A 72,089-nucleotide genomic window follows, 5' to 3' on the forward strand; every position below is an offset into this window, starting at 1 on the left:
CATTTTCTTAACTTTGAATAGTTTTACCGGCTAGAGTAATTAGTCGTTGTCACTTCATACCCCATCATCCGGGTATACTATTTTGTCATCTCCGGCCTTATGTGCGTTTAAGGTTTTCTAAATCCTTTCATACTACTTATGTTTGTTAAAACATTGCTTTTGACTAAATACTAAATTTTAGTTTATGTTTTCTCTGTCTTACGTCTTTTCTCATGTCTAGGAATTTCCGTTTAAGTTTTATTCCTGACCGTTATTATTTTACATGGAGAATTGTAACCAGTTTTCCACGCTTTACCCAAGTGACCCGTAGGTTCTTTTTCTTAGCTTCGTAGACTTTTTCTCTAGATTTCCACCTTTTTAAGGTGAGACTCAACAATTCGTTTTCTTTCTGTTTCCGACCCAAGGGTCTTCTTGGTCCCGTAGACCTTAGCACTACTTTTAATCTCGTAGGTTATGATGATCCCGTAGATCATCTTTTAATCGTGTGTCTATTTAATGTACGTATATGTTTACCTTCGGACTAATCATCCGACTTTATGACTCCTTACATCATTTACACATCGGTTTGTTCTACTCTTACTGTTTCTTGGTTCATACTTATAATTCTTTACGACCCATTACCCGGATTCTTCATTTTAATGTTTTAACATCCTTGTTTCACTAGTTTGCGTTTTTTCCCTTTCTACCCTATCCCATAATCTTTATATAGATTTTTTAATATCTCGCGATTTTATTTATTCGGTTCGCGCTTACTTACGTTATCAAGCGTTATTCTTAATTCAACTTGTTTGACTTGTTCGTGTGAAATTTCATTACTTGTGAACGTCAAACTCCGTTCTTTATTCGACCCGTTCGACTTTAAAATAGTTGAACGTAGTTATCAAAATTTCTGTTTGCATATTCTCATCGTCTTTTAGTCATGACTCATATTCCGAGTCTTTTGACTTTCTATTTCGCGTTCCCGTCTCTTGGTTTACGCATTCACCCACAATCCTACCCATACATTGGGTATCTTTACCGAAATCATTATCATGTAACCATTCTCATATGGTTTTAGACGTCATTTTAATTTATTTGGTCGTCTTAGCGAAATCCATCGCTTTTGTTCAGCCAAGTCCTTTACTCTTCATTTAATTCGTTTGACTTGTCCATGTGAATTTCATCACTTGTGACAGTCAAACTTTTATCCCTATACCTTAGCATTCCTATTAGTCGGTCTGTATTTTCATTTACTTTGATCTTTGTCCCTTCTCTCGGGTTCATTATTCTAGCGTAATACGCTCCCGTCATCCGACCTGCGTTTACGTTTACTATCAAACATCTTTCTTGTTTGATTCTTTTGGGTATTGTTTTAATTCGTCCCAATCACCCCATCCTTACTACATTGGACATAAATGCGCCACTACAAGAAGTTCATGGTATCATATGCCACTACTTACTTGGCCAGAGTAAGCGATTGACACATGACACACATGACCTTTTCAAAGTTTTCACATCACGCCCTATGTAAGTAATGCCTCTATTTATTTCATATCCCTGATTTCATTTAGTAAAACTTTATTTAATTACTAAACAATAATCACTAGTTTTACTAGTTTTACATTTGAACATATAGAATGTTTTCTTTTCTATCGAACTATTATATAATCACATTCGTTAATGTGATCGCTACTTTTCTCAATAGCATTATGTTGAGAATTACACACTTGGATAATTACTTCAGTCCAAGTTTTTATATAATTTAATCCTGTTATTGTTTTGTTATTCATTATTGTGAATAACACTTCTTTCTACTTATTTACTCTTGGAAACCTCATCCTGAATAGATATCCTATTCAGGTTTTCTAAGTTTTATCCTATATATGCAACCGTCATTCTCTACTTGTTTGTTGCATATTACTATTTGTGCGATAATTTAAAACGTGCACCTGGTAATGCTTACCCTAACGGGCCTTCCATGCCTTTATCCTTATTCGCAATCATTACGCTATTTAGATCCTTGATGAATATGCTCTGCTTGTCATACTTTTGGACCGTTCCTTCGTCAGATCCGCAATTTATTAAACTCCCGCTATCTTCGGATGTGAGTGTCCTTCAACTACAACATTTATAAAAATTAGTAATTTCGACATTAATGAACGCTCGTATTATAATACAAGGCTTTCCCTCTATACGTGTTGACACACGTAATTTTGTTGACTAAATTGGTCCTTTATCGATTTAATTTGGGTAATGTGTATTACACGATGACCCTATGTGTTGTTTACAATACTTTAATCATACTAAACTATTAATATACATGTACTTACCGGATTTGCGATCAAGCCTCGAACCGAACACACTTTACTCTTTAACCATGAGCTCTGATTACAAACTTGTAACACCCATAGTAGTTTTTAACATTTCTATAGCATTAAAGTAAGCATTTTATATGAAAAATGCCACTTAACAAAAACTTTTACATTATAAGTATGGAAACATGTTTTACAACATCCAAAAACATAGTCAAAAGTGTTTACATAATCCACTTTTATTAAACAAACAAAATCAAATGCGGAAGCTTCATCGAGAGGGGTGTTCGGTTCTTATTGTTGATACACTTTATGTGGACGCGACTCGGCTCGGTTCGACTCGGCTCGGTTCGACTTGGTTTCGACACGGTTAGGTCCGGCTCAAGCCCGACGTCACGACATTCCTCCGTCGTGCGCCCCAGAGTTCGACACGCGAAGCACGGAGAGCCGCGAACTATTACCGGTGACACATCATCATGACATTATCATGATGATGTCATGATGATGTCCACAAGGTTGTCTTATCTTGAATTTGTGAGATTAGTCAATAGAAACTTCAACTGGGCCGTATGTCTTCAATTGGGCTTTGACCTTCATATTTGGGCCCAAAACAAACGACGAAACATGATTAGAATTAGAATGAATGTGACGAAACTGAATGTGTTTCGTCACTTGTGGTGTTTCGTCGTGCCATATTTCCGTTTCGTCAAGATGTGTCTGTGTCTAGTATAAATACCCCTCTCAGTTTCTGTGTGAAACTGATGAGAATGAGAGACCTGTGAGACTTAGTGAAACTCTGTAAACATCGTTTGTATATGTTTCGGGTTTTACTCATCCCTAATCAATAGATATTTAATCTTTTGGTTACGTGTTCTTATTTTACACATTGTTTGGTTTGCACCGTCACGGGGATTCCGCACCCGTTACCGTGTTTGTGATAAACAAGGATAAGGTTTTCGTTATCGATCCACCGGAAAACGGGACCTATATTTGGTATCAGAGCTTTGGCTCTAATCCTTGTTTAAAACCAAACAAGTTTCGGTTTTTATTGAGTTGTTCTTGAAAAACCCATATATTTTCTGAAAAAGTAGCTAAAATCAGTGAAAACCTTGTTGTTTTGCCAAAAGTTTTATCAAAAACCTTGTTAAATTGATTGTTCTTGTGATACACCGGGTTTTTAGTAAAAGTTGTGTGCATTTTCGGGTTTTCGGAAAATTGTTCGGTCACTGGAAAGTTCAAATCTTCATCGTGTTCTTCAGTTATATTCAAAGGGTTCTTCATATTTCACTTTTTGATCTTTAAAAAACATTTGGAAAGTTGTTTGTGCTTTGAGAAGTGAGAAAGGATTAAAATATTACACACTTTACCGGTTGGTACGCTGGGTATGGGAATGTGTTGAAAAGGTTGTATCTTGTGTCAGAACAGATAAGGTCTAGCCGAAAGTTGTCACCAACTTTTTCACCAACCCTGGTTGTCGTTTTGACGAAACAGACAACAGACGAAACAGAAGTCTTTTGGTGAAATAAGAATCATTTTCGTCAAAGTGTTTTTCAACGAAACAAAATTTTGTTTCGTCAATAACATAAAAATAATCCATTTCGTCAATTAAAGACTGTCCATTTCGTCAATTAAAGTTTGTTTCATGGGCTCAAGAAAGCCCAAATGGCTTAACAAGTTTGTCGCCGTCTTCAAGGCCCAAAGTAACAAATCATTTTCGTGAAAGCCCAAAGAACCTCTTGGTTTCGTCAAAAGAGGTGTTCTGTTTCGTCATCAGCAAAGATTAATTAAACTCATTCAGTCAACAAGTGGTCACCAGTCAATAGTTTCGGCGTCTTTATTTAAATATATTTGAGTTTCGTCGCACAAGAAAGCATAAAATCAAACAGTTTCGTCGAAGTGGGCTTAACATTGATTTGGGCTTCTCATTTGATTTGGGCTTCAATTCTGTTTCGTCGATCACACATAGTTAATTCTGTTTCGTCGTTATCAAACAGATTTCATATCTGTTTCGTCAATCAAACAGTTTCGTCGGACCTTCCTTATTTCTATTCAGTCTCGTCGCCAAGTTATTCAACCTGTTTCGTCGATACTTGTCATTTTTTTACAGAGGACTTCCAAAAGTGTGATAACAGTCTGTTTTCAAGTGTGTGACCAGATTTTTCACTTCTATACACCAACATGAGTTGCACAAGTCCGTGGGATTGGAGTATGGACCCACAGCCAGGTCAAGATCAAACTTCTGCAGCCGCGTGGGCAAGAAATATGTTTCCTCAACCATCCATAAGTGCAAGTCAATGGGCTTTGGTGTCGAATCAAAATCAAAACATACAGAATCTTGTGGTAGCGAGAGGAGAAGGATATGCAGCTACTAGAAAGACACGTCATGATCTGTTGAAGAAGAAATTCGAATCTTTTCAGTTTTTGGAAAATGAAACCCTTAATGATATGACTACACGTTTTTATCATTTGATTAGTGAAATGTTTGCTTATGGGGTTTTGGCCACTCAACAGGATATGGTGAATAGGTTTGCTGATGCTTTACCCCCAAAGTGGAGTTCGTTTATTGAGCTGTTGAAGCATACGGGTACTCTAGATACAGTTAACATCTATGAGTTCATTCAGAAGCTGGAACACAAGAATGATGAAGAAATCAGGAAAGATAAACGAGTTCCCGCTCCTCAGAATACAGAAATGTACCTTCCAGGCTTCGACGCCTTGGCAAGATCCAGTGCAGCCCAGCAACCAAAATTGCAAACTGCATTTGTGTCCAATACAAGTTCCTTTCCGTTTCCTCAATCAACTACTACTCCGGTTTTTGATCCAAATGCCTATATTCCAAAACCATCTCAAGCTCAACCTCAACAAGGCAACCAAAATCCTTTCATATATCAAACAAGTACATCCACGTCCAACTCAAATAAAGCCGATGACTCCTGGTCTGTACAATTTCGAAGTGGAGATCAAGGAGGAACTGCGTTTCATGCTGAAATTGTCAAGAATGTCAATGATGGTGAATCTTCGGGAAATGATGATAGTTCGGGATACAGTGGCAGTTCGGATGAAGAATCGAATTTGAATGAAAGAACTGATTCTGAAGCTGATAATTTGCCGAATGATGCTAACAAGAAATCTGACTTGATCAAGAAAGCTGATGCTACATCAGAAGAAATAGAGAAGATTCTCACTGAAGATGGATCTTTCTCTTCTCAGACTGCCTTTATGGCTAATGTCACAGCTTCTACAAGTCAGGTAAAATCTGAAACTCCTAGCATCTGTAGTGATTGTGCTGATATGAAACTTGAATGTGCTAAATTGAAACGTGAATCTGAAACGGTTCATAGTCACAATCAATGTTTGGTTATTGAATTGTCTAAATGCAAAGAGGCAAACATGGCGTTAACTCGAAACGAAAAGGATTTTAAATCTGTAATTGAAACCCTCAAGAAAAGTGTTTCCGAATTGAACAAAGTTGTTTATCATAAACAAATTAGTATTAACGATTACATTAACATCGTTGAGGAAACCAAAAAGGAGTTAGCCATTGCCAAATGCGAGCATGATGCTATCAAGCAAAAATTGGAGAGTTATTCTAACTCCCGATTTGTGCTCGATCACATCATAGACATTCAAAAACTGAAAGGTAATGTGAAAGGCTTAGGGTATAAGGCGTGTCCACCCCCTTTGAGACACAACTATACCAAATTGCCCGATGAGATATTCGCTAATTTACACATATTTTAGTCCCCCGTTTTACCCCCATTTTATGCGTTTTCGGCCGTAAAACCGTCATTCGGATACTTAATTATCTACATTTTTGTTTACAGGCCTAAAACAGCATACCAGACAAGATGATAGCGAAAACGAGGACTTTCCGGACAAAACGACAAGACTGCGAAGATTCTGTGAAGAAAACTGACCTGGGCGTTTGGCACGGTCATGCGGCCATATGCACGACCGTGCATATCCGACAAACCAAGAAGACCCGGCAGTGAACCAGGCGTGCAACTCACTGTGCAAGGCACTGAAGGCAAGCCCGATATGGAACGACCGTTCCCGATCAAGAACGATCGTGCGGATCCGACATCCCAGGAACACCTCGGAGCTGAACGACCACAAGTCAAGGCGTGCAACAAAATGCCGGTGTGGAACGCTCGTGCCAAATGTGGAACGCCCGTGCCTGGCCGAAGACCAGTCAACGATCTGTGACGTCATGCAGTATGGTGGCCCACCACCAATAATGCTTAAAGTGCACGGTCGTGCGATCGGAAGAACGGCCGTGCAACTTCGAAAAAGCATTTAAACAGAACAGAACCATTTTAGTAGTAACTCTGGACATTTTGGGAGCTCTGCAGGCGATTTTGAGGCTCCGAAGGCTGCTGCTTTCACTCGGATTCAAGCCACATTGCCCGGTTTTGCTCATTTACTATCCAGATTCTCATTCTTATGCTTGTTTATGGTTTGGTTTCTCAAATCTTTCCATAATTTTGTTATGTTTCAAGCATTTAGACTGATTATTATGTATTAATGTAAGCCTTTGTGCAAAAACACAACAATCCCTTGCTTGATTATAGCTATTAGTATGTTAATCTATGTTTGTAATGAAATTTGGAAGTGTTTTCTATGATTATCTTTGATGATTAGTTTGCAACCTTGTTATTGATATTGATTTCTTGATCATAAGTAATTGTGTTGGATGATTGGTGCTTGGTTAGGTAAGATAGTTGAAAAATGAAGCTTATTTAATCATGTATTAGTAAACTTTTAATTTGGTTAACTAGTTTAACTTAGTTAAAATGTAGGCACCATGATACTCTAACGGGTTAGTGGTTTAATAAAATGCAATTATTATTAATCAAGAGAGCTTGCCCTCACGGAAGGACTCTAACGGGTTAGATGGTGTTGTTACGAATTCTTGCCATGATTTGTTAGCTTAGTTAGTAGTTTCGGCCAAAATTGCTATCTTGGTGAATTTATGTGCAAGATTTGTAAAATGAACTCGGTTGTGATTTAATCTAGTTTATGCTTGTCTCGGTGGTTGCATTGTGTTTATCGGTGTTGCTTTCCTTGATTAAGTGAGGTTAGAAAACTCCTAACGGATGACTAACTTATTTTTAGGAGATTTTTGTAGACATTAATCAATTGCACGTTAAAGAACAATTTTAGGTGGTTAAAGTGTGTTTATCGTTTTAACTTTCCGAATGATTGTCATGTTAGGATTCCCGAAAGGGATACTAATTGTCTCGAAATGGAAAATTGACCGAATGCTTCTAGTGCCAAAACTGACTTAGTTGACATGCTGTGGTTGTGTATTAAGCAAGGCTATTTATATATATTTTACTATGTTTTATAAGTATTTATTTATGCTTAATTTAGATTAATTAAAACCAAGACAATTTATGTTTTTACCGGTAATTTAGTGACAAAGGTCTAGTATTATTTCTCCGCCCATTTCCGTGGATCGATACTTGGTTCTTACCGATACTTACTACATATATGACGGGGTACACTTGCCTCTTTCGTGTGTGTTTTGATGTAAAAGTAATAATCACTTTTATAAATTTAAAACCAATTCGTGTGTAATTTCATTGCAAAAATATGTATAGTCGCGCACTTACCAAGTTTTTGGCGCCGCTGCCGGGGAAATGGCGAGTTTTAGGAATGACCCGAGTCATTGTGTTATCGGTGTATATACTTGTTAATATTTGTGTATATTTTTCGTGATTATTTATTTGTTGATTTATTTGTTAATATTTCTTGCTTTTAATTCAATTTATTCATTTTCGTGATTGTTTTGTACACTTGTAAATTTTTATTCTATTTATTTGTTCAAATCCGGATTTATTTATTCATTTATTCTTTGAGTTTTCGGCTCTTAAAAATCATTCTTGTACTAGCCGATTCGATTATTTCGTTGCTTTAATTTTTATAAACATTTCGGCCCATTTTCGGATTTTTATAAATTTTACAGCCCATATTTATACATATTCTGCTTCTATTCAAAAAAAAAAAAAAAAAAACAGCATTATTTTATTAATAAAATATTCATTGTGTCAGTTTTTCGTTTGCAGGTTGATGTCCTCAACTCCCGCGCCCGCTATTGCTGAGCCGACTGAAGAACCAGCGCATAATCTTAGAAGAAGTAAGAGGCTGCGCGAAAGGTCGCTTGTCGTTGCACAACGCATAGAAAATGCAATCGACGAGCCGGTGATTATCTCTGAAGACGAAAGCTCAGGGGACGAGGAGAGAGTCGTCATGGCAGACGACGACCGACCGCTAAATGAAACAAACCAGCCCGGAAGGGCAGGCCTGGAGCCGAGTATCCTTCAGCCTACTATAGATACTCCTACTTTTGAAATTAGACCTAGTATTATTAATATGGTACAAAATTCTGTACAGTTTGACGGACGTGAGCATGAGGATCCTGGGAGACATATCGCTGCTTTTCTCGCTGTCTGTTCGACATTTAGGATTACAGGTGTTTCGGAGGATGCGATTCGGTTGAGGTTGTTTCCGTTTTCGTTACGTGACAAAGCTAGAGCTTGGCTTATGTCACTTCCTGCCGGGTCCATCAGGACCTGGAATCAGTTGGCGGAGCAGTTTATGCAGAAATATTTTCCGCCTGAGAAAACGAACAAACTACGGAACCGGATTGTTTCCTTTCGCCAGGACGAGGGCGAGTCGTTGCATGCAGCTTGGGAGAGATTCAAAGATTTGTTGATTGATGTGCCACATCATGGCTTCTCCAAGCGACAGCTGGTTTTGACGTTCTATCAGGGGCTCAGCTATAATACGCAAGAGCGATTAGACGTGAACGCGGGAGGCGATCTTGGAACTAAGACGCCGACTGAAGCATATGACATTATAGAAAAAGCTGCGTTGAAATCCAGCTCGCGTCGGGATGGAGATAGAGGTCGATCATCATCATCTCGCTCAGGAGTTCATGCTGTAGACGACTACACGGCCATTACTGCACAACTCTCGGCTCTTACATCGAGATTCGACAAGTCCCAGATGATTGCGCATGCTGGCTCGGGATGTGACCAGTGCGGAGTGTCACACGAACCTGGGGCATGTTTTCAGGGAGTCGTATATGAGGTCCACGAAGAGGTAGATTTTGTGAGTAATCAAGTGAGGCCGCAGAACAACCCGTACAGCAACACCTATAATCCCGGTTGGAGAAATCACCCAAATTTTGGGTGGCGAGCGAACGCAGGAAATCAGAACCCATTGGGGTTCACTCAGCATGCTCCAGCGCCTCAGCAGGGTCAGCAGTACCAGCAGTACAACCAACCCTACCAGCAGCGTCCATATTCATACCAGAATCAGGGCACTGGGAGTAGCTCCCAGCAGCAGGCCCCTCAGTCTAGTTCCAAGCTGGAGGATATGATGGCTCAGCTTCTCTCTAGCTCTGAAAAACGATACCAACAAAGCGAAGATCGTTTTCTAGCTAACGAGGGAGAAATGAGGAGTCAAAAGGCCTCGATTCAGAACATCGAGAATCAGGTTGGTCAGCTGGCACAGATGATGTCCAAAAGACCCCCAGGCGGTCTTCCGGGTAATACAGAACCAAACCCGGGTGGACACAGGGATGTGAATGCTGTCATGACCAGGAGTGGAAAAACTACCGGACCCGTCATATCGGACTCAGTACCGATCACTGAAGCGGTCCCGACTGACACACCGGACGAGGTGCAAGCCAGGCTGCGCCCAGCAAGTACAGCACAAGTCCAGGAGCCGGTCAAAGATTACACTCCTCCAGTACCTTATCCAGGCAGGCTGAAGAAGCAGAAGAATGAAGAACAATACGGTAAGTTCCTAGAGTTGTTTAAGCAACTACACATCAATATACCGTTTGTTGAAGCCTTGGCCCAGATGCCAAAGTATGCGAAATTCCTTAAAGATATCCTCTCGAATAAACAGAAGCTCGAGGATATATCGTGTGTGGTGATGAATGAGACTTGTTCCGCCGTTCTGCAAAACCGTCTGCCCACGAAAATGGGAGATCCTGGTAGTTTCACGCTCCCGTGTTTGATTGGAAACATGTCTATTAGCCATGCATTGGCTGACTTGGGAGCGAGTATTAACCTTATGCCGTATAAGGTTTTTACTAAACTGGATCTGGGTGAGCCGTCACCCACTAGGATGAGCATTCGGTTGGCAGATCGCTCAATAAAGTATCCGCGCGGATTTGTGGAAAACATGCTTGTAAAAATCGATAAATTTGTTTTCCCCGTGGACTTTGTTATCCTTGACATGGATGAAGATTCAAGGGTACCTTTGATACTTGGACGTCCTTTCCTCAATACAGCGAGGACGATTGTTGATGTGGCAGCTGGCCAAATCACGCTCCGAGTGAATGATGAGCACGTGACATTCGATATCAAAAGATCGATGCAGCATCCGCAATGTCACGATGACAAGCTTTATTACGTCGACATTGTCGATGCATGTGTGTGCTCTCATTTTCAAGGTACTATTGACGAGATTGATTCGGACACACGTCTGTCGTGTGGGGACCTGATTGGCATTACGCAGGAGGGCCACGATTTCGAGCAGCCAGTCTATCAGATTGGTGACGATGGTTCCCAGAGTCCGGAGAGATTTCTTGAAATTGACCATGTGAAAAAGGGGGAAGCAGAGCCTTCGGTTGATGATCCGACGCCTTTGGAGTTGAAAGAACTCCCGCCACATCTCGAGTACGCATTTCTAGACGAGGAGCGTCGCCTACCGGTCATAATTTCAGCATCATTGGAAAAGGATGAGAAAAATCGGCTTCTCGAGGTTCTGAGACTTCATAAGAGAGCCATTGCATGGAAAATCATGGATATCAAGGTCATCAATCCTTCTTTTTGTACTCACAAGATTCTGATGGAAGACGAGTACAAACCATGTGCGCAGCATCAGAGACGTTTAAATCCAAATATGCAGGACGTGGTGAAGAAGGAAGTGATTAAATTGTTGGATGCCGGCATGATTTATCCTATTTCTGACTCTGTGTGGGTGAGTCCGGTGCAGGTTGTACCTAAGAAAGGTGGTATGACTGTAGTCTCAAATGATAGGAATGAGCTAATTCCTACCCGTACCGTCACTGGGTGGCGAGTTTGCATTGACTACCGCAAGCTCAATGATGCTACTCGCAAGGATCACTTCCCGCTTCCATTCATCGACCAGATGTTGGAACGTCTGTCGGGGAAGTTGTATTACTGTTTCCTTGACGGATTCTCTGGGTACTTTCAGATTCCTATCGCTCCTGAGGATCAGGAGAAGACTACCTTTACATGCCCCTTCGGCACATTCGCCTACCGGCGGATGCCTTTTGGGTTGTGTAATGCACCAGCGACCTTCCAGAGATGCATGGTTGCAATTTTCCATGACATGATCGAGGATTCCATGGAGGTTTTCATGGATGATTTTTCGGTATTTGGGGATTCCTTCGATCACTTCTTGGAAAATCTGAGAAAGATGTTGAAGAGGTGTGAGGAGACGAATCTGGTCCTGAACTGGTAGAAATGCCACTTCATGGTGAAGGAGGGCATAGTTCTGGGACACAAGATTTCGCATGCTGGTATGGAGGTCGATCCAGCCAAAGTGGATATCATTTCACGACTTCCGCCTCCCACCTCTGTTAGAGCGATACGGAGCTTTCTCGGTCATGCCGGGTTCTATCGGCGATTCATTAAAGATTTTTCAAAAATCGCCAGACCCATGAACCGTCTGTTGGAGAAAGACGCTCCGTTCATATTCGGAGATGATTGCTTGAGAGCCTTTGACCTTCTCAAGCAAAAGTTGATTGAGGCCCCTATTTTAGTTGCACCGGACTGGAGTTTGCCGTTTGAGATTATGTGCGACGCGAGTGATTACGCCATAGGGGCCGTTCTTGGTCAAAAGAGAGAAAAGCACTTTCATCCGATCTATTATGCGAGCAAAACTCTTCACGGCGCTCAAGAGCATTATACCACGACTGAAAAAGAGCTCTTGGCGGTCGTTTTCGCATTTGACAAATTTAGATCGTACTTGGTGCTTTCGAAAACCGTTGTGTATACTGATCACGCAGCCATCCGATATCTCTTCAGCAAGCAGGACGCTAAGCCACGTCTGATCAGGTGGATCTTGTTGCTGCAGGAGTTTGATATTGAGATTCAAGATAAAAAGGGTGCGTTGAATGTAGCGGCTGACCATCTATCTCGGTTAGAGCATGGAGACATCGTGGACGCGCGTTGGGATTCCATAAATGACAACTTCCCACACGAGTCTTTGATGAGTGTTGAGATATGCGATGAGTCGCCATGGTTCGCTGACCTTGCGAACTACCTTGCTTGCGGGATTCTGATTAAAGGGTTTACTCACCAGCAAAAGAGGAAATTCTTTTCGGATGTCAAGCACTACATTTGGGATGACCCTTACTTGTTTCGGGTTGGTGCTGATCAGGTGATTAGGAGATGTGTTTCAGGAAAGGAGGCGACCGATATTCTGCGCCACTGTCACGAGGGACCTACCGGAGGCCACCATGGAGCCAACTTTACCGCCAAGAAAGTGTTGGACTCCGGGTTTTATTGGCCTACTATATTTCGTGATGCGCAGAGTTGGGTTAGAGCGTGCGATGCTTGCCAGAGAGCGACAAATATATCGGCACGTGATGAAATGCCTCAGACCTGGATTCAGGTTTGTGAAGTCTTTGATATCTGGGGGATAGACTTCATGGGACCATTTCCCCCCTCACGAGGTAATAAGTACATCCTGGTCGCGGTTGACTATGTATCGAAGTGGGCGGAGGCACAGGCCTTGCCCACCAATGATGCCAGGGTGGTCGTGAGATTTTTGAAAAGCTTATTTGCCTGGTTCGGCGCTCCGAAAGCGCTTATCAGTGACAGAGGGACGCATTTTTGCAATACTCAGCTCGAGAGAGCCTTGTCCCGTTACGGTGTGCATCACCGTCTATCCACGCCCTATCATCCACAGACAAGCGGGCAGGTGGAAGTCACGAACCGGGGGCTGAAAAGAATCCTTGAGCGGTCAGTAGGTGCAAACCGCAAGGATTGGTCAGATAAGCTTGATGAAGCGTTGTGGGCCTTCCGTACGGCTTACAAGACGCCTATTGGGACTACTCCCTTTAGGCTTGTTTACGGAAAGGCATGCCATTTACCGGTTGAGTTGGAACATAAAGCGATGTGGGCGCTGAAGACCGCAAATCTGGACCTAAAAGCCGGAGGTGAAGCCCGGTTCCTCCAGATTCACGAGTTGGAAGAGTTGCGACAGCGCGCTTATGAGAACTCCGTGTTGTACAAGGAGGGCACGAAGAGATTGCATGATAAACGCTTGAAGGACCACAAAGAATTCCAAGCGGGCGATCTTGTCCTTCTTTACAACTCGCGGTTGCGCTTATTTCCCGGAAAGCTCCATTCACGTTGGACAGGCCCATACACGGTTAAAGAGGTATTTCCGTATGGGACTGTTGCAATAGAGAACGCGGACGGCGTTATTTTCAAAGTAAATGGGCATCGCTTGAAGTTATACGTTGCTGTAACAACCCGCACCTTCGTGCGTTGTTACTACTCGATACACTCGTTACGCCTAGCACCAGAGATTCGGATCATAATGTAACTATACCAGTTATATCGCTAAATCGAAGTATAATCGAATGATTACGCATATTCTATCATTAGTACAAACCTATTTTGCATAACACTCACGATGATGTCGAGTAAAGGCCTAATCTACCCTTCTCGATAAGCGTGAGGTGTCAAAACGTAAGTAATCAACGCTAACAAGGACTATCGGGTGAGTGCTATGACTCCAGCCGTCATGACGATGATAGCAATACGAGTAAGTAGTGCCCCGGTAATCATTGTGGCACATCACATCGAAGAACGCACTCGAAGGCACGCGTAACTCGATCACCGCACTGAATATTGGATACATAAATACGTATATACGGCCCATTTGTGACTAATTATAATAAATAATTAATTAATTATATAAATATATGAAAATATGGCTTAAACCGTCGAAATCGCACCAAAAACGGGATCGAAAGGCTTCCGAACGGACCAGTCCAATCGATCAGACCAGTCCAATTGATCAGACCAGCCCAATCAAATGGGCCAGTCCGATCGAACGGACCAGTCTGCTCGATCGACTAGGCTGCTCGATCGGCTAGGCTGCTCGATCGACTAGGCTGCTCGATCGACTAGGCTGCTCGATCGACTAGGCTGCTCGATCGACTAGGCTGCTCGATCGACTAGGCTGCTCGATCGAGTAGGCTGCTCGATCGAACGGGCCAGCCGATCCAATTGCTGTTTTGCCTCCCTTTCTCCTTCCTTGCCTATAAATACCCCTCCATTCGCTCCCAAACACTTGTGTTGCTGCTCCTAACCGACCAAGACGCTCCAGCCCTCAAATCTCTCGATTTCTTCCGATTCTTGTAAGTTTTCGACTCAAATCTTGTACTTCCTTGATCAAAATGCAATCCTTCATCTTTCTACCTTTCAAATCTCAATTTTTAACCGTGAAATCAACGGATTTGGGGTGTTCTAAGGTGATGTCACCATAAAGTTCTTCAAAGGTGATGTCATCCCATGAAGAACAACTCAGATTCGGATGATTTACATACGATTCTTCATGAATCTCAACCAAATCAATGTTTTTCTAATCAAAGGGCCACGGATTTGGGATGTTCGGATAGATTTCATCACAAAGTTCTTATGAACTTCAAGTGTTGACCTCATATCATCAAGAACAACTCAGATCCAGGGCATTTCCTAAGTAAAATCAAGGTTTTTACATCAGATCTAGTGATAAAATGATCGATTTCGAGTTAAACACGGAAAAACCGACAAAAACGACCAGTTCCGACGAACGGGGTGATTCCCGGCCGATGAAACAGGTTGGAATTGACGGGATTTCAGTTGCTTAACACCTCGTCGTAACGACTCGACCCAAAACGCCGATAAACGCTCGAAAAATCATCGAAAACAGCCGAACAGGATGGCCAATCGAGTGGCCCAATCGATCGAACAGACCAGTCGATCGAGTGGCCCAATCGATCGAACAGACCAGTCGATCGAGTGGCCCAATCGATCGAACAGACCAGTCGATCGAGTGGCCCAATCGATCGAACAGACCAGTCGATCGAGTGGCCCATTCGATCGAACAGGCCAATCGATCGAGTGGCCCATTCGATCGAACGGCCCATTCGATCGATCAAGCCGTCCGATCGATCAGGCCCATCCGTCCGATCGATCAGGCCCATCCGTTCGACCGACCAGGCCCACTCGATTGAGTGGCCTGTTCGACTGGGCCAGCCCAATTTCACTATTTTGTCCGATTTTAACCCAATTTCGCCCGATTTCACGCAAATCGATACCGTTTAACGCATAGTAATCTATCACTCACATAAATTGTCTGAAATCAGGACATTCTCCGGCACCGATTCCGCAAACCTAACCGAAAACGCGCTGTGAGTATACTTGACCCCTTTTATCGAATTTTGGGTGTAACATACGTTCCATAAAAACCAAACTTATCAAACGAACGATTTAATTGGACTATTTATCACTTGCGAATAACTGTTTGCATAGATATACGTGATGCTAGTTGCATGTATGCTAGGACTTATACTCGTGACGTCCCACCAAGACTAGTATAGTACTATTTCGCCCGACGGGGTCTAGTTATGCCAGAGTCGAGCATCGAGGACTTAGCTGGTAGTATCAGTTTTGTGAGTATATATGTCGTGTATTACGTTTATGCATGTGGAAATTCGCAGCACTTTTAATCTATCACACTATCACATATCAAACCTGTATACTCGCCAATACTTTTGTATTGACAAAGTTTTAACGTATGTTGCAGGTTAGCCGAAGTTTACATCAAATCAAGCTAGGAAGTCTAGAAACTCATCTAAAATCTAGGTTGTCGGATTTGAATTGTTCGAGAGAACAAGAAATCTGTGATGACTTACGTGATTGTATTGTTTGTTAGTATGGGATGACAAATGTAATAAATATTATCGCAATATAGTTGTTATGGATTCTCTTGAGCAATCTGATTCGCCTAGTGCCGCGCCCCGATGATTCCGCCATCGGTTGGGGTGTGACAGTTGCCGGGCCGACAGAGTCGGTAATGGAGGTCATTGAGCTCCAAACCCCGCACACATCATAAGTGTGGGGAGGAGAGAGTCTACGCTGCTGACTCGTGGATCAAAATTGCAGCAAGAGCGTATTTTGCGCTTTAGGGGTAGTTTAGTCATTTAGGATTTATTTTCTAGTTTTAGCTTGGAGTCTTGCTATCGACTCGTCGACAAAAATTTAGCATGAGTCTACGCTACTGACTCGCCGACAAAAATGTAGCAAGAGCGTCTTTGGCGCTATAGGGGCAAAATTGTCCATTTTTATGTTTTTATAGTTTTAGCGTGATTTAGGTTAGTTAGGTAGTTTCCGATAGTTTGTACAGTTTCTATTCGTGCCGAGCGAGGGTTCTATGTTGCAATATTGTTAGAACAGTTGGTGTGTCGAAAATATGGCGAAAAACGGCCAAAACAGTTGCTGGAAATAGCTTCTGCAGAAAATTCTGATCTGCAGCTGATGCACGCCCGTGCCAGGATTCGCACGACCGTGCGTTTTCGAGGTTCCGGCACGATGGGTCGCACCCTCGGTGCATCACCGAGGAAAATGAGAGTCGTCGGATTCGCACGACCGTGCCAAACGGCGAACGACCGTGCGGCAAGCTGAGGGCATTTTTGTCATTTTGCACATTATATATACCTTCATCTGCTGCAAAACCCCTCATTCGCGAACCCTAGCAACTGCAGCCGTTCCAGAGCGGGTTTTACACCAAATCGCACGATTTTTCGCACGGTCTCGCACCCAACTTCGCACGGTACGTCTCTAGTGATTAGATTTCTTGTTTTCTCGCTTTCTAGGTAGATTTCCTCCGATTCAACAAGGGATTTATTAGGGTTCTCTTCATAAACAAATCGAAACCCTAACCTTTGTTGAATCAAAGTATCGTGAACACCCGATTGTGATTCCGACCCCTGTTAGCCCAATACTTGTTGAAATTTGCGAAAAATCAGGCTGTTATTAGATCAGGGGTTCGAAATACTGCAGAATCGGCGTTGCACGGTCGTTCGTGTATGGAACGGCCGTGCCTTTCCGGGTGTTCACTGCTTCTGATGTTGGTTCGGAGTTGCACGGTCGTTCCGATGTTCGCACGTCGTGCGATTCCGAGTTTGCTGGGCAGATGGTGCACTTCGTCGGTGATGCACGACCGTGCATATCGCCGCACGCCCGTGCCGTTCGCCCAGATCAGTTTGACAGAAGCTTCATAATTTGCTGCTCGGTTGTTTTCAATTCCATTTTCTCCTGTTTCTGTCTTTCTAACAATGTTCCCCATTACAGATGGATCATCCCTTCCTACAGTTCGATCCTAACAACGAGCGTGAAGCTTTGTGCATTCCTAAAAGAGACGAGTTATGGGCCCGGGGGGGGGGGCAATTCGGAGTCCCTAGATGGCTTGATTGGGAAGTTATGCAAGAACTTAATCAATACGACCGTTTAGAAAATATGATGAGTCGTCCACTTATAAATCTGGTCGGTTGCAACCGACCCGTGTACTTGGAGCTTACCATAGAGTTCTTTGCATCATATGCTTATGAAAAGCCAGTTGCTGCGCGAAGACCCAAATTCCGCCACAAGGAGCGGATAGCTTTCCGATTGTGTGGTAAATGGCACCGGTGGTCGGTTGGTCGTCTGGGAAGGAGACTCGGTATTTACACTAGGGAAGACATGGATGATGCCAGTGTCTTCACAGAGCAGTTCACTTTCCCGTCTGATGCAGCAAGGGATGAGTTTTGGGCTGCAAATGCTGTTGGGGACCCATACAACCCAAGGATGTCAAAGGCCTCACGACTTAGAGACCCTCTGGTGCGAGTGATGCACCATGTGTTTAGCCACACTATATGCGGGCGCATGGACAGTCTTGGTAACTGTCCAACACCAGATCTGATTTTTCTTTACGCATTGGTGGAGAAGGCGCCAATTAATTTAGCGGCGCGTATGGCTGAATACTTTGTGAAGAGCTCAGGAAGGACCCCTAACAGTCAGATACATGGCGGTCAATATGTGACCGAACTTGCATACAACGAACACCTCATGACTGACGAGGTACTTCAGAGTCTCACCCTGATTACTGAGGGAGTGCATGTTGACATCAGGTCGCTGAAGGCGATGGGGGTTATTGTTGAGACTGATCACGGGGATAGGTTGAGGGGGCTGAATAACGAGGTCTGGGACCCGTTACCCCCGCTCCCAGCAGAGGAAGAGGAAGAAGATGTAGAGATGCAGGAGCAGCACCAGCCACACACACCGCCACACCAGACACCGCCACACCAGCCGCAGCACCATGAGTTCTATCAGCACCAGGACTGGCCTGAGTTTTATCAGCAGTTCCAGCAGATGCGTGTCACGCAGGAACAGCATGGTGCGTACATCGATCAGATTAGGACCAGCCAGGACCAGATCCGGGCTAGTCAGGATCAGCTCAGGGCCACGCAGGATCAGTTGAGGCAGAGCCAGGAGAGCTTATACTAGGGGGTGAGTGCCGGGTTTTCGTACTTATTCGGGGAGATGCACCATGCATATCCCGACTACTTCCAGCACCCTCCACAGTTCCCACCGTGGAACCCACCTGGTTACGGTGGTGCGGGCCCATCCTTCACGAGAGACGATAACGGCGATGACGAGTAGGAGTTGGTGGTGATTTTCCTTGGTGGTTTTTATGGTTATTATTAGTACTTGTTATTTCGGGTGTTCTTTTTGCATACTATTTCGAACACCCTCGGATTGTATTGTATTTTAAAACTCTTTACTTTATGTTGTGTCTTTGTTTGAACTAGTAGTATTTATGTACATTATGGTTTATTTCTGTTTATTCTGTTACTGTTCTGTTATGCTGTACCATATGACATATTTGCAGATTGTGGCTATCAAGTCTTTGACCGGAGCATATGACAGACGCAGCTTTGGAAGCCTCGATTCATCAGATATCATCTTGAGGGGAGTACTATTATCCTTTTTCTCTATATTTCGGGTTTCGCATTGGGGACAATGCGAAGTTCAAGTGTGGGGAGGGGGTTAACTTTGTTAACTTTTTTGTCCTCATGTTTATTAAAAAAAATCAAAAAAATCAAAAATCAAAAATCAGAAAAATCATTCAAAAATACCTGTATTTTGTATATATTTTAGTAAATAATCAGGTTGATTGTGTTTTAGAAAGCATCGGACTTGATAAAAACTCGACAAGCAAAATATTTTTGAAAAAGAAAACCGAAAAGCGTGACAAACAAAGAAAGACTTGCATGATAGTTTTCACACTTTTACCCATTCCATCCGTTACGTGAGCATATTTGAGCCTATTGTTATATATTTGTTCATTTCAGATATAGGAGTGAGCCGGATGTTATGTGTAATATAGAACTTGTCACTAGTATGCTTGTTAAAACCATGAACTTGTGAACTTGTGTAAAAGTGATAGAGGCACTTAGATTACCCCTTTGTTGTAAGCCTTGTTCTTTGTGTTGTGCTTTCCGTTCACCTTATATTACCCTTTAGGATAAACCATGTCGAGCCTTCCCGTTTACCTTTGTTTACCCACATTATCACCCACTTAGCCAAATTTAGCCTTTGTATGTTTTAAACCCTTTTTAGTGTTGAAACTCGGACAAAATAATCGTTTAACTAGCATTTGTTTCGGTTTATTGTATAGTTATATATATATATATATATAGATTAGAAAAAAAAAACCCAGAAAATAAAAACCCTAAAATAGGGTGAAGTTGATAGAAATCGAGAAATTTTGAATGCTTAAATGTTAAAATTTTGTTGATAAGCTCGATTGCGCTTTAGTCGCCTTTTTAAGGCGTTTGTATGTATAGTTGTATTATGTTCTTGCTAGTTAAGCGCTAAAACCGAGTTTTAACCATTTTCGCCACTTTAAATGTCTACTTCCATACACTTCGCCCAAGCCTAACGTTACAACCCGTAAAGACCTCTTGATTTACACTTATTTGCATGTTAGTTGGTGGAGACGAGATCTTATGACAAGCTTATGATATTGCATGTTTCATTGACTAGGCGTTGAGTGTTTACACATACACATTTTATGTATGTTTCATAAATAAAACCGTGTGTGAACATTGTGAGTCGTGTGAAGATTAGCATGTGAGTCAATTAAATGTGAAGTCACGGCTTTTTGGTTGTCGCTTTTTAATTGCATATGCTTGTTGGGTTTGAGTCTTTTGATGACGTCTTTCGACAAACCGGCTAACCGTTTATGGTAGTTTTCAATAAAATAGTGTGTAAATTATCGTTCTTGTTTATTTCCGTCTTTTATTGCTTTTTAGTTCAGCTTGCTTGAGGACAAGCAAGGTTCAAGTGTGGGGAGATTTGATATTCGTTAATTTACACATATTTTAGTCCCCCGTTTTACCCCCATTTTATGCGTTTTCGGCCGTAAAACCGTCATTCGAATACTTAATTATCTACATTTTTGTTTACAGGCCTAAAACAGCATACCAGACAAGATGATAGCGAAAACGAGGACTTTCCGGACAAAACGACAAGACTACGAAGATTCTGTGAAGAAAACTGACCTGGGCGTTTGGCACGGTCATGCGGCCATATGCACGACCGTGCATATCCGACAAACCAAGAAGACCCGGCAGTGAACCAGGCGTGCAACTCACCGTGCAAGGCACTGAAGGCAAGCCCGATATGGAACGACCGTTCCCGATCAAGAACGATCGTGCGGATCCGACATCCCAGGAACACCTCGGAGCTGAACGACCACAAGTCAAGGCGTGCAACAAAATGCCGGTGTGGAACGCTCGTGCCAAATTTGGAACGCCCGTGCCTGGCCGAAGACCAGTCAACGATCTGTGACGTCATGCAGTATGGTGGCCCACCACCAATAATGCTTAAAGTGCACGGTCGTGCGATCGGAAGAACGGCCGTGCAACTTCGAAAAAGCATTTAAACAGAACAGAACCATTTTAGTAGTAACTCTGGACATTTTGGGAGCTCTACAGGCGATTTTGAGGCTCCGAAGGCTGCTGATTTCACTCGGATTCAAGCCACATTGCCCGGTTTTGCTCTTTTACTATCCAGATTCTCATTCTTATGCTTGTTTATGGTTTGGTTTCTCAAATCTTTCCACAATTTTGTTATGTTTCAAGCATTTAGACTGATTATTATGTATTAATGTAAGCCTTTGTGCAAAAACACAACAATCCCTTGCTTGATTATAGCTATTAGTATGTTAATCTATGTTTGTAATGAAATCTGGAAGTGTTTTCTATGATTATCTTTGATGATTAGTTTGCAACCTTGTTATTGATATTGATTTCTTGATCATAAGTAATTGTGTTGGATGATTGGTGCTTGGTTAGGTAAGATAGTTGAAAAATGAAGCTTATTTAATCACGTATTAGTAAACTTTTAATTTGGTTAACTAGTTTAACTTAGTTAAAATGTAGGCACCATGATACTCTAACGGGTTAGTGGTTTAATAAAATGCAATTATTATTAATCAAGAGAGCTTGCCCTCACGGAAGGACTCTAACGGGTTAGATGGTGTTGTTACGAATTCTTGCCATGATTTGTTAGCTTAGTTAGTAGTTTCGGCCAAAATTGCTATCTTGGTGAATTTATGTGCAAGATTTGTAAAATGAACTCGGTTGTGATTTAATCTAGTTTATGCTTGTCTCGGTGGTTGCATTGTGTTTATCGGTGTTGCTTTCCTTGATTAAGTGAGGTTAGAAAACTCCTAACGGATGACTAACTTATTTTTAGGAGATTTTTGTAGACATTAATCAATTGCACGTTAAAGAACAATTTTAGGTGGTTAAAGTGTGTTTATCGTTTTAACTTTCCGAATGATTGTCATGTTAGGATTCCCGAAAGGGATACTAATTGTCTCGAAATGGAAAATTGACCGAATGCTTCTAGTGCCAAAACTGACTTAGTTGACATGCTGTGGTTGTGTATTAAGCAAGGCTATTTATATATATTTTACTATGTTTTATAAGTATTTATTTATGCTTAATTTAGATTAATTAAAACCAAGACAATTTATGTTTTTACCGGTAATTTAGTGACAAAGGTCTAGTATTATTTCTCCGCCCATTTCCGTGGATCGATACTTGGTTCTTACCGATACTTACTACATATATGACGGGGTACACTTGCCTCTTTCGTGTGTGTTTTGATGTAAAAGTAATAATCACTTTTATAAATTTAAAACCAATTCGTGTGTAATTTCATTGCAAAAATATGTATAGTCGCGCACGTACCAGGTATAAGGCGTGTCCACCCCCTTTGAGACACAACTATACCAAATTGCCCGATGAAGAGGATATGCCTCGGTATGAACCCAGTGTGCCTCTTGATTATGAGGAAGTTACTACTGGCCTAGGGTTCAAACCGGACAATTCATCGGAGGGCTCATCTGATAACAAAGAAAAGTCATCATGTGCTTTAAATCAAAGTCCTCCAACCATTGAGGACTATGAGTCATCGGATGATGAATCAGAATTGGATGTAAGTGATCAAGATAAATCACTTGACAAGATGAAAGGAGTAGTAATTCCACTTGAGAATCACATTCTTTGTGATCCTGATACTCCTGCTGTTCCATCAGTTGTCAAACAAGTGATAGATCCTGTCAAGGTTGACAAGACGTCTGTGTCTGCTGTCAAAAGTAGTACTGTGTTGTATACGTTGGTTGGTGGTGATAAAATCTACTCAGATCGCGATTTTCCTATTGAAAATGTCAATCAATCTTTGATTGATAAAGTCTTTGAAGATAACACAAACAAATTTTTGGGAAAAACACTTCCGGGAATTGTTGTAACACAATGTGATCCAATTCCTAAGGCTGAGATCAGAAAACAGTTTGGTAATCAAAAATCACCAACCACTCAACAACCTAGTGCTTCTAATGGTAAACAACCTGTCAAGCGAGCTCAAAAGCCTAATGTCTCTCAAATGAAATCTGAAACAAAAGGGGCTTGTTATCAAAAGAAAGCAAAAGATGTCAAATTCGTGTCATCAAAGGGTACTGATAAGATTGAGACCTTTGAAAACAAATCAAACACAGATTTTGTACAACAAGTCACGATCTTAAAACGTAACAGTGATAACAATTACACTCAACATACAAACGGGTGTGATGAAAAGGCAAGTACCTCAGGGTCCACAGGTTCGACATCTGTTGTTCAATCGAATTCTCCTAAGTTTGTGGAAAGGAGAACATGCTTTAAATGCGGAGAATTTGGGCATATCATTAAAAATTGCCCAAACACTCCAAAGGATAAATTTGTTGAGAAAGCACCACCTGAAAAAGTTCACCCTCAACGTCATTCAGTTTCACCAAAACATGATAAAAGAACAGTTAAAGAACAAGAAACTAAACAACGACGTAAGAATATAAAAACTGTTGAAAAAGCTTTGAAATCTGAAGTTAAAACAGTTAAAAGGGAACCAAGTGTTTCACAACCAGTAAAACCAGAAGCTTCAAAAACTGTTTACAACACTCAATCTGGTAGGCAAAAACAAACTTGGAAACCTAAGACGGGTGATAATTCAGGGGGAGCAGTTGTGCTTGAGAATCATCAAGAAATTGAGATCACGTTTCGTGATGCTCAGGGACGACCCAAGACCACTAAGGCCTGGGTCCCCATCCTCAACTGATCTTTAAACGACATGTGCAGGGTGTTCCAGGAGGAACTATTAATAGTCATTGGATTGTTGATAGTGGAGCATCCAGGCACATGACTGGCGACTTACGGCTTCTGTACGACGTGAGAAATATTAGAGGAGGCTATGTCGCATTTGCGGGAGACAAAGGCGGATACATCACTGGAGAGGGAAGTATCTCCAATGGTATTGTGTGCTTCGATAAGATCAATTATGTTCGTCAAATTCATCATAATCTTCTCAGTGTGTCGCAAATCTGTGATAAAAAGTTCACCGTGCATTTTGATGATGCCGGTTGTTATGTGCTTAAACCTGGGTTCAAAATTCCACAAGAATGGATTCTCTTATCGGCTCCGAGAGTTAATGATCTTTATATTCTCGATATGAGCCAAGCGATTACAACATCTGCACAAGTCACTTGCTTTGTCTCGAAAGCCACAGGAAAGGAGTCTATATCTTGGCACCGAAGAATGGGGCACATTCACTTGAGGAAGATGAACCATTTGGTGAAAAACAATCTTGTGAATGGTGTGTCTGTGAGAAGTTTTCATTTACAAGATATCTGTGTCTCGTGCCAAAAAGGGAAGCAAACAAAGAAGTCTCACCCTTTGAAGAAAATCAACACTGTCAGCATGCCTCTCGAACGTCTTCATATGGACCTTTTTGGACCTATGAAGCACAAGACAACATTCGGAGATGCTTATTGTTTAGTGGTTACCGATGACTATTCTAGATTTTCTTGGGTATCCTTCATGGGACACAAGAGTGAAACTCCTGGCATCCTCAAGGATCTTCTAACTATGTTGGAGAATCTCTACTCATTGAAAGTAAAGAGGATCCGAAGCGACAATGGAACCGAATTCAAGAATCAAGTTATGGATGAGTTCTGTACTTCTAAAGGCATTCTTCATGAATACAGTTCTCGTTACACTCCACAACAAAACGGTGTCGCGGAGAGGAAGAATCGGACGATAATCGAAACTGCAAGAACAATGTTAGTAGAGTCGGAACTCCCTGTTCAATTATGGGGGGAGGCTGTATCGACTGCGTGCTACACATTAAACCGAGTTCTTACAGTAAAGAGACATGGCAAAACTTGTTTCGAACTCCTTCAGAAAAGGAAACCGGATCTTTCTTACCTAGAACCCTTTGGTGCTCCATGTACTATGATTGAACAAGATGGAAAATTTGGGGCTAAAGCTATCGACGGGTTCTTCCTTGGATATGCAACTCCAAATTATCGCGTCTAGAATCTGGCTACCAAAAAGGTGGAACTATGGAGTGAGGTGAAGGTTCAAAGGTACACAGGTCCTGTTAGGGCTCCGGGTGATCCGTGGATGTTCGATTATGATGGACTGTTTGACTCCTTCAATCTGCCGACCTTTGACGTAGAATCAGCAGCTGCTCGAATGCTATTTGAAAGTGACAACGCTGCTAACTCGCCATTGGTTAGACCCGTTATTGTTGGCCCACAAGGTTCTTCATCGGTTAACAATACGGTACAGAATGAGGTATTTGAAGATGCTGCTGATTACAATGAGTCTTCGGAAGATGATGAATATCATGATGCAGCAGAAGGATCTTCAGCTCCAGTTGCTCCTGTTCAAGGTACCTCTGTTGATACACCTCATGTGCAGAATGTAGATACTGCTGAAGGGAATGCATCCACCTCTACACACATTCCTGGTGTGGAGTTGGTTGTTGATCTTAATCTTAACAATTTGGGTATCAATGCACGTGTCCTGAAAATCCTGAAATGAGGATTCATGATACCCATCCTCAGCAGAATATTATAGGAGATGTCCATCGCGGTGTGCAGACGCGTAATCAGCTGAGAAACAACCAGAATGCTGGTTTGTATTCAGCCATTGGAGAATCTGGTCTTCGGAATGATTGGTCCTTCGCGTGTTACGTGTCGCAAGAAGAACCTAAATCGTGGAAAGAAGCCTTAAAGGATAATGCTTGGGTTGAAGCCATGCAGGAGGAACTACAGCAATTTCAAAAGCTTGGTGTTTGGAAGCTTGTTGAAAGACCAGAAAACTACAAGAAAATTGGCACTCGATGGGTTTTCAAATGCAAGAAGGACGACCGTGGAGTGGTTATTCGTAACAAGGCAAGATTGGTCGTTTAGGGATTTCGTCAAATCGAGGGGATTGACTACAATGAAGTCTATGCACCAGTTGCTCGTCTGGAAGCTATTCGGATCTTCCTTGCTTACGCTTCATTTAAAGGATTCAAAGTCTACCAGATGGATGTCAAAAGTGCTTTTCTTCATGGGATAGTTCAAGAAGAGGTGTATGTCGAACAACCTCCAGGTTTCGAAGATCCTGTCCATCCTGATCGGGTTTGGTTGCTCAACAAAGCTCTTTATGGTTTACATCAAGCACCTAGAGCTTGGTACGCAACCCTATCCAACTATCTTCTGGAGAATGAATTTCGACGAGGTCTTATTGATTGCACCCTCTTTATCAAGGAACAAAATGGAGATCTTCTGCTGGTGCAGGTATACGTTGATGATATCATATTTGGTTCTACTAACGAATCTTTGTGCAGGCAATTCGAGCGCATTATGCAGGAAAAGTTCGAGATGAGCGCTATGGGGGAGATGAATTTCTTTTTGGGCCTACAAGTTCAGCAAACCGAGTCTGGGATATTCATCCATCAGACTAAATATGTTGGTGACATCTTGAGCCGGTTCCAGATGTCAGATGCAACGCCCATTGGTACCCCACTTCCGCAGAATCACGGGATTACTCCGGATTTGAAGGGTGAAAGCGTCAACTCCTCCTATTATCGTGCTATGATCGGATCTCTCATGTATCTTACTGCTTCGAGGCCTGACATCATGTATCCAACGTGCATGCTCGCAAGATATCAAGCTAATCCGAAGGCCTCCCATTTGTCAGCTGCAAAAAGGATTTTTCGCTATTTGAAGGGTTGCCCAGACACCGGTCTTTGGTACCCTAGGGATGATAGCTTTGATTTGACTGCATACAGTGATTCTGATTTTGGCGGTTGCAAAATTGACGGTAAATCAACAACAGCAGGATGTCAGTTCTTAGGAAGTCGCCTGGTTACGTGGCAGTGCAAGAAGCAGACGTGTGTTGCTACATCAACCTGTGAAGCAGAATACATTGCTGCCTCCAGTTGTTGCTCCCAAGTCTTGTGGATACAACAACAAATGCGCGACTACGGTTTTGAATTCCTATCTACTCCTATTTTTGTTGATAACAATGCTGCCTTACAGATCACTAGAAATCCTGTGCAGCATTCCAAGACCAAACACATCGAAATTAAATATCACTTCATACGTGATTGTTTTGATAAACGATTAATCGATGTTGTTCATATCCCCACCGATCACCAACGTGCCGACCTGTTCACAAAAGCATTTGATAAGTCACGGTTTGATTATCTACTTTTGGTCAACGGCATTAAGGTGATACCCGAGTAAACCGCTTTGGCTAATCGTTTTTGTAAATATTTTCTTTCAAAATTCGAAAAATACAAAAAGATTTTCATTTTAGTAATCTTTTAGCATTTTAGGGGGAGAAAATTTCAAGAAAATACAAAAACATTAGAAAACCTCAAAAATCCAAAAACATGCCTTTATGATTCTGTCTTTTCATTTAAAAAATTCAAAAATAAAAAAAAATAGAAAACCCAAAAATGAGTTTCTTGAAAAAGGAAAGTGATGATATTCACTGGTGTGGTCGGTCAGCATGGTTAAAATCGTTAAACAAATGATAAGTATCTCTTCTAACGATGTATCAATAGACTCACAATCAAACTAAAATGTGCAGGATGATACAAACCTAACAGACTTCAAGTCAGGTGGGAACCATTCATTGGCATATGGTCTTGGTACCGAAATTTCGTTTGATAGATTGTCGAGGTTCTGAGATATTCGGTCTTTATGCTGCTTATCATCTGGGTATCATGGTTGTATCTTTTACCGAAAAATAACGGGGACGCAAGTCTAGATCTTCCATGATACCATACATACGTGTACATATTGCATCCGACCTCAATAAGTGATAAACAATCACATGTCCAAACAAATAAGTGATAAAATATCACATTTTTCCGGGAGTCAAGTTCGTCTCTCTGCTGTACGAAAGTACTGACCTGTTCACAGACTTGCTCCTGTGCCCTCATGCATCGAAAATCAAGTTCCTCATCAATAAGTGATTCTATCACATAGGGCTTGGTTTTCAAATCAAAATAAGTGAGTATCTCACATCTTATACGGTCAAACAGATGATAATCGGTATACTCACCGGTAAGATGAACCCTCGTGCATACCTTGATACGGGAATGTGTCGTGTGTGGATGAACACCGGTCGGTAAGTATAAATCATAGCTAATCGTATCCCCTCGCCATGATTACATCTGATAAGTTGAGCTTATGTGGACAATAATACCGATAATTGTTATAGGATGCTTATCTAAAATGTTAACTAATTGAACAAAAAGAGCGTTTTGACGTGACCGTACACTGATATGATTCTCTTACCCTCGAAACTCGCAAAAAGATTCTTTGTATATATTTATTTATTGTTCCGTCTTTACATTTGAAAAATGAAAAATACCAAAAAGATTTTAGGTGTGTTTTAATATAAACTTTATAAAATCCAAAAAGATTTTGCTTCTAGTTTATTTTTGATTGACCGATGTTGGAACTCGAGTCTATCCTACACAAAATCCTGATCGAAAGCCGAAAAACAATTGCATCTTCATAAATGGTCAAAGTTAACGAGTTTTGAAAGTTAAAGGATTAAAATTGATCATTTTCTAAACTTTCAAACTGTTGTCGGTCGGTGTTTGATTGAGAAATGGTCACACATGTGTCATTTGTTTAAATGTTATCTATATTCCAAGCGGTTGTTCTCATTATGCGTTTAGATTTCTTGCATGTGCAGATGCTAAAGGCGAGGAGAACATGTTCGATGACAAGCTTCGGAATGAAGACACAACATGGAGGCACTCAAAGGATAAAGATGATCGAGTTGCCGCTGACCCTTCATCAACACCACAAGGATCTGAAGAATTAACGATCAAAAGATTCACGAGCATAACTCAATGGAGAGTTCATTCTAAGGGGGAGTTTGTTAACACACTTCCTAAATAAAATGGGGAGTTTGTTGATACACTTTCTTCTTACGACGCGTGAAGACTTTGAAGATCCTCCGACATGAAAGACACAGAAGACGAACAATCACAGAAGACGAACCATCACGAGTAGCGTCCAAGGGGGAGTTTGTTGATACACTTTATGTGGACACGACTCGGCTCGGTTCGACTCGGCTCGGTTCGACTTGGTTTCGACACGGTTAGGTCCGACTCAAGCCCGACGTCACGACATTCCTCTGTCGTGCGCCCCAGAGTTCGACACGCGAAGCACGGAGAGCCGCGAACTATTCCCGGTGACACATCATCATGACATCATCATGATGATGTCATGATGATGTCCACAAGGTTGTCTTATCTTGAATTTGTGAGATTAGTCAACAGAAACTTCAACTGGGCCGTATGTCTTCAATTGGGCTTTGACCTTCATATTTGGGCCCAAAACAAACGACGAAACATGATTAGAATTAGAATGAATGTGACGAAACTGAATGTGTTTCGTCACTTGTGGTGTTTCGTCGTGCCTTATTTCCGTTTCGTCAAGATGTGTCTGTGTCTAGTATAAATACCCCTCTCAGTTTCTGTGTGAAACTGATGAGAATGAGAGACCTGTGAGACTTAGTGAAACTCTGTAAACATTATTTGTATATGTTTCGGGTTGTACTCATCCCTAATCAATAGATATTGAATCTTTTGGTTACGTGTTCTTATTTTACACTTTGTTTGGTTTGCACCGTCACGGGGATTCCGTACCCGTTACCGTGTTTGTGATAAACAAGGATAAGGTTTTCGTTATCGATCCACCGGAAAAACGGGACCTACACTTATTCGTTGCTTGATCTTCGTCCGGAAAGCCAACATCATCCATCTGTAATCAAAACCAACTCAAACGTTAGTTTTGATCATTATATAACATGTTCCATCAGTTTCCTTGAGCCGAATAAACAAAACAAACAAAAATTTCAGGTTTACCCCGGTCGCGTGCCGCGACAGGGCTCACTAATTCCGTCGCGTGCCGCGACCGTTTGTTACCATGGCCGTCGCGCAGCGCGACCCCACCCATTCGACAGAAAGTTATTTATTTTGGAGCTGCAGATTCCCAGCTCTATAACTCAATCCTACTAGACACAAAAACATGCATATCTTTCTAACTATATATCCGTTTCGCGTGATTCTTTTTCCTACGCAACCGTAATTTAATTCTCCATCTCATGGTGTTAAAACCTGATATCTAAATTCTCAAAATATAGGATTTCAAGCCCTCGGCTTGAAATTCATTTACTAAGACTTTTGACCCGTTTAAGGGATTTAGCAATTTAGTCTAAAAACTAGCTCTTTTCCTTTCACACTTCGTAATTCCACATCTAAAATATTTACTTATATTCCACCACAACTATTTTTGCAGTGGATTTGGCATAACTAATTTATTATCCCAAACTTACCCTTCGGTTGGTCATTTTACGCAAATGACCCGTTTTAGGCATTTGACCCACATATGTGCATGCCTATAACTTTTATTCAATCTACGGATTACATAATCATAATTCAAATTCCTAAACTACCTCTAAGGATCGTTTGTCCGGTTTTCCTATCAAGGGCTTTTTGGTCAAATTTTAGTCCCCCATTTTACGACGAAGGACTTTCGCTGCTTATTTGACCAAAAATGTAAATATCACTATTAACAATAACTCTATTTATGCGTACCTGGCTCGGGTCAACATTTTGACCCGTTTTAATACCTTGTCTCAAAATTTGCCAATCATAGAATCGTTAATTCACGAACCGTTCATCCTGCGAGCATGAGACTCGACATATACTTATTAGTCGCTAATTGTCAAATGGTATCAATATTACCATTTGATCCGATTTACCCTTTTTATTATTTTAGGCTTACTTAATAAGTAGTCGTTCAAAAAGTCATTTTATCTTAGTCTTTTCGTGACTCATTTACCGTTCTACCCCGTTTTACCATTACTATGTTTTTTTAACACTTGCTTTTAGTTTCGACCCGTATCATTTCGCGTCGGTAACCATATTTCAAATATTGTCTATATTGTATTTATAACTTATAGAATAGATACGTATTCTACAAAAATGTGTAAGTTTCTCTTACCTTGCATCTGGTTATGCTCTTTTTTTCCGCGTACTCGCTCCGTTTGACCCGCTTCTTTCCCAGGCTTCCACCTTGCTTGTCGAGCATCAACTATTATTCAATATTCTCAAGGTGGTTAGATTAATCATAATTAAATACGATTATTCCACCTTATGGATTTTATACCAAATTATCATTTATCGTATTGTGGGTCAGTTTGACGTTTTAAAAGTCAAACGCCCATTAGTATATGAAATGCATAATTAAATCTATCAACTAGTTTAAGCATTCCTTAATTATCCGGTAGGCGTTATCTCTTGGCCACCGTTTTAACCAATGTTCTAATCAAATTCATTATACTTCGAATTTCTTTAACTAGTTCAAGCGATTATCGTGACTAGTTTCTTTACTCATTTTCGCAAAAAACCAAGGGTTCCCTTTTATGAGCGAGACCCGTTTCATCATACTATTTTTCATTCATCCGAATACCTATTATAATCAAGTTTTATACACAACCGAGTAGACCGCGATTTCATTCAGGCATTTAGACAAGCACCTAGTGGGCATAATTTTTACATATTTACAATCAAGTTCATAACTTGTCATTTAGCCAAGATTAACATCAATTAAGCATGTTCATGTAAATTTTTCAAATCATATTCTGAAATCACTTCCAAGAACTCAAATTACACTAGAATAACCATCCTAATCCCAGTGTTTATCATGTTTCTACAAAACCCACCAATCACCTACATTGGTGATTATGGAATTTACCAATATTGAGCATAATTTCATCAATCTAATGACTAGGGTTTATTACTAGGCACTATTTCACTTCAAATTCATCCCTACAACATTCATGCAACACTAATTTCGAATTATAATTGTTCATCCAGAATTTTGGATGGAATCAAATAAGGAATTTTCGCATACCTTATGATCCTTTTACGAAGGAGATCACTAATCTTTGCTTGGATTTCGATTTAGGTCAGATTTGTGCCTTCAATTGATCAATTTTAGCAAGAACTAGGGTTTGAGGAGAGCTCTTGGTCGCCCCTGTGTTTTAGTCGAACCAGACACACACTCTTGTGTGTGTTTTTGTTTTATTTTTTTTTTGTTTTAATAAAATTTATTTCAATTTCGACACTTTTAACCCTCCAACTATCATTAGGTTTTTATTTTAAGTGTTTTCAACACACTAACAAGTTACTACAAGGCTTTCCTCTAACTAGGTTATTTTTTTACTCCTAGTTAGTTCATTCTATTTATTACCGACGTCCAATTTATGAATGAAAAGGTTTATATTTTCGGGGTGTTACATTTGAGGGAGATAAAGAAAGTCTTTAAATAAATAGACAAGTAAAATTACCAATGTACCCTCATGTCCAAGTCACATGTCACACTTAACCAAAAATTTCAACATAGTTAGTGCTAAAGGACATAAGGTGTAATGGGTTTTTCAATTAAATGATTGTGACTGTAATTATTGAAGTTAAAGGCTATATATTGCAATTTAATACAAACATAAAGGATGAAAAGTGTAATTTACCCATAAATTTATGAATCATAATAATATAAAAAACATTAACACAATGATATATTAATCCGATAATTTTTACTAGAGATTTGTAAAGATACATTAATTAATAATATGGCTTTCACTATTTCCACACCACTAAATCTTATTCATACATCATTTTTCACTCTATCTCTCTATATATATCTATCTATGTATAAGGAGATAGAAAAGAGGGATGTGTGAATATTAACTTCCAATAATATTAATAAGTTTATGGATTACTAGAGATTTGTAAGATACATTAATTAATAATATTAATAAATTTATGGAGACAATAGCATATCACATTTAGCAGAATCATTTATTCGAATAGATCTAATTATTGTTAAATCCAATGCTATAAATAATTTTTTTTTTTTTTTGATTTATCTATAAACCAAGACTATTTTGGCAAACTGTTAAATACTTTTAACAGTACACCCACGTATATGATACCAGTACATGCAGCTAGGGTCGAGGGATCTTTAGAAAAGAGTCAACAGAACGTCACATCACATGCAACCAGACGTACCTTTAGTGATGTCATGTATTATTCTGCTTAAGCGTCATATTTAAAAGGTACAATTGGACGCGTCTTCCGGATCTTGTTCTTCGTTGCTTCTTCTGGTCTTCGTCTTAATGGTCAACTTATGAATCATCGGTTTCTTCATTTTATATATTTGAACAACAGTTTTAGGGGCTGTTTGGCAAGTGCTGAACCAGTAAGTGCTGAACCAGTAAGAGGCCTGAATGGGTAAGAGGCTCTGAACCAGTAAGTGCTGAACCATTAAGAGCTGTTTGGTTGTATCTCTGAATGACTGTGTAGAATGACTATTTTACCCCTCTGAACTATTATGTGCTGAATGAAATGTATCTGTTTGGCAAGAGCTCTGAATAGTGTACAGATTGATGAAAATTTCTAAAAGAAAAATACAAAACACCATAGAAAATCCAAATTACACATCAATCCTTTAAATCCAAATACAAAACAACACAACATACGAAATCCAAATACAAATAACACAACTCTACATACATTTTTAATTTGATTCATTTGAAAGCAACTGATTAGCAATCTGGTTACGTAAAGAAGTCATGTAGTCAATACCTTGTGAACCCCACTCTATGTCTTGAACTAGCAGGCCATCATTTTCCCCACTTTGCATTTCATGAAACATCGTGTTCTCATCATAGTCCATAAATAACTGATCATAAATATTGCATTTCCTTATAAAATTATGGACGGCGAAACAAGCAATCACAATGTCTCTTTGTATTGGAAAAGAAAAGGGAGCCATTTGCTTTAGGATTGGGAATCTCGCCTTTAGAACACCGTATGCACGTTCAATGACATTTCTGAGTTGTGCGTGAGCATGATTGAATCTTTCTTCCTTAGTTAACGCACGTTGTCGTCTAAAATCGGCTAACCAATACCTCGTACCACGGTAGGGAGTCATAAATCCACGAGTGTTGGTGTATGCAGCGTCACAAAGGTAATACTTATCTGTATCAAAACTATCATATAAAAAACAAATAATGTATGAAATGAACATTGAAGAATGGATAAAAACCTGGTGGCGGAAAAGGAAAGCCAGAATTTGGGTTGAATGCAACTTCTTTTAAAACTCGTGAATCATGTGCAATGCCCTCCCATCCGGCCCATACGAATGTGAATATCATATCAAAGTCACAAATTGCTAATACATTTTGAAAGCATTCACCTTTTCCTCTTCCCCTGTAACGAGTCTGTTGATCAACAGGCACGATCGCATGTATAAGAGTTCCATCTAAGGCACCTATTGCTCCAGGAAATATTTCTTTTAGCCTTCTATGTCGTTCGGAGTTATTTGCGCTTACATTAGAAGATGTTGGAACTATAACTTCTCTTGCGAAATTCATCATTGCCTTTAGGACCTCATGAAAACATCTATGAATTGTTTCCGTTGAGTGTTGGAACCTTCGTTTAACCATTTGAAAACGTTCATTATGTCCAATGACCATCAAAAACATAGCCAACTTTTCTTCCAAGCTTATTGACCTACTACTTTGCACCCAATTTTTTTGTTTAAAATGATTGCACAATAGTATAAATGCATCACGTGAAAGACGCATCATCTCATGACATTGTGTAGAAGTACCATGCAATAATTCTTGCGTGTATTCATGACCGGTTAATGCCGAATTCAAGTCTCTTATCCTTTCAACATTTATTCTCGAGGCTAATGAAACCCAATACCAACAAAAAATCATGATAACTATAATCTCATCGTCCGGATCCATAAGGTACCTATCATAACATAAATAAACAATTATATCATAACATAAATAAACATAACATAAATAAACAATTATATCATAACATAAATAAACGTAACATCCAAAACATAACATCCAAAACATAACATCCATAACATAACATCCGAAACATAACATCCAAAACATAACATCCATAACATAACATCCGAAACATAACATCCATAACATAACATCTAACCCAAAAAAAAAATTAAAAAAACAATCAAAGCACAATCTTAGTTAAACAATCCATACTTCGCTCCCGCATTCTTAACCCATTTCTCACAATTCTGCGGCTTAAGACGTACCCACAGTTTCCTAAGATCGGCACTCTCACCAAAAAGCAAAAGCGCTGTTTCGTATTTCGCATCCGACTCATCCCAACCCAATGTCTCCAACTTCTCCAAACATGCATCCATATCATCAGAAAGTGTGTGTTTCTCAATCATCATCTTTGCCAACTTGCTAATATCTTCACCAACTTCTATAAGCTGTGACTCTAATGTTGCCTTATGTTTTCGTTTCTCTCCTTTTTCTTTTTTTTGGGACCGAATACTTGACTCCTCACTAACACCTTTACCTGGGGAATCCACTTGAGTGCATTCGACATCCATACCATCCAAATTGTGCTCATTCACTTACTCGGAAGGATGAGGAAGCGTAGAACTTGGCCCCCAACTATCAAACCCATTTGAAGTAGACCCCTCAAACAATTGACAACAAAGCTCGGGGAAAGCAAGTGGCGCACTTCTCAAAGCTTCTACATACTTGTTAGACTGTGTGAAGAAATATTTTAAAATACTATAAAATTAAAGAAATATACCACTACTAATTATTAGTATAAAACAGATACCTTCATCTCAATTTGCCACTCTTCTTCTGACAAGTTAAAGCTGTTTGTAACTGGATCATAGACATTCCCGGTTTTGTTTTTAAGCTTTAACCAAGCTGCAAATTTTCCTTTTAGAAAATCATAGTGATTCTTCATTTGACGTTGTTCCACTATGAAATTATGTTGTGTTTTCAAATTTTCAGCTACAGTTTTCCATGACGCTTGTTTAAGACTACTTCCCTCACGTCCATTAACGGTTATTTGATGAACACATGCTTCAAGAAAGGTTTTTTCAACACCTTCTTGCTTCCAATTAATCCTAATCCTTTTTGCCATTTCTTTGCCATTTCAACATACAAGATAACCACAATCAAACATACAACACAAAGAAAACATGTATCTTTACAACATAACCATTTACAATCATACCATTCTACATATAACATCAATGAACATAACCATTCTACATATAGAATCAATGAACATAACCATTCTACATATAACATCTATGAATTTTCAACATACAACATAACCATTCTATATATAACATCTATGAATTTTCAACATACAACATAACCATTCTACAAATAACATCAATGAACATAATAAACAAATTCATAAAAAAAAAACAAATTCAGAAAAATAAACAAATTCATAAAAAAAACCTAAACAAACTAAACTACATCAAAAAAAAAATCCTAAACAAACTAAACTACATACAAAAAACTAATAAAAAATTCAGAAAAATAAACAAATTCATAAAAAAAACCTAAACAAACTAAACTACATCAAAATAATGAGTAAATTAAATGAAAATTCAGTTTAATAAAAAAAAAGACAAGAAACGAACCTGGGTGGGATGGAGGAGCAGGAGGCGGCGGGAGGTGGTGAGGGCGGCGGCCGGAGACGCGGAGAGCAGGAGAGGAGGAGGAGGCGGCGGAGGTTGTGAGGAGGAGAGGAGGAGGAGGCGGCGGAGGTTGTGAGGAGCCGAGGAGGAGGAGGCGGCGGAGGTTGTGAGGAGGAGAGGAGGAGGAGGCGGCGGAGGTTGTGAGGAGGAGAGGAGGAGGAGGCGGCGGCGGTCGGAGACGCAGAGAGGAGGAGACGAGGTGGGGGGCGGAGGTTTTGCTCTGCTAGGGTTTTTCTTTGTGCATCAGATGTGAAAGGGGAGGTGAAAGGGGGGCAACTAATGTCTTTTTTTATTCAGCATGTTATTAGAACTGAATGATTCAGCACTGAATCATTAAGAGGTTTCCCATTAAGAGGTATAACCAAACAGCCCCACCTCTGTCTGAATAAGAGGTCTACCTCTTAATGAATCATTAAGAGGGTTACCAAACAGCCCCTTAAAATCTGTTTTTTAACAGCAAGCTATTTTAAATGGTAAAGAGAGGCTCGTATGAAGCTGGAAATTTCGAAAAAAGAGCAATTACACGGTTACAACAATAAGAGAAAACTCACACCATCTATCCCAATTAAGGTTATCAAGACGAGACCTATTAACTCGCCAAAAAACTACGCCTCCTTAATTATCTCAACTAACTTAACATGGGAATAGACACTTTTAACATCTAATTAAATATCACTTAATCTTGCATTTGTAAAAATTTGAACTCATATTACTTATATGAGTGACGAATATCATACCACTAGATATGGATGAATTTGTTTGTATATATATATATATATATATATATATATATATATATATATATAGTGGAGAATTCAAATGAGAAGAAAATTACAAATTCATATATGATAAAAAAGAAACTCAATGAACAGTAATTTAATATTAAATTAAAATTCAAATTCAAATTAGAATTAGAATTAGATTAGAATTATTTAAAATTAGATTGAAATGAATAGTAACATGATTAAGAGATGAGCAAATGGTATTGGGTATAGGTACCGGTCTCAAATTTACCAAAGCGGTGTATTTTTGGTACCGGTTCTGCACAAGTATTCACCGGTTTTTTCCCCTCAAATACCGGTGCGTACCAGTACCGACCGATACCGAACCGTGCCATACTAGGTATATTCGGTACCGGTACCCACTTTTGGGGAAAATAGGTAACAGTATACCCTCAAATACCGGTGCCGTACCAGTACCGACCGATACCGAACCGTGCCATACTAGGTATATTCGGTACCGGTACCCACTTTTAGGGATTTCGGTAACAAAATTTTCGGTACCGGTTGGTAACAAGCTCATCAAATCCTGAGCAACGCAGCAATGCAAGTAATTGCACCGTTTAGATTACTTTTCATACACACAGTAAGTTAATTGTATTTCATTTGAATGAGGTTTTATATACACAACAACTTATTTTGCTTTCTTTTTTGTCTTTTTCTGTAATGAATGAATTGTAGCATATAAAATTAACTTGGATATTTAGAATATTGATGAGCAAATCGTATCAAATCCTGTAAACGAACCGGTATCGTATCGGTACTAAATTTACTATACCAAATCATTTTCGGTACCAATTTGGTACCCACCTTTTGGCGTTTTCAGAATCGTTACTTTCGGTTCGACACCGGTCTAGCACCATACCTGTATTTATTGATTTTTACCTTCAAATACCATACCCTATTGTACCGAGCATTTTCGGTGCCGGTACCTAATTTCGATGATTTTCCGGATCGGTACTTTCGCTGCCGCTGCCGGTACCGAGCTCATCCGTATTTTACGTCTTAGCACTGTAATAACTGAACTGAACTGAAAACAACCGAATTTCCAACGTGTAGGACGTGTGGGTCCTATTATTATATATTAGGTTATGTAAAATCGTTTTCTTATGACGGAGTGACTATCCTTACCACGTCATTTTATTCATGTTTTGATATTCGGTATCTGTTTGCCGTTGCTGACACGCCTTTTGTAGTCATTGGGTCCCGCCGCAACGGCGGGTGGAAAATAACTAGTTAAGAATAAAAAGAATAAAGGGTATAAAGGTAATTTGAACAAATCATTTAATGAGTCTATCCTATATTTATGTTATTTACATTAATGAACCCTAGTTATTTAATAAGTCATCCTATAAAATAGTTTTGCACCCTACACAATAAAAAAAATCATGCACATGATCCTACATATTCAACGTTTCCTACACCATAAAAACAACGTTTCCTACACCATAAAGACAATGTTTTGGTGTAAGGTACAAAATGTGTAGGACGCCAACACTTTTAAATATTTTTGCGACTCATAAAAAATATGTGTAGGACACAACACTTTTAAATAGTTTTGTCACTTCTAATAAAATTGGTGTATTAATGGTGGTGATGGAGGAAATTATGGTGACATTAATAATACTTGAGTAACCATTTATAATATTTATTAATATTCTACATCAAAATGTCTATCTTACCCTTATTAATTAAAGCATTAATTAAAAGTAGATAAAAATTATATCTTGATTCACAACCATTGATAAAAAAATATAGGGCCAAGATTTATTTATTTTTCTTCTTACAAGAAGATTCTTCTCAAATGAACCTCCCCCTATATATAGGGGGAAGGTTCATTTGAGAAGAAAATTAAATTGAGAAGAAAAAGAACAAAGGGTACAATTGTAAAACATTAAATAGTTTTTCTCTCATCTCATTTATTATTATTTTTGACTAATTAATTAGTCATAAAGACTATCATCCTCCACACTAAAATTTTTTGCCTAGACACATCAAAAATTATCCTACACGTTTTTTAAATTTATCCTACACATATTGAAATTTATCCTACACAACTCGTAATTCATCCTACACACCTCATAATTTATCCTACACTTTAAATTAATTTTTTTCTTCCTTAAAAAGATATATTTTTTTTGAAAATAAGTTACAAATTTAATTTAGTTAGCTATTAAAAAGTTTGAAAATAAGTTACAAATTTAATTTAGTTAGATATTAAAAAGGAAGACTAACAATTAATGAACTATCTAGTTTTACCAATATACCCTTATACTCATATTAAATACAAAAATTAAATAAAGTAAAATGAAGCATTCTTATTGGTTGAAGTTTGTTCTATTTTATTCTTACAAAAAATTTCTTCTCATTTGAACCCTCCACTATATATATATATAGGATCAAGATCATTTCAGAACCCTAATCAATGGTAGCAAATCAAAATGGCATGTTAGTAATAATTTAGATGATTTGTAGGTATTTTATTAGATTAAAAAGGGTAATTTATGAAAATAAAAATTTGTTGTAACAACCCCTAAAATTACTCAAATTTATCTCTGTTTTTCTCTTTCACAATCTTTTTAAACCTAAAAACAAAAAAAAAATCAATGTGAGTTAGCAGATAACGTTTGAAGAAAACGATATTCAAGAGTCATTTTGTTGAATTTTTGGGTCAATATCAGGTAATGCATCACCAAATAAAGTGGAATTCATACTAAAATCAATTTTAAATTTAAGAATTCAAAGTAGAAGATTGTTTCTAGTGAAATCCAAGTAAGTCGATTTTTTTTGTTGTTGTGTTCTTCAATATCTACTCATTTAGTAGAAACTACAAGTTGCTATTTAATTATTAGTTTGCAAATGATATTTTGGTTATATATTTGCTACACATTAATAGTGCTCAGGTTTAATTAAAAACTATATAATTGTTTTATAAAACATATTTGATCAATTGATGAACTAATTTTTTTATCAACGCGAAATGATTCAAGGTTAAAGCTTTTATGTTGCTCAGCATAAGTGAAAAATATGTTTTTTCCGTTATTTACGTAAGTGTAAATTCTGAAATGGTTTAATAAATTGTGACTAGTGAAAGATTTACATATACATGATTAGATAACTATTTAAAAAATAATGATTACATACATGTAAATAGATAATAGTTTGAAGAATTGATGATTTCATATATGTAATTAGATAATATATGTAAATAAATATTGATAATTAGATAAATTGATTATCAGTTTGAAAAGTTTCATATATGTATAAACAATTTACATATACATAAATAGAAAAAAAAAGTTAACTAGTTTGATCCATAATTAGTTTGAAGAGATGAATGAACATATTCAAAAGTTGATTATGTGTAAATATATAAAATTAGAGATCGAGGAGAGAGAAAGAACGAGAGAGAATTAATTAATTATTTAAATGAAAATTATATTATCTAAAAAATTACCATTACACCCTTTTTGTTTATTTTTAAATTTATAATATTGAAAAAAATGAGTGGCTTATATTGGTTCTGCAAGTTCTTCATGAAAATGTGGTTTTGTAAAGAACCAAACCCTATATATATATATATATATATATATATATATATATATATATATATATATGGGATGGATCATGAGAAAACTAGTTTAAATGAGAAAACAAAAAAACTAACTAAAAAAACCTAAAAAAATACCAAATTTTTTTTTTACAATTTTTTAAAGAAAAATCGCTACTTTTTATGTATGGAAAAAAATTTTCAAAAAAAAAAAAAAATTTGTTGTACTGCACATGTGCACTAATACGGAAAGCCTAAACCACTTAACCCACCCCCCACTGACACCCCCCAAAAACCTAAACCCCCCCCCCCCCCACCCCCCAAAAACCTAAATTCACCCTCCCACCAAAAGCCTAACCCCCCACCCCCAAAAATCTAAAACTAAACCCTAAACATAAACCCGAAAAAAACCTAAACCCCCACCCCACCCCCCCCCCCCCCAAAAAAAAAACCTAAACCCCCCTCCCCCCACACCCAAAAACCTAATCCTAATCCTAAACCTCCAAAAAAACTAACCCTAAAAGCTAAACTAGACTCAAAAAGCTAATTTTAAACATGTAATGCAATTGTAGTAAATGTTATATTGCACATGTGCACTACTATAATAATAGTGTTGAAAACAAGACGACACCATAAATCTTTTTTTATGTCATAAAAAATATGCTCGAATATACTTGAATGAAAGATAAGAAAATTTGTGATCTTATGGTGCCATTTTTGTTTTAAAATGATAACGTATGGAGAAATGGGAAATGTTTGAAAAGTTATATATTTTTTTTTCCAATTTTACCCCTCCTTCATTAAAAGTCCCCCTCCTTCATTAAAAGTCTCCCTCCCCCTCCTTTTTAGTGGATTTTAGTTAGTTTTCTAGTTTTCTCATTTATATCTAGTTTTCTCATGATTATCTCCCTATATATATATATATATATATAGGGTAGAGTTCTAGCGTGAACAACCTCCCAAGAGTGAACTGCGTGAAAAGATCTGGACCCTTGATTTCCTTTTTAGTTATTAAGGGTAGTATTGTAATTATTTAAAAAATTAGATTTAAATCATTATTTTAATAATTGAATTAAGTTACATCTTTCCTAATTTAAATTCATTCATTATCCACATTATGTTTTATTTATTAATAAAATAATTATCAAAACAAACAACAAATCACTAGATTTCAATTTTAATTTTTATTTCAGATTTCATCACCAAAATTCAAATTTTGATTTTTAAGATCCACGTAACCTTCATATTTCAACGGTATACACATGTGTGCTTGGATATAAATAGCACAGTACACATGTGTACTCAGCATCGTACATATGTGTAATTAGCTACATAATACATACATAGAAACAATACTGTAAAACTATTTTATATTTAACAAATTACAAGTTGCATAATGTTTTCCAAACTAAACAAAAAAACATATAATTACAAGTTCCATTTTCGTAAAAACAATAAACCTAACATAATCGAAAAAACAAAAAACATAATCTTTTACAACTATTCGCCAAGTTGTATGCTGAAGCATCCTTATCGACCAAGCAAACAAACATATGTGAATCATCCTTATCGACCTCATACATGAATCATCCTTATCGACCAACTCAAATGCTGATCTCTTCACTATCATTTGTAACACTGCTAAAATCTTTCGACTATGACTCACGTTTATTAATAACGAACTCATTAACCCTTTTGTGACAAGCCAAAATAAGTTAGGCTGGGTTGGGTTGACCCGTTAGCAAACTCGACGGTTATTTTGACATACATGTACCTACATGTATGAAAGAGATACAAACAAGATGAAATCATTGTACCCTTCCAAGATAATAACTAATTCAAAATTCAAAAAGTAACTAAGATTTAAAAAAAAAACTGTGAGTCTGTCGACTTATTCCTGTATTCTAACATTATCAATATCGGTTCCAGTTACAAAAGCAAGGCCTGCTGTAAAAGGAGTTCTAGTATAGATCTACAAAAAAGAGGTTAAAATTTAAGTACTTACTGAATGAATATGACATTTTTTTAATGAAAACCTATAAAAAACAATACTAATAGGCTGATAGCGATGCATGTGATCATGAAAATGCAATTTGATTCAACTAAATGTTTAATAGTCATAATTATTACTTGAATACACAGTGAAGTTTGCAAAATTTTAAATCGGAACCAAAAAACTATATCATACCACCATAGACGACTTGACATAATATTATTCTTTTCTTATCCGTGTCCATAAACCATAATCTTGTTGGAAACAATCATCGATCTTGTTAAGTTCGTTAAGTTTAGTTAATAAACTTTGCTACTGTAGTTAGTGCCTTAAATGTAGATATATAAAACATTGGGCTAGTATTGTAAATAGTTAAATATGTAAATGGTGTGCCGCGTTCATTACTGAAACGATGCGACGGTTCACCGGTGGTATTCCGGCGTGTATAAATAGCGATGATAGGAATCAGTTATTCATTCGTTCATACAGAAAATAACACGAATCAATTGTTTATTGTCAATATGATCGTGTGTATCTTGATTTCGTTTATTTATGTTAATTAATCCGTTTAAAGGGCCATAAAATCTAACCAATGAACTGAACCTATTAGCCTAAAAAGGACGGTAGGTACTTTGGTATGAGAAAAACTCAGAATTTTTAAATTTAAAGGGGAATTACCTCAAGGGGTACAAGAGCTTTTGGGATGACCCAGCATGTGAGTAAACAGCAATGATTTACATTGATCAGCAAGCAGTAACAAAAATTACACAAAGAAGAAGAATTGTTGTTAGTGTATTGTGTATATTACCCAAGAACTCGGCAACCTCCATCGAAAACTCTCTGACCTATCATTCTCATTAGACCAATACTTCCACCACCATACACCAAACTTATCTTCCTATTAACCTGCAATCAACAAAAGAATCAAAATAATCACAAACTTTAATCAACAAAACAATACATCAAGACTTAATAATACAATAAGCAAACACCAACAACTTATGTACCAACAAGAAAGCAAGAAATAATCACAACACCCATCAGAAAAGCAATCAAGATCCAATTTCATAAGAAACCATGTTCTAAGAGGCATTTTATCAAACAGAAGGTGTGCAACAAAAAGAGATATATATCCAATACAAAAATCAGCCAAAATAAGATAATAAACGAAAACAAATTAACCAATTCATCTCCCAATTGAGTAGCAGCAACACTGAAGACTTCTCGATGACCAGAATGACTTCCACAGAACACACAAATCTTCTTGAACTTGCTGCTTGAACCCTCTTCCATTATCAAACCTTCAAGACTTTATGACAAAAAACTATATCATACCACCAAAAATCAACATATTCTCAAAGGCAAATCATAATTAAAACAGTTCAATCTTTCGAGAAAAAAAAACCTGTTCAACAATATCCAATCAATCTGTACTTTAAAATATCTAAGAAATAACGATAACAAATTGAAGGTACATCACCTTTTGCAATATGCTAGAAGTAATTATTGGAACTACATTCAGAAGGATTTTCGAAGTTGATTGTTAAGAAGGATTTTGGAAGATGATGAATACCGAATGATAAAGATGATGATTATCCGGAAGGATTTTTGGTCGAATGATAATGGTGATGAAAACTGAACTAAGAAGATGATGAATCGCAAGGTGAAGAGCCACTCATCCAGATCCATTCAATTTTGCCATAAAGAAACAAATTGAAGAGGTGCATTCAATCCCACTATAAAATCCCAAGTTTAACCCTCATGCGTCTTAAAAATAAAGCCAGATCCTTATTATGTTGGCTTCCACTCCCTTGTAAATGTTGCTTTATAACTTGTACTTGATGTAAAATTACATTCTTGTACATCACTTCTCCTTTTTATAATAGTATAGATAATTATCAAAACAAACAACAAATCACTAGATTTCAATTTTAATTTTTATTTCAGATTTCATCACCAAAATTCAAATTTTGATTTTTAAGATCCACGTAACCTTCATATTTCAACGGTATACACATGTGTACTTGGATATAAATAGAACAGTACACATGTGTACTCAGCATCGTACATATGTGTAATTAGCTACATAATACATACATAGAAATAATACCTGTAAAACTATTTTATATTTAACAAATTACAAGTTGCATAATGTTTTCCAAACTAAACAAAAAAAACATATAATTACAAGTTCCATCTTCGTAAAAACAATAAACCCAACATAATCGAAAAAACAAAAAACATAATCTTTTACAACTATTCGCCACGTTGTATGCTGAAGCATCCTTATCGACCAAGCAAACAAACATATGTGAATCATCCTTATCGACCTCATACGTGAATCATCCTTATCGACCTTCCATCTCCACCTTTCTCGTTACGACATCTCCTATAATAGCACAATAAAACTCAGCACTAATATTTTGCATAATTCACAAGTGTACATCAACAACCTTACACAGTCAACACACAAAAAAATCTGAGATATCACAAAAACAGACGCTATACACATGTGTACATCGCGTTAAAATCAGAATACACATGTGTACATCGCATTAAAAACATAGCAAAATCAAAATACACATGTGTACATCGCGTTAAAACCAAAGCAAAATCAGAATAGACATGTGTACATCGCATTAAAAACATAACAAAATCAGAATACACATGTGTACATTGCATTAAACATTGTACCAATAATCGGAATACACGTGTGTACAATGGTATAAAAAAAGAAACTAAACCCCAACCCACTATTGATAACGACGGCGATTAACCATTCAACATCAAGATAATCCAAACAAGTTTTTCAACTTATTCATCCATTTTGGCGATCGTGTTTTCGAACTTTTACAATCCACACATATGCTAATCAAACTCACAATTACAATCTACAAAAAAACTACAAGCACAATAACTAGCAAAAACAATTAAAAACCTATCACAACAAAAACTAGGTAAATAATCCAATAAAATCCCATATGTTCAGTTATAATGAACTGGTATGCCTTGAATTGTAAAAGTGGTCACATATGTTCAATTATAATGAACTGGTATACCTTGAATTGTAACGAGTAAGCTGAGAAGCAAATCACATATGTTCAGTTATAAGAGTGCAAACACAAAATCACATATATTCAGTTATGAGAGTGCAAACACATCATATTCTTTAGCGGGTATGCAGGTATGTAACAGTTTGCCTAAAAAAACATTATGCTACAGTTACAAGAAAATCCCAAAAGTGATAACAAACTTGATCATCAAAATTCTAATCCCTTAAATCAAGGACACAACTTTATTAACTGAACAATATATTAAATTGAAATATCAACTAACTCAAAATTATGTTAAACCCTAATTCACTTGAATCTTCAAAATAAACACCCATTCAGATTGAGCCGGTATACCTGTAATCGACGACGATAGATCTGTTCAGCTTCGCCGGTAGATCTGTTCAGCTTCGCCGCCGCTGGCGTCACCGGCGGTAGATCTGTTCAGCTTGAATCTTGAATCTTCAAAATAAAAACCCTAATTCACTTGAATCTTCAAAATAAACATCCTAATCCACTTGAATCTTCAAAATAAACACCTAGTAAGTGGTGTGTTTCCTATCTGTATCGTCGGCGGTAGATCTGTTCAGCTTCACCGCCGCTGACGTCACCGGAAACGCGACGACGAGAGGTCTCCTCTGCTTTTAGGTGGTGGTAGCGGTGGGAGGCGGACGGCGAGGATGGATTTTGGGTTCGTTTATTGTTTAGGGATCGATGGTCTCCTCTGCTTTTCTTTATGTCGATGATATGTGAGAGAGATTTTTGTGGGATTTTGAAACATAAATGTAGATATAAACGGGATTTATGCAATCAAGATGATATGGAAATTACACATATACGCTTATTCACTTAATTAAATAGTAACAAATAACCAAATAATTACCATCATGCCATTCACTTAAAATCTCAAGAACATAAAAATCAAGGGCCCAGATCAGTTCACGCTGGAGAAATTGTTCACGTTTGAACCTAATCCTATATATATATATATATATATATATATATATGATAATCTAGTACATACACCTTATATTATATTATAATATATATTATAACATTGCATTGCTACAGTAAGATTATTTCTATTTAGGTTGGGCGTCAAAAGTTTACATTTTTCCACCTTAGACATTTTATTTTATTTAGTTTATAATCTAGTACATACACATTATGTTATATTATAATATATATGAAATCTACACCTTTTTTATTTTATTTTATAAACCAAATTGGAAATATAACTAAATATGAATTTTATAATCAGATACTTTTTTTCCTATGTTTTTAATAAATGTGGTAAACAAATTGTGTGTTGTATTTTCTATACTTTTTAAATTTTAGAATAGTTATAGTTTTAGTTGATTCATCATCATCATATTCAGTAAATTTTACCAATATCAAAGTTAAAGAAGAGTCTGAGGATGGTAAAATATAGACAGTTTTAACTTTACCCCGTAGGAATAGAGAGTTTGCTTCCAATAAGACCCCGCCTTGATTTATAGTAGTTTTGTATCAAGCCTTGGATATGAGGCACATAACACTCGGCAATCGGGACAAAAGCCGATTTGTGCATGTACCCCTTGTCTTTCGGCTATCAACGGCACCACATGATGAATGATTAGCCGTCCGTCGCTTTTAACGTTATATTGACGAAATTAGTAAAATAACATTAAAATTAGTAAAATAACATTAAAATTATAGTTTTAGCTGATTCTTTTTATTAAATTTCTTTATCAATTGTAATAAATTTGAATATATAATGGTTTTACTCGAATTTAATTTACGACATAAATTTTTTTTGTATTTGCGAATATACCAACATGAATGTTTTTATCTACATATCATCATCAGTGTTTTTCATCTACATTCCATGGTTTTACTCGAGTATAATTAACGACGTGACGCACTGCAGAAATGTAACATCCCGAAAATATAAAACTTTATAATAATATATATAGTTTAAATAAATGAGAAATTACTCATCTAGAAATGTAGTAACTTGGTTAACTAACATGTCTAAAATTAGCCTACAATGGGGTTAAAACAACAAAAATTGTTATGTTAAATAAATGGAGGGGCCAATCTTGTAAAAATTAGAACTAGAATTACTAAAATAGTAAAAACAAACCAAACACCCCATTCAAGAGGTGTCTGGTCGATCAACAAGCAGGGGCGACAAGAGGGTTCTTCACCCAAACCCTAACTTGCAAGAAAATCACAAATTGAGGCCTTAAATCAGTTAGAAATCGAAATCCAAGCATAAAATCGTGATCACCTCGTCAAAGGGATCTTAAGGTATGTCAAATTAGGTCATTTAGATGCAACTCAAATTCTTACTTATGATTGAAATTGAATGTTTAGCTTAAATTAGTGATAGTAAACATGAAATTTCGAGTAAGATGAGGTTGGGGAAACAAACCCTAGATAAATCCTTGTCAAATCCTAGGATTTAGGTTTTTGCCTAGTGTAAATTGAGATATTAAAATAATCTCTAGGGTTGTTGATGTTAAAATATATGTGTGTTGTCAAATTGAAGATTACTAGGATGATAAATTCAAGTCATGAAATTAGCTTAGATCATGTAGAAATTTGACCCACTAGGTGTTCGATGAAACGCCTAAATTAGGGTCGAAATGTTAAAGGTTTGATAAAACGCAGATTTGAATGTGCTAAGAAAATGATGCGTTAAAGCTTAAGGAAGAGTTCTAAACTTGTTGTAAATTGAACTCTTTAGGCAAGGAATCCGGGACGTCGAGCGGACACGCCGGAGGGGATACACGCGGAAAAGGAGTGCTATAAAGGTACGCAACTTTAGTTTCGTTAAATTATGCATATTTGTTGAGTTTAGAGAATAGATAGAATTGAAGCTTGAAAGATACGTTTGATGCCTTCTAAAGTGGCGTAGTTCACATGAACATCAAACGGGTCAATATAAAAATTCGGAAAAAGGGTTTGACTTGTTAATAAAGTGATGGTTTCACTAAACAGTCAAACGGGTCGAATAATGGTGTAAATAGTAGTGTTGAGGTCCAATTACTTGGCGAAATTGATATAAAGTATAAGTGAAATAAACCACGGGATTGGTAAGGTAACATGAGTGGTGTTAAGCCCCGGATGTTGGGTGAAAACGCCTCAAAGATACTAGTGCACGGTAGCAAGTCCGTGTATTAAAATGAGCCAAATATCCAAACGGAGCTTTTAGTGACTAAGTCCGTAAACCAAGATTTTTATTTTCGTAAAAAAAAAATAATTATGGTAGACACGTCGGTAATTTAAATACGGTCGTGTAGGAAAAAGAATCACTAAAAACGGACCTACGAGTCAAAAGTTATGGCAAATTGAAGTTAGAATTGAAAATACTTGAAGCTGGGAACTTACAGCACCAGCAACAACAACATTCTGTGAAAAACAGGGCGTCGCGCGACGCCAAGGCTCTATGCGTCACGCGACGCCTCCAGTCCGGAAAATTTTTTATTTTTTTGTTTGTTTCCACTCACGCGACCATTATACCTTCACTAAAATATATGTTTGATGTGTTTTTGACCTTAGGTGACTTGGAATTAAACGGAAGATGGTCGAGCTAACTTTTGAAGAACCGAACACTATCTATAAGCTTCCGCTTTAGTTTGTCTTTTAATGGTCTATGTTTTGGGCAAATGTAAACAATTTAACAAATTAGTTTTCGAATGTTTTAATTTAGTACTAGATTGACTAAACGTTTGCTACTTAATAATTCCATGTAAGGAATCTATGTTATCTAAGTTTGTTTTTACTTAAAACGTTTTAAGTTGTTATTATAATAAGTATATTTATAATGGGTGTTATAAGTTGGTATCAGAGCTTAAGGTTGTCAACAAAGTGTTCGGTTCAAGCTCGATCGATCGTCCGGTAAGAATTAATTTATGTTAACAAATAATGCCCTATGTGAGAATGAGAAAGAAATAGAAGTGCATGGGAAGAGTGTGTTAACACACTCAAACCCGGAAAGTGCACCAAATTTGAACGGTTAAAGCAAGTTGAGAACTTGACTAAGCCGAGATAAAAGAAGCAAAGTTATAAATGAAATGTTTAACGTTTAAATGTAAACATTTCAGTTTAAAGATGACGGACAAAGGGAATGACGAAGCGGTGCCAAGAGTCACCGAACAAATGAGAGAAGTGATTGCTGAAGAGGTAGGAAAAGCAATCGAAAATAGCTTGTCGGGTTTCATCGATAAAATCCAAAACACGGTGTTATCAGTGGTGGAGGAAAGAATTAAGAAATTGGAGGATAATGCCAATTTAGTTAAGGAGAAATTCGGAGAACGTAAGGGTTGCTCGTACAAGGAGTTTATGGCATGCAAGCCACCACTCTACAACGGGGAAGTGGATCCGATAGTATGCCAAAGGTGGTTGGGTGATATAGAAGGGGTGTTTGAGAGAACCCACTGCGACACAAACGACTTCGTAGCTTATGGCACGGGTCAACTGAGGGGCCAAGCAAAAGATTGGTGGGATAACAAGAAAAAGGAAATTGGTAGCGAGGAGGCGAAGGCGATGACATGGGACGACTTTAAGGTACCATTCCTTAAACATCACAGTCCCAAGGCGGTTATCAATCGGATCAAAGAAGAATTTATTCAGCTTAGACAGAAGGGCGAATCTATTGATAAGATCACGAGGACCTTTCTTGACAAACTAAGGTTTTGTGATGAGTTGGTGACAACCGAAGAACAAAAAGTGTATTATTATTATTATAATATGCTAAGTGCGGAGTATCGGGAGTTCATGACTCCCTCAAAATATGAAACCCTCACCGAAATCATTAACGCCACCCGAGAAAGAGAAATAGAGTTAAAGAAGCAAATTGAAAGGGGTGAAAGAAGGGCACAAGAGGTAAATCCAAGCCCTATGAAAAAGGCGCGCATGACTGACTCATCAAAGAAACAAGAAGGAAAGGGCAGTACGCCAAGTTGTAAAGTGTGCGGGAAGGGACACAAGGGTGAGTGTCGATTTAAGGACAAGTCGTGTCCTATTTGTGGGAAGACAGGGCACATGGCTGCATTGTGCCCGGGGAAAGTTTCGGTATGCTACAAATGTTATCAGCCGGGTCACAAGAAATCCGAGTGCCCGGAATTGTTCGGAAAGAAGGAAGACAAGAGTGCGCACACCGAGGCACCAAAAGCAAAAGCTAGATCCTTCCAGTTAACGGCAGTGGAGGCGAAAACGGAGCCCGATATGGTCTCAGGTATATTTGCTATAAATTCAATTCCTGCACATGTGTTATTTGATACAGGTGCGAATAAATCCTTTATTTCACATGGACTTATTCGACATCCTTCCTTTGTACTAACGAAATTACCTATGCCATTAGAGGTAGAAATAGGTGATAACAAAAACTTCCTTGTGTGTGATATATGTCGAGATTGTAAGATAAGCATAGATGATGAGGAATACCCGATAGATTAAATTCCTATGTCCATGGGGGAATTCCAAGTAGTGGTCGGGATGGATTGGCTATCCCGACATCATGCGAAAGTCATGTGTTTCCGCAAGGAGATAAAACTAACATCTCCGAGTGGGAAATCGGTTATCATACGTGGCGAGAAAGAAGGAAAACCTGTTATGTGCTCAATGATAAAAGCTTACAAGCTCATGAAGCACGGATGTAGAGCATTCATGATATACGCAAATGAGCCAAACAAAGGGTCGCTAAAGATTGAAGACGTGCCGGTAGTACGCGAATATGTCGACGTGTTCCCGGAAGACCTACCGGGAATACCGCCAGAACGGGAGGTAGAGTTCGGAATCGAATTGATTCCGGGCGCGAAACCCGTGGCCAAAGCACTGTATCGGCTTGCACCCTCAGAATTGCAAGAATTAATGTCTCAGATTCAAGATCTCCTCGACAAAGGGTTTATTCGCCCAAGTGTGTCACCGTGGGGCGCACCGGTGCTGTTTGTGAAGAAAAAGGATGGAAGTATGCGTATGTGCATCGATTACCGCGAGTTGAACAAACTCACGGTGAAAAATCAATATCCACTTCCAAGAATTGACGACTTATTTGATCAATTGCAAGGTGCTAAATGGTTCTCCAAGATCGACCTTAGATCGGGGTACCACCAGTTGAGAGTCAAGGAGAAAGATATACCGAAGACGGCTTTCCGTACGCGGTACGGACACTACGAATTCCTTGTGATGTCCTTTGGGCTAACAAATGCGCCCGCAGCTTTCATGGATCTCATGAACCGGGTCTGCAAGTCTATGCTAGATAAGTCGGTGATAGTGTTTATTGACGACATTTTAATATACTCAAAGGACGAAGCGGAACACGCAAGACATTTGTACGAAGTCTTGGAGACGCTCAGAAAAGAAAAGTTGTATGCAAAATTTTCAAAATGTGCCTTCTGGTTGCGAGAGGTGCAATTTCTCGGGCACGTCATTAATGCAAATGGGGTGTTAGTAGACCCGTCGAAAATAGAAGCCGTGGCGAAATGGAATCCACCGAAGAATCCTTCAGAAATCAGAAGCTTTTTGGGGCTTGCGGGTTATTATCGGAGGTTCATACAAGATTTCTCCAAAATTGCCGTGCCATTGACCAAACTAACCCGCAAGGAGGAAAAGTTTATTTGGGGCGAGGACTAAGAAAAGGCGTTTCAAACGCTTAAGGAAAAATTGACACAAGCACCGGTATTGTCATTACCGGATGGAACGGATGATATGGTAGTTTACTCGGATGCCTCGCATTCGGGGCTTGGCTGCGTTCTGATGCAACGAGGCAAGGTTATAGCCTATGCCTCAAGGCAGCTGAAAACTCATGAAAAGAGATATCCTACTCATGACCTCGAGTTAGCGGCGGTGGTGTTCGCCTTGAATATGGAGGCATTATCTGTACGAGGTAAAGTTCATTATTTTTACCGACCACAAAAGCTTAAAGTATTTCTTCGATCAGAAGGAATTAAATATGAGGCAAAGGCGGTGGTTGGAGACTGTTAAGGACTTTGATTGTGATATACATTACCATCCTGGGAAGGCTAATGTAGTAGCGGACGCGTTTAGTCGAAAGACAGATTATGCGCCTATTCGAGTTCGATCGATGCAACTAATTGTGACATCGGGATTGCTCGACCAAATTCGGAAATCTCAAATTGAAGCAATAAAAGAAGAGAATGTGAAAAAGGAAAGAATAGTAGGGCAGTTAAAAGACTTGGAGGACGGCAACCAAGGATTAAAAACTCGATTTGGGAGAATTTGGGTTCCAAATACATGTGGAGCCAAAGCACTCTTACTTGACGAGGCCCATAAATCTCGTTATTCGATACATCCGGCGGCGACCAAGATGTATAATGATTTAAAATAGAATTATTGGTGGCCTGGAATGAAAAGAGATATTGTGAAGTATGTGGAGAAGTGTTTGACTTGTTTACAAGTCAAAGCAGAGCATCAGAAACCTTACGGTAAGTTGCAACCATTAGACATTCCAGTTTGGAAGTGGGAACAAATTACAATGGACCTGCTGACCAAACTGCCCAAGACCAGCCGCGGTTTCGACGCTATATGGGTGGTCGTGGATAGATTGACAAAAAGTGCTCACTTCCTCCCGATCCGTGAGACTTATACATCAGAAAAGATGTCAGGAGTGTACACCAATGAGATTGTGGCGCGTCACGGGGTACCGATATCCATTGTGTCCGACAGGGATACTCGGTTCACTTCAGATTTTTGGCGTGATTTCCAAGAGCAAATGGGAACTAAGTTGTTTATTAGCACTGCCTACCACCCTCAAACGGACGGGCAAAGCGAAAGAACCATACAAACGCTAGAGGATATGTTGCGGGCTTGCATCATTGACTTTGGAGGTAGCTGGGATGTCTATCTACCCTTAGTCGAATTTTCATATAATAACAGCTACCATGCGAGCATAAAGATGGCACCATACGAAATGTTATATGGTAGAAAATGTCGAACCCCAGTGTGTTGGGGAGAAGTTGGTCCCCGCGGATTAGCTCGTACCGATGTAATCCAAATTACAAACGAGAAAGTTGACTTGGTCCGAACTCATTTAAAAGCAGCTCAAGATCGACAAAAAACATATGCTGATAAACGGAGGAGGCCAATAGAATTTCAAGTGGGCGATAAAGTAATGTTGAAAGTATCGCCGTGGAAGGGGATAATTCGGTTTAGAAAAAGAGGGAAATTGAGCCCAAGATTTATTGGGCCATTTGTAATCATTGAACGGGTTGGAAAGGTAGCATACCGTCTCGAGCTGCCTGAGGAGTTGAATGGAATACACAGCACATTCCACGTGTCACATCTCCGTAAATGTTTAGCAGACGAAACTGCTCGTATCCACTACAACGATATCGAGGTGGATGACAGCCTCAACTATGCGGTAAAGCCAATTGCATTTTAGATCATAAAGTGAAGAGTTTGAGAAACAAAAGGATCAACCAAGTGAAGGTTAAATGGGAGCACAGGAAGGGTGCGGATATCACATGGGAATCCGAAGAAGAAATGCAGCGGCTCTACCCTACATTATTTGGTACGTAACTCGGTTTCGGGGACGAAACCCCTTTTAAGGGGGGTGGACTTGTAACATCCCGAAAATATAAAACTTTATAATAATATATATAGTTTAAATAAATGAGAAATTACTCATCTAGAAATGTAGTAACTTGGTTAACTAACATGTCTAAAATTAGCCTACAATGGGGTTAAAACAACAAAAATTGTTATGTTAAATAAATGGAGGGGCCAATCTTGTAAAAATTAGAACTAGAATTACTAAAATAGTAAAAACAAACCAAACACCCCATTCAAGAGGTGTCTGGTCGATCAACAAGCAGGGGCGACAAGAGGGTTCTTCACCCAAACCCTAACTTGCAAGAAAATCATAAATTGAGGCCTTAAATCAGTTAGAAATCGAAATCCAAGCATAAAATCGTGATCACCTCGTCAAAGGGATCTTAAGGTATGTCAAATTAGGTCATTTAGATGCAACTCAAATTCTTACTTATGATTGAAATTGAATGTTTAGCTTAAATTGGTGAAAGTAAACATGAAATTTGGAGTAAGATGAGGTTGGGGAAACAAACCCTAGATAAATCCTTGTCAAATCCTTGCATGATGGTTGTATGGATCAAAATCACTATAGTGGGTGATTACTATGTTAGTAGAACTTGATAAACACTAGGATTTAGGTTTTTGCCTAGTGTAAATTGAGATTTTGAAATAATCTCTAGGGTTGTTGATGTTAAAATATATGTGTGTTGTCAAATTAAAGATTACTAGGATGATAAATTCAAGTCATGAAATTAGCTTAGATCATGTAGAAATTTGACCCACTAGGTGTTCGATGAAACGCCTAAATTAGGGTCGAAATGTTAAAGGTTTGATAAAACGCAGATTTGAATGTGCTAAGAAAATGATGCGTTAAAGCTTAAGGAAGAGTTCTAAACTTGTTGTAAATTGAACTCTTTAGACAAGGAATCCGGGACGTCGAGCGGACACGCCGGAGGGGATACACGCGGAAAAGGAGTGCTATAAAGGTACGCAACTTTAGTTTCGTTAAATTATGCATATTTGTTGAGTTTAGAGAATAGATAGAATTGAAGCTTGAAAGATACGTTTGATGCCTTCTAAAGTGGCGTAGTTCACATGAACATCAAACGGGTCAATATAAAGATTCGGAAAAAGGGTTTGACTTGTTAATAAAGTGATGGTTTCACTAAACAGTCAAACGGGTCGAATAATGGTGTAAATAGTAGTGTTGAGGTCCAATTACTTGGCGAAATTGATATAAAGTATAAGTGAAATAAACCACGGGATTGGTAAGGTAACACGAGTGGTGTTAAGCCCCGGATGTTGGGTGAAAACGCCTCAAAGATACTAGTGCACGGTAGCAAGTCCGTGTATTAAAATGAGCCAAATATCCAAACGGAGCTTTTAGTGACTAAGTCCGTAAACCAAGATTTTTATTTTCGTAAAAAAAATAATTATGGTAGACACGTCGGTAATTTAAATACGGTCGTGTAGGAAAAAGAATCACTAAAAACGGACCTACGGGTCAAAAGTTATGGCAAATTGAAGTTAGAATTGAAAATACTTGAAGCTGGGAACTTACAGCACCAGCAACAACAACATTCTGTGAAAAACAGAGCGTCGCGCGACGCCAAGGCTCTACGCGTCACGCGACGCCTCCAGTCCGGAAAATTTTTTATTTTTTTTGTTTGTTTGATACTTGGAACTTGGTTATGACCATTATACCTTCACTAAAACATATGTTTGATGTGTTTTTGACCTTAGGTGACTTGGAATTAAACGGAAGATGGTCGAGCTAACTTTTGAAGAACCGAACACTATCTACAAGTTTCCGCTTTAGTTTGTCTTTTAATGGTCCATGTTTTGGGCTAATGTAAACAATTTAACAAATTAGTTTTCGAATGTTTTAATTTAGTACTAGATTGACTAAACGTTTGCTACTTAAGAATTCCATGTAAGGAATCTATGTTATCTAAGTTTGTTTTTACTTAAAACGTTTTAAGTTGTTATATAATAAGTATATTTATAATGGGTGTTACAAGAAACGCGTGAGATATTTTACGAGTTATATACACCCATAATTATATATGAGAGATAGTAAATTATATATGAGAGTTAGCAAACATGAACAAAATAAATAGCTTTTTAACTCTAACTGTGAGAGTTAGTAAATTATATATGAGAGTTAGCAAACATGAACAAAATAAATAGTTTTTTAACTCTAACTAGTTTTAAGCTCGTGTGTTGCGGCAAGGGGCGTAAATTTATTTATTTTTAATTAAAGGAAAACTATGAAGAAAGTTATTTTTAATGTATATAAGTTACACAAATGTAAGTCATATATGTTATATTATCTAGACATATGTGCAATATATATATATATATATATATATATATATAGGCGCAGAATGTAGAGAAAACGTCCTAAAGTGTGAAAACAGTTGTCAATGGTTGGATTAAATTAATCTATGGACTAAAATGAAGTAGTGTCGTTTTTGTAAATATATATAACGTCCATAAACGGGGTTCATTAAGTATAAAAAGGTAATTATGCTTTTACATAAAGCATTTAAACAACACCGAAACCTATAACTTCCTATAAAAACCTCCCCAACTTCTACGGAAAACGCGAAAACCCTAAATTGTTTATGATATTTGAAGATTAATCACGATCCAATAGTAGAAATCAAAGTGCGTTAAATGTGGTGTAATTTATCAAAGTTATATGATGTTATTGGCGTTTTAGTTTCAATAATTTATGTACGTGTTCTGGTAGAAAGAAGCCTGGATATAAATGACATAAAACTGACAAAGAAATGAGGAAGAGAATATCGAAACAAGGTTATATTCTTTAAAGTTTGTTTGAAAAGTGTATAGTGTAACTTGTGAAATGTAATGTTTCTGTAATTTAAACCTTGTAGATGTATACTTTTAGTGTATCTATGAAAGCACCAAATAAATGCTAACTTTGAAATTTATAGATGTAAACTATGAAGGCATTGGTATAATTGTTAAACAAATTCTTGGAATTGGGGGCAGAAAGAATTACAGAACTATACAAAACTGGTATGCCAAGGATCCAAGAAAGGATGGTCAATGAAGTAGACTAGTTTGTCAAACGTCATATTTTACATGTTGTTTTGGTTACACTTTGCATGTTTGTATTAAAACACCTCTAAATTATATGCCGGTATGCATGTTTCAAAACAACATTTCTTATATATAACATAATAAAAGCCAAAAGCTGAAAATGCAAAGAACATAAAAATGCCATCATGTTCTCACATAAAACGCCAAGCTGAAAATGCTATATTATTAAAACGCCGTGATTACAAGACAAAAAAAAATATAGATACATCATATCTTCTGGTTTTTCAGTGTCACAACTATGAAAAAAGGAATCTTCGTAGCATACAATGCTATTAAAAAAGAGAATTCAGAAGGTCCGTTGCAACTATTTTCGTTTTGGCGCCAAAAAATATAACAAGTTACTTATTAAAAACAACATTTATTATTCATATAAATCGTGCCAAAACACCATTATATAAATAGAAACACCACAATAAAAAGGTTCATCATTACCACTACAAAAAAAAATACATAAGTATTGCATAAAACGACATACATAAATCAAAACAAATGACCCAAGTTGTTTCATGGAGGTTCCAAAGGCCAGATAAGCGTTTCGTTATCAAGTTCTCTAATAGGAGAAGGGTGAAATTCAATATCGTCGCCGCCATACTTCGTATAGAAAAGGCAGTTCAGAGGGGGATACTGGCCCTTGGTGTTCCAATGGCCAACTTGTGTGAGAGGACTCAAACAGTAATTCGAAGATTAAATAGAAGATTTCCAGTAGAAAATGATGATTGTTTTGAACAACCAATCGTTACAGGTTGGCGTTTGAATGAACAATTGAAGACGGTGATAGTTACTTATAGCAACGGAGAAGAGGATTGCTTCACCATGAACCAAATCCTGAACACAAAGAATGTTGACAACCTTCAAAAGCTCTGTGGTTTAAGGGCTTCAAACCCTATAAGAAACATGATTGTGCTTTTGTTTGAAGGAAGGATGAGAGGGAGGCTGAAAGAGTTGATGACGTTGAACTCCAATGTGGTTGATGATGATGAAGAGTCTGACGAAAGTGATGGGTACATCTCTAATGTGATTTCATCAGATGAAGAATATTAAATTGTTCTGTTTTATTTCAATTAAATTGAAATGTTTTTCTGTTATTATTAATGAATTATGTTGTTTTGAAATGAACACCGTGATCTTTAGACTTTGAATAGGGAGATTAATTGTTATAGATCTAAAACACAAAACGAACACCAAAAAAGGAGTGATCTAAAACATTAAACAAACACCAAAAACGTGTGATCTAAAACAATAAACAAACACCAAAAAAAGTGTGACTCAATAGATGATGATAAGTAATATGCCACACATGTGCGCGAGGGAAAAAAGAAAAAACCGAGAGTATAAAAAAGAAAAGGAAAAATTCGAAAATGTCCCTCCGCTTGAATTATAGTGCGCATCACGTGTCATTCCAGAAACCGTTTTCATCGTTTTCACACGTTTGATTGTTTTCTCCAGAACCCGTTTCTATAAATATATGGGAACAAAAAAGTTTAGTCAAAACACGCGTATTTGCGTATAAAAAGTTAAAAAAAATAAGTACGAATCACTGATAATATAGGGTTATACGATTTAGGTTTGCTCACCTAATAATTTAACGTTTTGCACGCACGCAAACAGGCTCATATGTGGGGTAAAATCATTTAAAGTAGTGCGAGAAAAAACACACTAACAAATCCAAAGTGTTTAATTTTCATATGTGGTTCATAAAGTTTAAATTATGAAAATAACTTGTTAATATGTTTTGTTTTGTTTTATTTTATTTTATTTATCGACCTTAACCAAAATGAAAACCGAAAATGATATTTAGTTTTGGGTTTTCTAGTAAGAGAAAAGTAACAGCTTGTTTTTTGAACTTGTTTTAGTTGGTAATCTTTATTAGAAACGGGATCAGGAGAAAACGCTCAAAAGTGTGAGAACGGTGAGAACGCTTCCTAGCCCAACACGTGTCACGCCGTTTAGAGAAGGGCGGAGAGGCTTTTTTGTCCTTTCATATTTCTTTTTTTTAAACGCGTGTCACTTCATCTTTCTATTTTTTGGCGTTGAATAAATACACGGCGTTTTTATTGTTTTTAAATCAGGATCATAGTAAATATTTTGGCATTTTAAGTATTGTTTTGCCGTTTTTATTGTTTTAGATCAGAATGCAGACCTTTAATGTAAAAAACACCAGTAATTTTCTTGATTTTTTTATATTAAGTGTTGTGCCATGTAGTATACAGGCCTATAATGTGACAGACAATTATGGCGTTTTGAAAAGATAAATAAATTCAATTTTCTATGTAGTGGCTTTTAATATAATAAATGTTTGGCAATAATGTTACCGTCTCTTCATTTTACTATTTAGCAATTACTGTTTTGTTCAATTTCATCTGTCAATTAGTGTTAATTTTTTCAGTAATACTTTGTTTGGAGTTTTATATAGCAACATCGTGCTTTGCTAGCATCCGTTCTCACAGTTTTTCACACTATCAGGCGTTTTGGTGTTTGTAGTTTTTGGCGTTTTATACTCAATTTTTTTTCAATTAGTAGAGAATTAGATAATAAACAACAGAGAATTAGATTAAAAAAAACAATAGAAAATGAAAAAAAAATAAAAATTATAATCTAATTTCTCATCCAAATCTTCACTGTCATCAGCCTCTTCTACTTTAACCTTTTTGACGTTTTGAACCTGTGTTTTGAATACCTTATCTTGATCCTTATTTTACTACATAACGCCCGTCTTTAGAAGATGCTTATTTTTTTGTGGCATCCTTTATTGTGGGTTGATATATCCTTGTTTGATGACATGTTGAAGACCAACGCCTGCTCTAATGTGTTGATCCCTTCATGCCATCAATATATCCATCAAGAACAAAGTGACATGATCACATATCAGTGTCATCAGTCTTTTTTTCTTAAATATTTGTCCATCTCATTCAGCAAAAGATTATAGGGATACCCAACTCAGAGAAGAATACATTCAGTAAAACTTCATTTAGATCAATACTCATATAGAAGAAACGAGGTTCCGCATCTGTGGCTTTTTTAACTATTTTTTTGGCGTTTTTAAAGTGAATGCTTTCTAGAAAATATGGAGTTATTTTTTTGTTTGTGATCAGTTGATTGTGCAGAGACGTCTCTATTATAGGATGTTTTTGACGCGTAATTTAGGAGGGATTTTATTTATAATAAATAATATTAATAAAGTAGTCGTCTTTTCAGTTACTGTGTATTTTTACTGTTTTTGTTCAACTATCTATGAGATTTTAGGGTCATAGACTTTCCATCTCTCAAGTTTGGCGTTTTTTAATGGCTTTAAGTAGTTTTTTGCGTTTTTTTCTTCCATTTTTAGCTTTTATTAATATTTCTGCAAACTACTTTCATTATAGTTGGGAGTTTTTGGCGTTTTTACTGCATTATGGCGTTTCACATGCATTATGACTGTTTGGCGTTTTATTAATATAATGTATTTTTTTATTCTAAGTTGAAAAATACATAACAAACAACAGAAAAAGAAAATTAAAAAAATAAAAATAGAAAAAATTCATCTTCCAAATCTTCACTGTTATCAGTCTCTTTCTTCTTTGAATCATGTTTACTGGCGGTTTGGCTTTGTCATGCTTGTGTTTTTGTGGCCGTTTGGAAAGACAAAATGACATGAGTCTTTTGTTTGAATATGTATCTTCAAACAACTCATCAGTGTCATTCGTCTTTTCATGCCATTATAATACTCATCAATAACAAAACACAAAAAATGACATAAATCTGACACCAGCATCTTTTTGTTTATGATTTGTCCATCTCATTCAACAAAATGTTATTTGAGTCACAGCATCTCAGTGAAGAATGCATTCTCCGAAACTTTGGCGTAGAACAATATTTGAATATACAAGAAACGATAATTGTCATTTTTGGCGTTTTACTGAGGAAATAGTGTATCTGAAAGAACCGTCGATTTTTTGGAATCTTTGATGTTTGAGTGTTTTGGCGTTTTCTAAGATGAATGGTATATAGTAGAAAATATTGCGTGTTTTGAGTAGGTGTGTTTGATGTTTTGAGGATTTTGGCGTTTGTAAGATGAATGGTATATAGTAGAAAATATGGCGTTTCAGGTTCTGGGGGGTGTGTTTTAATGTCTGGGATGTTTTTGTTTATATAGGAATGTGTTTTGATCCGTAATAGCGTTTTATTCATTAGTATGGCGTTTTGGAATAGAAGTGTAAAGACCTTTTTACCCTTAATGAGGCGCACCCACGTAATAAAATTGATGTTATTTACGAAAACGCCACCACGACAATCTAGTCCATAGATTGTTTTAATCGGACGATCCATAAGCGTTTTCACCGTTCTCACACTTTATATCGTTTTCTCTAAATCCTGACCCATCTTTATTATATGCCAAAAGTATTCCGAAAAAGTTGAAAAGTTATATGCACGTAGAATCTTTTTAATAAAACCTTGATGGCTACAAAATAACGTTCAAGAAAGAAAGTTTAAAAGTCAACTCGTCCTTTTCCATGACTTCACTCATTTATTTTAGACAAGTCTGAACTCATTCTTTTGTGTTCATACTACTATTTTAATTTGAAATATATATGTTGTGTTGTTTATCTGTTAGAAAATGGTTCATTTAATATATAATTATATTAGTATATACGTAAAAGATATATGGAACTATTATTGCACATGATTTTGATTAAAAAAAATCCATGTTGTGTTCGATTATATGTTTCAAATGATTATTGTGACCATTAAATAAACTATAATATATGTTACTAAAGGTGATATTGTTTATAGTTTTAATAATGAGATTTATAAATATTAATCTGTTGTAAAAAGTAAGGAAGAAGCTTGAAACGCATCATTACTATTTTTATTTAAAACAATAACGTAACATACTCTTAAATACTTCATTTTACCCACAATGAGACTTTAACTTTTATTATTTGAGAGGAGTTATACCTTCACAAACACCTTGGTACCATTAAGTTGAAAATCCTTTTTAGTCATCATTACTACACCTACACAATTGTCATTTACATTAGGGCGCTAAAATTAGAGCCTCTAAATCCTATTTTCTCCACAAATATAAAGAAAAAATAGAAAAAAACAACTAAAACGTCTATCAATTAGAATCTCTATAATGTAGAAATATTTGATAAAAATAATAGTGACCCTCTATGTTTAGAAGGTTAATATTCATCAGTTTATATATTTCTTGAGTATATAAAACCGACACAAAACAATAAATTAAGTGTTTGTGAGCAATATAGAGATAGAGATAGAGACTCAGATGTGAGCTAGGGAATATGTTTTTAGTTAAATTATATGCAAGAATATAGAGATTCGGATGAGAATACTCTTATATATCCACCAGTATAATAAGTATATATATGTATATGTTTTAATTATATTAAAAGCTAGAGAATACTAAATAGGAATAGATAATGATAAAAAGTATGAGCTTTAAAAAAGCACATATAATACATTATTCCATATATAAATTATCAAGTTTTTTGTGTATTGAGAGTTGTACATTAAGCTTTGGGAGTTTCTCAAAAAAAAAAACTTTATATTTCACTTTTAACCTTTAGGTTTTATCTTTTACATTTTAACCCTCAAAATTTTTACTTTTAACTCAAAGTTTTTCATATTTTGTAATTTAACACAACACTTTATTATTTACAACTTTGGCCCCCCATAGTTTTATTCTTTCGCAAGTTTTTCGTTTTACATTTCGTTCTAAATTTTGCGAGTTAACATGTCGTAGCGTGCATGTGAGGTTTAACGTTTTTTGCTCTATTTTTCATATTTGACAGACCCGTCGCAACGCATCTATTTTTTCCCTTTTGAAAAGTTCGCCGCAACGGTCGGGTCCTATATCGACTAAGTTATTATTTTCAACGTTTTACGTTTCTGGTTAATGTCTTCGCATTAACACACTGTAACGGGTGTGCGTTGTTCAACGATTTTAGTCTGCTTTTCGTTCAGTGTAATTTTTACCATTTTATCTATTTTATTTTTACGATGTTGAGAGTCGATGTCGTTGTGGAATTGGTGCTACTTGGCACGGTTTTACGAACGTTTTTAACCTATTAAATTTTTTTTACTAATATTTTGTTTCGGTTTACCCCTATACTCCTTTTACTTAAAATTTATTTTTTACGTGCATATTTTATGTACGGTTATATATAAATATGATTTGTTCTACATTCCGAGTCAGGTCAAATATAATACGTTTTCTTTTAAAGAAACCATTTTTACGTGCATATTTTTATGTACGTTTTGGTATAAATTCAAATTTTTCTACGTTTCGACGTAAACTTTTTTGTGAAATGATTCAGGTCAAATATAATATGTTTCCGTGCTTATTTTATGTATGTTTCGTTTCTCCCTTTTTTTACGAAAGCTCTAATTAATCCCTTTCGATTACATGTGCATATTTTCCTTCATACCCGTTACGTTTTCTATGTATGAGTTGAGTCACATATAATACGTTATGATTGTTCGATATGAATTTGATTTACTTTACGTTTGATCCAACCACACTGCTGATATAGGTTACACTGAGTTCAACTAGATATGTCGAAGTGTGTGTTTTCATATGGTTAATGCATCATATAACGTTTGAACTAATCCATTCAATATTTACGATGTACCCGCGCCGCAACGCGGACAGGTCTTAACCCTAGTTATACATTATTAACAAGATATTTCATAATAATATTTAGTTATTACATCGAGAACTATAAAATACCTCATTAAATACCTTAATAAGAACAGTTGGTCAATGAAAAAAATAGTACTAAGGGTGAAGGGGATGCATCCCTCATAAGAATGGAGAAAATTTTCACCCACTGAATCATGATGTGTCATGTCAATTCGGCTCTCATAAATCACTCTTGCCCCAAAAAGATAAGGGGTGGTTTCACCCAAACCATTTAAAAAATGCATGATTGGTTAAAAGAGAGAGGAGCCCACTATTTGTCGCAACCCCCGCCCCTATCTGTCCCGGGAACGGGGGGCCGCGAGAATCAGTGTCGGTGATATTGGTGTTTATCAATTTGGCAGCGGAAATTACATCAGGACCGTAGTTAGGAAATATTTTATTAGAGTGAAACACCATATTTTATATAAATAAATATATTGGGATAAAACCCAAGTTTTCACTACAAACTGATTTATAGGAATAAATCTCATTCTTATTAAATAAAACATCTTCTTTATTTAGGTAACTTTTATAGCCACTTTTCCAAGCTTTCGGTGCTGTCCAGATGGCTTTCACATTTTGTTACCTGAAACGCGTTTAAAAACATTTTGTCAGTGGGAAATACTGGTGAGTGAATCCCAGTTTAATCAAGAAGAGTTTTATCAATTAACAGTATTGAGAGCGATTACAATGTTTATATCTACCCAATTACTCATTCAGTACTGTCAATCCTGACTGGTGGGTCATATTACCCATTGGCTAACTCTTTGTCAAATGGTAACATGTTCCACATTTTGTATACAAAACCCCAACATACCGGCCGTAATTGTAGAATTACGAATACTCAATCACTGCTTAATTGCATTGTAAAACATTTAAGGTTTTGTAAAAACAGTTGCAAAAAAAAGATTACTCACATTGTTGTCTTCGGTTTTCTTTAAGGGTTTCCTGGAGATTATCTATAAATTACACAAATGCACACGTGTTAGTATAATAACCCAATATTTACATTAGTAATACCCTCCCCGAGACGGCATTCCAACGACTACGTCGGGCGGAACCACGACAGCCGTTACGGAACCCTGGATCAATCGGGCAGTGTATCTAATATGTAACCGGGGTTATGATACTTACAACGGAGCAGAACTTTGTTATTTAGGGGGGTATTATGCCCGGAGATTATGCCTATTATGCAGAAATTTTGAGAGAGAAAGAGTTTTGAACGATCGGAAACTAAAGGCTGAGGGCCTTCTTATATAGGAGACCCTTCGCCTTCCCTCGCGGCCCGCGTAAGACGTAGCCAAAGGCTACGCGGCCCGCGTAGTAGGTCGCCTAGGGTTTAGCCTTGGCCAGTCACGAGTATAGGTCCAACACGTTGCTACCACGTGGCAGTTCAGGGTTGCGTCTCGACAAGGGCTACGCGCCCCGTGACAGCCTCTTAAATTTCGTTTTTATTTATTTTTAATAAAATATAGGTATTCGGGGTCCGTTTTCGCGTATGGGGTGTATTTTAGGACATATTGGGGCATGTTAAATATTTTTAGGGTGTGTTAAAAATTATTTAGGAGGGTTGTTGTACTATTACCCCCTTTCCCTCTTCTTCCCCGTAGGTGGCAACAATTTGCCGACAACATACCCCACCGTGCGACAAATTAGGGACGACAGCACATTCACCTCGCGACAATATCATTCCCCGCATGCCTCCCCGCTTCCACCCTTCACCCTAAGTGCATAATGTTTCCCTCAAATAAATTCATGTCTTTTAGTATCTAGTTTGATGAACTGTGACAAGTGTTTGGCTTGATCCACCTAAAATCAATTTTGCTTCTTTATTCGCATATCATACGTTGTGAAAAACTCTGACAAGATATGTCCTGTTTTGTCCCGATTTATGTAGCCTCATGTGACATGAACAATACAAGTCGCATTATCTTCGCCTCTTGGGTACATCTTGTTTATTCTTACTTGCATGTTGCTTGTATGTGTTGGGTCATCAATCTTAGTGTAAACAACCAAAATAATTTTGTCAAAATCCTAACGTGACATGTGTCCAAAAACTCTCCAAAAAATTCAGATATGTTGAAGGAGATGAACAAAAGTTATTAAAAAGGGTGTCTGACTAAAGTTGACTGAAAATGCCAAAAAGGGCAAAATTTTGATTTCTGGCTGTAACGCCACGCGTTTTTGAACTTTCTATTTATAGCTTGATGACTTGTACTTTCCAATTCAGTAGTTTGTACTCTCGTTTATTCCCAATTTCATTTCGAAACTTGAATCATAACGAAAAATGCATTATTTTAATCACATGTTTGCTTGATTTCTATGTCGTGAAATTACACGTTGAAACTATGTTAAGCACGTAAAAACAGTGAAATTCCATCTAAATCTCAGCTCTTAAATTCATCGCTGCCAAGAGATTACCCTAAACCGTACGAAAATTGGGAATTCGTACGTTAATTCGGTTGAAATACCAAAATTTGGGTTAAAATGATTTTATACTATTTTATTAGTATTTTAAATAAATAAATTAATAATTAAAATTAAATAATTAAATAAAATATTTTTTTTAGATTTAAGTTAGTTTAAGCTAACTAAGTTAGTTAAACCTTTATAACATTGAATTTAACCAAGTTAAGTCTAACTTTGTTAGCTTTATAAAGGAACCAACTAACTGAGTTAAGAAACTCAGTTAGCTCAGTTAGGAATCAAAAAATAAAAAGAAGGGAGACAGCAGGTATCGAACCTGCGTCTACCCGGATCAGGCCGCGCACAACAACCACTCCAACAGCTGTGACTTTTGTTAATCAAAGCTTCTCCGTTTCCATATATATCCAGTTTCCACGCTGAATTTTTGTTTAAAACAGAAGCTTGCCGCCAAACATCACGCGTATTCCTTTCTTCTCAGTCAACCTTCCTTTCCATTCGTGATTTATTTCCGATTTCTCCCATCTTTTTCCTTATTATCATTCTTGATTGCCAATCAAACAATCAACATCATTGCCATTAACCGGATTGATTCGGTTTCCGTATTTCGGAACCGTTTCCATTTTAATCCGACATCGATTCCCCCTATATAAACCGAGACCTCGTTTCCTCACAAACTCACACCAACACGGTTCGAACACCACATACCCTTCACTCTCTGTTAACGACCCGCCGAAAGCCAAGCCCCTCACCGGAGACGTCACCGGAACCTTTGGACCTCGCCGGGATAACCTGAAGCCGCCGGAGTGACCGAAGCATTCGCCGGAGAAGACCTTCAGTTGCCGGAGAAGGCGACCTCGCCGGAGAAGACGACCGGTCGGTAACTCCCCCTCCGACCTTCTTTCTTTCTTTCCTTTTTTTTTGTTAGTTACTGTATTGGTTATTATTACTATTATTATTAATATTATTATTCTATTATAAAACAGATTATTATTATAACAGATTATTAATATAAATATTATTATAAAAACAGAATTATTTATAATATTATGCAAAACAGTTTTATTCATATAGTTATAATTAATAAAACAGATTTATTTCTTTTATATTTTAAATCTGATATAAATTATTAAAACAGAATCTATATTAATTATTTTAAATCAGAATTTGTATTATTTATTTCAGAATTTATATTTTTTTATTTTTAATCAGAAATTGTTGTTATTTATTTAAATCAGAAATATTATTATAATAATATATAAAAATCAATAATTATTGTGATTTACTTATTTATAAATAAAATGTCATTTATTTTTATAAAATACAAGATATATAAAATAAGGCATGTTATTATTATCCCATTTTAGAAATGTTAATATAATTTTTGCCTTGTTAATTAAACAATCCCTAAATTTCCAATATTAATCAAATCCTCAAAATTAATAGGGTAATTCTCTTGTGCAACGACACTTGGAACAATCCTCATAATCTCTTTCCAAGAAATACGCAACGCACTCCAAGGTGAGTATACATGACCCATTTTCGTTTTACACTTTTGGGTGCAATATGTATTACATATCAAACATCACAACACATTAAACATTTTATGCACACTCTATCCTTACTCTATGTGATACATTTTAATCATGTTAGACATGTTATGCTATTGTAAACACCTAATGACTATGTGTTCATTAACTTCGTACAAGCCTCCCCTAACAATGGTAGCGCTATAGGTTGAGAAACGCCCCTCCTGTTCTATGAGCAGGTATTGTTAGGTTAAACTATGTCAACCTACTCAAACTCGTTTGGGTACACTTTAATTGCGTTAAACTTTGGTTTGGACACATAGAGTAACATCGTTTCGAGTATATACTGTTAACATGATATTGTATTTCACATTTGGATATGAGCAACATTTTAAACGCGTACTATGCTATGTATGAAAACTTGTATACTCGCCAACATGCTTTTGTTGACTTTATTTTAATACATATTGCAGGTTGATTTGTTCAAGATTCAAGAAACAAGCTAGGATGGCTTTAGATACCTATTTTAGCAATTAAACAATGTTTGAATTTATGTTTACTATTTGAAACTTTGTATTATCCCCTAGATTTAATAAAATGATTAAATTCATATTGTCACATCTAGTGTTATGTTGTTTTGAGCAATTTGTACGTCTCATCCCGATGTTTCCGCCATCGGTTGGGGTGTGACAGATTGGTATCAGAGCCATAACTATAGGGAATTGGGTAGGATTGCCTTAGTTTCCCTAGTCTATAGTAGGAGTACTCTGATACCAGATTGGTATCAGAGCCATAACTATAGGGAATTAGGAATGCCTTGCCTAGTCTATAGTTTAGGAGCTTTTTCACTATGTGTTGCTTAAAACAACTTCCCTTCTATCTTTTTGTTTCCCTCTACTTTCTTTTGGACTTCTAAATTATACATGCCTTTCCTAAGGCTAACACAATACACACTTGGAGACTTTGAAGACACTCTTACAACACAATCGAAATGACTTACCAAGATAGGGGTGATTCCCACACTTGGAGATGATTTTCACTCAGCTATACTTTGATTTTTGCACGAAATCTACCCTCAAGTTAGGAGTGATATCCAAACCTTGATGGGAGTTTTCCACTTCATACTCTAGTGGACCCTTATCTTTTGATAAGTACCAACCACGTTAGGGTACGACGTTATCAAGTTAGAGGTGATACTCGCATCTTGTTTAACTAGTCCCACTCCTCGATTTTCGCTCTCGCCAAAGTCTCGATTTCCCAATCGATTAAGAACGTGTAGTAACTGGAAGGGTTAGGTACCGGTAGTCGGGACGTCCTGTCTAGGTTTGGCATTCGTATAAATCCATTAAGGACCCGTTGCCTACCTGGGGACCATCGATGAGAGTACTAATACCTATTAGGCCAAAGCACGTTTCCTTAATTCGAGAAAGTCTTCGATTCACTTTGGAAGTGTCATACGTTACGTTCCGTGACAATCCATATTTTACGTTAAATCTCTTTTTATGTTATCTCAATTATTATGTGTTTTACATTGAGCGTTATGTTCATTTCTAGCTAGGAGACACATTTCTCACTATTGTCGTAACCTAAAAACAATTAATGATACTCTCTCGTGAACAAACTAAATTTATCCTGCTTTCATGGTACATGATATTCTATGTGTATCATCATGTTATTCTATGTGCAATGCTATTCTATGTAAAACTATTTGGCAATTCATGTGAAAGACAATGTGCTATGTGATGCATTCATGAAATCAATTTTCCTAAATAAAAAAAAAACCTTATGATCAAAGTCTCATTTTATAAACCTTTAGATATAATCTTTTCAAAAGTTTCCTCTTAGATTTCGAGGACGAAATCTCCTAAAGTAGGGGAGACTGTAACGCCTCGCGTTTTTGAACTTTCTATTTATAGCTTGATGACTTGTACTTTCCAATTCAGTAGTTTGTACTCTCGTTTATTCCCAATTTCATTTCGAAACTTGAATCATAACGAAAAATGCATTATTTTAATCACATGTTTGCTTGATTTCTATGTCGTGAAATTACACGTTGAAACTATGTTAAGCACGTAAAAACAGTGAAATTCCATCTAAATCTCAGCTCTTAAATTCATCGCTGCCAAGAGATTACCCTAAACCGTACGAAAATTGGGAATTCGTACGTTAATTCGGTTGAAATACCAAAATTTGGGTTAAAATGATTTTCTACTATTTTATTAGTATTTTAAATAAATAAATTAATAATTAAAATTAAATAATTAAATAAAATATTTTTTTTAGATTTAAGTTAGTTTAAGCTAACTAAGTTAGTTAAACCTTTATAACATTGAATTTAACCAAGTTAAGTCTAACTTTGTTAGCTTTATAAAGGAACCAACTAACTGAGTTAAGAAACTCAGTTAGCTCAGTTAGGAATCAAAAAATAAAAAAAAGGGAGACAGCAGGTATCGAACCTGCGTCTACCCGGATCAGGCCGCGCACAACAACCACTCCAACAGCTGTGACTTTTGTTAATCAAAGCTTCTCCGTTTCCATATATATCCAGTTTCCACGCTGAATTTTTGTTTAAAACAGAAGCTTGCCGCCAAACATCACGCGTATTCCTTTCTTCTCAGTCAACCTTCCTTTCCATTCGTGATTTATTTCCGATTTCTCCCATCTTTTTCCTTATTATCATTCTTGATTGCCAATCAAACAATCAACATCATTGCCATTAACCGGATTGATTCGGTTTCCGTATTTCGGAACCGTTTCCATTTTAATCCGACATCGATTCCCCCTATATAAACCGAGACCTCGTTTCCTCACAAACTCACACCAACACGGTTCGAACACCACATACCCTTCACTCTCTGTTAACGACCCGCCGAAAGCCAAGCCCCTCACCGGAGACGTCACCGGAACCTTTGGACCTCGCCGGGATAACCTGAAGCCGCCGGAGTGACCGAAGCATTCGCCGGAGAAGACCTTCAGTTGCCGGAGAAGGCGACCTCGCCGGAGAAGACGACCGGTCGGTAACTCCCCCTCCAACCTTCTTTCTTTCTTTCCTTTTTTTTTTTGTTAGTTACTGTATTGGTTATTATTACTATTATTATTAATATTATTATTCTATTATAAAACAGATTATTATTATAACAGATTATTAATATAAATATTATTATAAAAACAGAATTATTTATAATATTATGCAAAACAGTTTTATTCATATAGTTATAATTAATAAAACAGATTTATTTCTTTTATATTTTAAATCTGATATAAATTATTAAAACAGAATCTATATTAATTATTTTAAATCAGAATTTGTATTATTTATTTCAGAATTTATATTTTTTTATTTTTAATCAGAAATTGTTGTTATTTATTTAAATCAGAAATATTATTATAATAATATATAAAAATCAATAATTATTGTGATTTACTTATTTATAAATAAAATTTCATTTATTTTTATAAAATACAAGATATATAAAATAAGGCATGTTATTATTATCCCATTTTAGAAATGTTAATATAATTTTTGCCTTGTTAATTAAACAATCCCTAAATTTCCAA

At 37.3% G+C, this 72,089-nt stretch overlaps 2 protein-coding genes across 3 annotated transcripts; both read right to left on the minus strand.

Annotated features, from left to right (window-relative positions):
• Nucleotides 1–33,766: 33,766 nt before the first annotated feature.
• LOC110925652 lies at nt 33,767–34,786 on the minus strand. 2 transcript variants are annotated; one of them, XM_035986789.1, is made up of 2 exons: nt 34,545–34,786; nt 33,767–34,327 (listed from the first exon to the last, which is right to left on the minus strand). In XM_035986789.1, the coding sequence occupies exons 1-2, from the start codon at nt 34,723–34,725 to the stop codon at nt 33,864–33,866; spliced, it is 645 nt and encodes a 214-aa protein (XP_035842682.1). In that variant the 5' UTR covers nt 34,726–34,786; the 3' UTR covers nt 33,767–33,863. The 2 variants fall into 2 exon arrangements, with proteins under 2 accessions (XP_035842682.1, XP_022025239.1); XM_022169547.2 differs by having other exon boundaries at nt 34,395–34,786.
• Nucleotides 34,787–35,301: 515 nt separating this feature from the next.
• Nucleotides 35,302–37,974, minus strand: LOC110923864 (L10-interacting MYB domain-containing protein-like). The gene is made up of 4 exons (XM_022167920.2): nt 37,936–37,974; nt 36,801–37,077; nt 35,972–36,288; nt 35,302–35,894 (listed from the first exon to the last, which is right to left on the minus strand). The coding sequence occupies exons 1-4, from the start codon at nt 37,972–37,974 to the stop codon at nt 35,757–35,759; spliced, it is 771 nt and encodes a 256-aa protein (XP_022023612.1). The 3' UTR covers nt 35,302–35,756.
• Between the last annotated feature and the right edge of the window lie 34,115 nt (nt 37,975–72,089).

The sequence above is a fragment of the Helianthus annuus genome, chromosome 17 (genome assembly GCF_002127325.2).
Source record: "Helianthus annuus cultivar XRQ/B chromosome 17, HanXRQr2.0-SUNRISE, whole genome shotgun sequence".
Taxonomy (NCBI): Eukaryota; Viridiplantae; Streptophyta; class Magnoliopsida; order Asterales; family Asteraceae; genus Helianthus; species Helianthus annuus.

What these genes read in the sequence shown, in the direction of transcription:
- LOC110925652 (XM_022169547.2), bottom strand. Translation starts at nt 34,725, where the DNA reads ATGATGAATTTCGCAAGAGAAGTTATAGTTCCAACATCTTCTAATGTA. An exon ending in CTTTCCTTTTCCGCCACCAG is followed by an intron (nt 34,328 to 34,394) that starts GTTTTTATCCAT and finishes GTTTTGATACAG; the next exon opens with ATAAGTATTACCTTTGTGAC.
- LOC110923864 (XM_022167920.2), bottom strand. Translation starts at nt 37,974, where the DNA reads ATGGCACGGTTCGGTATCGGTCGGTACTGGTACGCACCG. An exon ending in TGCTCCTCCATCCCACCCAG is followed by an intron (nt 36,289 to 36,800) that starts GTTCGTTTCTTG and finishes GAAATGGCAAAG; the next exon opens with AAATGGCAAAAAGGATTAGG. An exon ending in AGTGGCAAATTGAGATGAAG is followed by an intron (nt 35,895 to 35,971) that starts GTATCTGTTTTA and finishes TTCTTCACACAG; the next exon opens with TCTAACAAGTATGTAGAAGC.